Consider the following 72,089-nt stretch of genomic DNA (forward strand, 5'->3'; position numbering starts at 1 on the left):
TGTTAATGCAAAATTATAATTTTATGTGACGTGACTGTGATGAGTGGGGCGGGGCCGAGGGACGTGGGAACGAGGAGTGAGGCCAGGTGTAGTGATTGGAGATGAGCTACACCTACGACCCACCGCCGGTCTCGAGTCCCATGTAGGAGATGGAATGATATAAAACTGGAGCGACTATAGTGAAGGACAAGAGAGGACCAGGCCTGGGCGTTTAGTTTATGTTTTGGCTTTTTATTTGTGTTTTGTTTATTTTGGAATTATTAAAATGTTATTTGATTGTCCGCCGGTTCCCGCCTCCTTCTTCCCGATGATTATGGAGATTTTATTATTACAGTGACATTCAGCCAAGTATGGTGACCCATACTCAGAATTCGTACTCTGCATCTAACCCATCCAAAGTGCACACACACAGAGCAGTGAACACACACACACACTGTGAACACACACCCGGAGCAGTGGGCAGCCATTTATGTAGCGGCGCCCGGGGAGCAGTTGGGGGTTCGATGCCCTGTCTCAAGGGCACCTAAGTCATGGTATTGAAGGTGGAGAGAGCACTGTACATGCACTCCCCCCACCCACAATTCCTGCCGGCCCGGGACTCAAACTCACAATCCCTTCAATTGCAAGTCCGACTCTCTAACCATTAGGCCATGACTTCCTATTTTAGATTGACAAACTGTACTATATAAGATTTCTATTCAAACTGAAAGCATAAATCTAGGCTACACGCTATGTTTTCAAAGCACAATGCAAAACTGTGACATTTCATTCACTGATGCTCTACAGATGGCAGAGCTTAACCCAGAAGCACATGTACTTACTTGCCGGCAAAATAAAATTTTGCTGATTTTCAGTTTGAAAATTATGAAAGTTCAAATAAAATAATAGTAATAATAATAATAATCATTTATTTTTTAAGTTAACTATAAGAGAATTGTATTTGTATTTAATGTATTATATTTTTAAATAAAATAGTATTATCACATTTTATTGTTTAGTTTATTATTTTATACAAAATAAAAAAAAAAAAATGGCAAAAATATTATCACTATTATTAATTTATTTTTTATAGTTATATTTGATGGGTCACACTATGTGCCGTGTGAGGACCAAACCAAATTTCCAGGTTCTCATATGAGAACCAGGCTGAAAAAATTATGTGCAACCCTGGATCTAAGCCAAGAGTAAAGTAAGGAAACTTTTTTTGCGCAATGCATACATTTTCTGTCATCTGCCCTGCATCTCTTCCGCATCCCACAGTCAGCAAATGAGAAAACAGTGTTTATTATGATAATTAATAGATGCCTGACTTTTCCATTTGTTGACAAGACATCGTTAGTTTCAGATCGTAAATATAATTTTTTTTTTTTGGTGTCCAAATTACAGATAATAACCATGTTTAGAATGAAACCATCATATTTAATAGCTTGATATTAGTCATATATAGTAAAATATAATTTGTTGTTACTACTGTAAATATGTATTCAATTATTACTGGATCTCCTTCAGAACTTTCAGAATCTTTACTTTTCTTAAAATTATTTTGTTTCTGTATTTTCAAATATATTTTTTATATTAACATATTTTAACGACAGTACATTTATCAAACAAAAGTAAATTATTTTATTTTTCAAAATAAGCAGAAAATACAAGCCCGATTGCACAAAAATTGGGGCACTGTACAAATTGTGAATAAAAACCGAATGCAATGATGTGGAACTTTCAAATTTCAATATTTTATTCACAATACAAAACAGATTCAATTTTAATAAAAAAATAAATAAATTAACTTTTATCCAAAGCGACTTACAGTGCATTCAGACTAACATATTTTACCTAACATGTGCTCTCTGGGAATCTAAGCCACAATCTTGCACTGCTCCCGCAATGCTCTACCACTTGAGCCACAGGAACACATAGATGACATATCAAATGTTTAAACTGAGAAAATGTATAATTTTAAGGGAAAATCAAAAGTTGATTTTAAATTTCATGACATCAACACATCTAAACAAAGTTGGGACAAGGCCATGTTTATCACTGTGTGGCATCCCCTCTTCTTTTTATAACAGTCTGCAAACATCTGGGGACTGAGGAGACAAGTAGCTAAAGTTTAAGTTTTGTCCCATTCTTGTCTAATACAGGCTTCTAGTTGCTCAACTGTCTTAGGTTTTCTTTGTCGCATCTTTCTCTTTATGATGCGCCAAATGTTTTCTATTGGTGAAAGACCTGGACTGCAGGCTGGCCATTTCAGTACCTGGATCCTTCTTCTACACATTCATGATGTTGTAATTGATGCAGTATGTGGTCTGGCGTTGTCATGTTGGAAAATGCAAGGTCTTCCCTGAAAGAGATGACGTCTGGATGGAAGCATATGTTGTCCTAGAACTTGGATATACCTTTCAGCATTGATGGTGCCTTTCCAGATGTGTAAGCTGCCCGTGCCACATGCAATCATGCAACCCCATACCATCAGAGATGCAGCCGTCTGAACTGAGCGCTGATATCAACTTGGGTTGTCCTTGTCCGCTTTAGTCCGGATGACATGGTGTCCCAGTTTTCCAAAAAGATCTTTGAAGTTTGATTCGTCTGACCACAAAACAGTTTTCCACATTACCACAATCAATTTTAAATGAGCCTTGGCCCAGAGAAAACACCTGTGCTTCTGGATCATGTTTAGATATGGCTTCTTTTTTGACCTATAGAGTTTAGCCAGAAATGGCACAATGTGATGCAGTGCCGTCTAAGGGCCGGAAGATCACAGGCATACAGTATGGTTTTCCGGCCTTGACCCTTACGCACAGATATTGTTCCAGATTCTCTGAATCTTTGGATGATATTATGCACTGTAGATGATGATAACTTCAAACTCTTTGCAATTTTTCTCTGAGAAACTCCTTGCTGATATTGCTCCACTATTTTTCGCCGCAGCATTGGGGGAATTGGTGATCCTCTGTCCATCTTGACTTCTGAGAGACACTGCCACTCTGAGAAGCTCTTTTTGTTGGTGGATATTCTACTAATATTAAAAACATGTCTTGAATGGCTTCTTCTGCAGTGGGTAGAAACAATATAGTCCCATTGATTTGGAAGCATGTTTCTTCTCCCAACATTTAGACTGATTTCATTGAGTTTGTTCATGTTTTGTTCTCTGTTTGCCATCTCTTGTTCATATAGAAATTTACTTTAATAATGTATTTAATCATTTACTTACAACAGAAATCCTATAACATGTGCTCGCTTGTGTTGATCAGTAGGCCTATCCCTAAACACATATACAAAGTTGTTACACCCATTTTTTTATTTTTTTTTATTTTATTTAACAGACAGCCATACAGATCAAAATAGTGCAGTAACAAGCAATCCAGTAATTCCAGAGTTGAAATAAAAGTGTGTGTGTGTGTGTGTGTGTGTGTGTGTAAATGAAAAGATTAGGGGGGAATTGGAAATAATCAATTGATTTAACCATAGCAGTACTGACAACAGTGGAAACCAGGTTCGTAATTCCAAAACAGCAATAATAATATTAATGATGATGATGATGATGATGGCAATGGTGATAACAATGATGAGAGCAACCACAATAACAACAGCAGTTACAACAATAATAAAAATAATAATAGTAATCATGACAATAACAGTAATGGAAAAAAGATTACGATGACAAAAATAACAAAAATGCAGTAATATCCGTGAGTTGATTAAAAGGTGGGAGGAGTAGGAGTTGAGAGGAGAGAAGGGATTCATAGTTGTAAAAGGTCAGAAAGTGTTGGATGGTAGAGGTCAGTTTCAGATTTGTAATTATAGGGGGGAGATGTATGAAGTCTGTAATGAGATTTTTCCAGTGGTTAATGTGTACGTTGTTACGAGTTTTCCAGTTTCATGAGTTTTCTTGGTGATGGTTAGAGCTATGAGGAGCATTTTAGAGTTTATTTTTTATTAGTAATTATTGTGAGGTCCCCCAGCAAGCAAAGAGAGGGCGATAGCGGGATGTGGCAGCCGACTATAGTGGATATTGACTGTGTGACCTCTTCCCAAAATTGTTTGATTGGAGTGCAGTGCCAGGTTGCATGAATGTATGTATCTATAGAATTGTGATTGCAATGAGTGCAAACTTCTGATGTGAAACCCATTTTAGCTAATCTATTGCCCGTGTAATGTGTTCTATGAAGTGTTTTTGTATTGTATTAATTGAAGATTAGCATTTTTGGACATGAGATAAATGTTTTTACAGATTTGGGTCCAGAAGTTGGCTTCAGGAGCTATTGAAAGATCGTTTTCCCATTTTATTGTTGGTAAGTATATGATCTGAAGTTGATTTGAAATGATTTTGTATATTTTAGAGAGAAGTTTCTTTGGAGAAGAAATGTTAACTAAGTCTGCTATTGCTTGTGGAAGTTCTAAATTTGTGGCTCTGATGTTTATTTTTGCCAGAACAGAAGATTTGAGTTGTAGGTATTTTAAAAATTCATTGCTCCCGGTGCCAAACTCCTGGGCCAATGTCGGAAATGTTGTTAACGTGTTAGATTTGAAAATATGGTTAATGTGGGTGATACCCCTTTCAGCCCATGTGCGGAAATTCAGTATTTTTTTATTGCTTATAAAGTCACGGTTGTTCAGCAGTGGGGTGAGGTTAGATGGAGCTAATAAAGAATTTGTGATTTGGTGAAATTTCCACCAGGCTGTCAGAGTGGAAGCTATAGTTACAGCCTTAAAACATGTGAGTTGTTTGATTGATTTGGTGAGGAATGCTATGTCAGCTATATTTAATTCTTTGCATAGTGATTGTTCTATATCTAGCCATATAGTATCGGATTGGGTGGGGCGGATCCATTTGTATATGTATTGCAGTTGGTTAGACATTGAGTAATAATGAAAATTTGGTGCTTCTAGTCCTCCTTGATCCTTGTTTTTTTGTAGTGTGGTGAGTTTTATCCTTGGCGTTTTGTTTTTCCAATAGAAGTGAGTGATAATAGAGTCTAGTGACTTAAACCAGGTGAGTATGGGGGGGTTGGAATCATTGAGAATAGATAATTAATTTTTGGTAAAATTGTCATCTTTATTGCTGCTATCCTGCCAATTATGGAGATTGGAAGGTTGAGCCATCGAAGCAAGTCGTCTTCTATTTTTTTTAACAGTGGTGTGAAGTTGAGTGTTACCAATTCTGACAGTCTGGAGGAAATCTTAATGCCTAAGTAAGTGATGTGATCATGACATATAGGTATAGGTGCTTGGTGGGGTGCCACATCCCATTTGGTTTTATGTAAAGGGAGGATGGAAGATTTGTTCCAGTTTATTGCGTAATCTGAAATTTTTGAAAAGGACTGGATTATTTTAATTATTTCTTGAGTAGATGCTAGGGGTTCTTGTATAAATAGTAGAATATCATCTGCATAAAGTGAGATTTTATGTGTTTTTAGTGTGGTGTTTCAATACCTTTGATTGCTGGGTTTTGGCGGATAGCTGCTGCTAAAGGTTCAATAAAAATAGTGAATAGAGATGGAGAGAATGGACATCCCTGCCTCGTCCCCCTGTGCAGTGTGAAGCTTTGTGATGTTAGTCCATTGGTTGTGACTGTGGCAGATGGTGATTTGTATAAAATCTTGATCCAATTAATAAATGACTCTCCAAAGCCAAATTTTTGTAGTGTGGTGAATAAAAAATTTCCAGTTGACCCTATCAAAAGCTTTTTCAGCATCTAATGTGGCAATGAGAGTATCTTTCGGTTGTACTGATTAGTACTGCATTAAATTATATAATCTGCGGGTATTGTTAGATGTGTGTCTACCTTTTATAAAGCCGATCTGATCAGGATGGATGATATATGATATAATTTTCTCAATTCTATGAGTTAATTCTTTGCTAATAATTTTTATGTCAACATTTATAAGTGAAATAGGATGGTAATTAGATGTGAGGGTGTGGTCTTTGTTAGGTTTAGGAATGAGTGATATAAGCACTGTATTCATGTGGGATGGGAATCTAGCATTTTGTTTCATTTCCGTTATTGCATCCGGTCCTGGTGCTTTATTATTTTGCATGTGTTTCAGCGCAGTGAAGTTCTTCCTCAGTGATTGGTAATTCGAGAGAGGTAATTTGCTCCGGGTTGAGTTTTGGTAGAATGGTGTTATCGAGGAATTGGTTTATGTCTTCTTGATTTGGGTCCATATCAGATGAGTATAATTTTGTATAGTATTCTTCAAATATTTTGTTCATCTCAATAGGTGAATTGGTTAGCTTCCCTGGTGAGTTTCTAATGGATGTTATAGCTGTTTTTTCTTTTTTCCTTTAATTTGACTGGCTAAATATTTTCCGGATTTATTGCTGTGGTGAAAAGTTTCGTGACGAAGTCTGTGAATCAGAAACTGGTTTCTTTTGGTTATTATTTCATTAAGCAAGAATAAATTTTCTCTTTATTCTTTATAGATGGTTTCCGATTGGTTATTTGCGTGTAAAATTTCAATTTTTTTATGTTTTCTTCCAGTTGGACTTCTTTTTCTTTTTCCTTCTTTTTTTTATGGATTGAATATGATATGATTTTCCCCCGCAATACTACTTTCCATGTCTCCCAGAGCAGTGAAGCTGGCGACTTTGGAGAGTCATTTATTTCAAGGAAGGATGTCCACTCTCTCTTGAAGTAGCTGTCAAATTCTGGATCTTTCAAGAGAGATATGTTAAAACGCCATCTGGTGGAGTGCTTCTGTATTGCAGGTGGGATCCATGTGAGAGTTACAGGAGAATGGTCACTAATATTGATGGGATGAATTTTGGTTTCTATGATATTTGGTATGATTGAGTTACTGGTTAAAAAGAAATCGATGCGGGAGTAGGTTTGGTGGACATTAGAGTAAAAAGTGTATTCTCTGGCAAGTGGGTGTTGTAGCCTCCAACCATCGCCAAGAACAAAATCACTCATGAACTGTTTTATTGTTTTGGAGGACTGCCAGGATTTGCCTTTATGTTTTGACCTGTCCAATGATGGATTGATTACAGTGTTATAGTCTCCCCCTATAATTATTGGACCGCTGGAAAGGTTTGAAAGAGAGGAAAATAAATTTGAAAAGAAGGAGGGATCGTCAGAATTTGGTCCATAAATGTTGCCAATTGTGATTGGATTATTGTTGATTGAAATGTTAATAATGATAAAACGGCCTTCAGGATCTGAAATGGTTGCATGGTGGTTAAATTTTAATTTTTGGTTTATTAATATGCACACTCCTCTTTGCTTTGAATTATAGTAGGAGGAAAAACAGTGGTAAAAATGTGAAGTTTTTAAGCTGTTTTGTGTAGATTGGGAGAAGTGTGTTTCCTGTATTAGACATATATCAGCTTGCATATTTTTTAGGTAATTTCGGACTTTATTATTATTTATTTTTTTGTGAGGCAACTCCACGAATGTTCCAGGTTAAGAATTTTAACTGCATGGAGATAGTGTGTATTTCACAATTACATTGTGTGAACATAAGTGTGTGTGTATGGATGTGAGTGTGGTTGTGTGTGTGTGTGTACTTGTAGATCTACAATACCAAATCACAAACAAAACAGGACAAACATAAATACTTATAACTAACAACAAAACATGTAAACAGGGAGCAAAAAGGTTAATTTGGTCATTTTGTATGTGTGTGCGTGCTGCTAGTAGTTTAATGTAATAATATAAATTGATTGGGGGAAGGGGGGAGGATAAAGAAAAAAAAAATTACAATGAGAGAGGAGCAAGGGTCTATTGTCTATAGATCATTTCACAGTTTTTAGAATTAGTAAAGTCAGGGAGTAGTGTCCTTGTCTCTGAACAATTGTCCATCGATATATAGTTTGTCTACTGTAATGATTGCTTTTTTACCTTGATTGATCATTGTCTTGCGGATGGGGAAGAGTAGCTTACGTCTGCGGATGATCTCTTGTGGAAATTGGTCGTTGAGTCCGAAATGAGTCCCTTTTAGCTGCCGGCCCTGACGTTGAACCAGTACTTTTTGTTTGAAATGTTCAAATTTGACGATGATGGGCTGGGGTCGGGTGGAGTTGAGCAGTTTCTGTCCTAAACTGTGTAGGCGATGGAAGGTGATGTGCTCAACAGTCTCGGGTGTAAGTTTGAGCTGGTTAACCATGAAGTCCTTAACAGATTTTTCGGGGTCTTCGGTGGATGATTCGGCCATGCCGGGAAAGATTAAATTGTCTCTCATACTTCGTGACTGTAAATCCAGGATGGTTTCTTGCATAGCTTTGTTCTCAGTGGTGACGGAGGTGAGTTGAGTGTTTACAGTGGAAAGTTTAGCGGTGGCCACATAGCTTTTAAATGATTTGTTTTCTTCTGTGAGCGAATCAACTTGTGTAACTTTCACCGTTTTTTGTTTTGTTTTGCTTTTCAAAACATGACAATGTATTCTATATTTATACAGGTGTGGAGTAAATGTAATTTATGTAATGCTTTCACAACATCTGTTAACACATAATCAGTTGAAGTCTTCATTCAGCAAAAACAATCTAATTTTATCTTTGAAATTAAAATATACAAAATACTGTATGATTTGGTTTAGCCATTTGATTTAGATAAACTATATAATACATTTTAATTGTTATAAGTTTGTTGAAAATAAGCAAAACATTGCTAAGATACTGCAAGGTTGTGGATTTCAAAACTTGATCAATACACAGTCAAAATGATTTTCATTCTAATCTTAAATTAATCACAAAGTGCACCACAATGCAGTATATGATTAGAAACAAAAATAAAGTGTATAAAGACTTTTTTTTAACTATATAGTGCATTATATAATTTTGGGGGTAAAAAAAAAAAAGAAACAAACAAAATAAAGAGATTAAGCATGTTTATAATCAAGTTCATGTGTTTATTGAAAAAAAAAAAACATTCAGCTTTCGCTTTATTAAAAACTTATTTTCAATGATTAAGCAAACGATTAAGAATGAGAAGAATGACAGAATAATCATCATACATTTTATTATGGAACAACTGATACATTTTGGCAAAGTTATTAAACGACACATTTTAAGGACTCTTATTTATGTAAAATAAAAAATATTATCGGTAAATTGTTGTAGGCTCATTGGAGCCTATAAATTATACATTATTTTACATATTAACAATACTAATAAAAACAATACACTAAGTGTAATGACATTCTACGCTAAAACATAGGCTACCTTTTGGAAAATCGTTTATGTTTCAATGACAACCACAACGCACTAATATTTTCCATAGACAGTAAAATAAATTATTAGATATTTTCAGGGTCACTTTAATGCGAAACAGGAAACTCGTGATTATTCATGTATGCTCCGCCCAATGACACACCAAATATCTTCAGTAACCGAAAATTTCAGAACACCGGGTGGTTTGAAGCACTGGCTCGCATTGGACCGACAGTGGAAACATTGACTATTATCAGCTATTATTGACTAGAGTGGCCGTGATCAGCTCCGGTAGCCGCGTCGGAGCCGTAAAGCGCTGCAGACCCGTACAGTGGAAATCAGGGGTTAGAATACATCCCTCCAAATGATGTGATTGGTTTCTGACTAGATGTGCAGATTGACTGTTTGTCGATGGGTGCTTCTCAAATGGAAGGCTGCATCTTACGAAGGCAGCAAATCTTGCCTGCCGCATCATCAAACTTCACTGAAGGCCATCTCGATGTGAAGGATCCTTGGAAGGCAGCCTTCGTTTTGCATCCTTCATTCAGCTGAATTTGAAGGATGCATGGGGATGTATCCTCCATGTACAACAGCCCTCAATGAATCTGGAAGCATTACCATTACTAATACTGTCCAGTGCATGGCAGCATACCCTCATTTAAGTTTATTGTAAGTAGCCTAAGCCGTGTAGCTAATAGTGAATTATAAACTTCACTTTAATTATTGTGTATATTTAGATAGTTACTTTTAAAATAATGCTGCTGTTTGTTTATGTGTTTTATTGAAATGTTTTAGTTTTCATATAGAAAAATATATGATGCCCATGTTCATGACTTTGGAATAATCATTTATTTTGAATCTTGCGATTAAAGTATATTTCATATTAAATGCCCAGAAGTTTCTAACATTATTTTTAAAATCACAAACAGGAAATAACTCGCATAATACAGTGAAATTAATAATTATCCACATTAATTACACAAGATTAATATTTTAAAAATTATTAATATATAATTATAAAACGCATACAGGCATAAAGCATGACTTATCGTGTGTAATAAAAGCAAATTATCCCTTAAAAGCCGTAAAGTGGATCTACTCTGTTAAGAACAAAGGCTCTGTGGCTGTGCCGCCCTCAGCAGCTAACGTCAGATGCAGTGTTCTCTGCGTCCATCTTCATTACTGTACGGAAATTGTATGGATGGATTAAACTGATAGATTAAACTGAACGAGATGCTTCTTTCCGTGACACCGCTGCATGGGCTAATTCTCTTTTCCTCAGTCTTCGTTCAAATAGCAGGTGAGTAGGCTGGTTTACATGAAAACGGAAGCCACAGTGTCCCTGATGCGAGCTCGAGCACGAGCGCATTTCGCTGCTTTAAATGCTTAGTCTGTTGTTCGTAAAGGTGTTAAAAGTGCTATTGATATTGTGAAATTTTCTTTGATTAAATATGCAGTAGGCTATAGAAAAAACGATGTTGCGAACATTAGCCTTCAATGATGCTTTATATTTTCTATTGTGTGTGGGTGTTTGTGTGTGCTCTGGTTTTTGTGACATATGAGCACACAACTTTGTATAATGACATGGGTATGACACATGTATTACAAAGAGAGGGGGACTTAAGAGGACATAACCCATTTCCCCATTTTTCAAGACGCTTATAAATCATTGACTTAACTAACAAAAACAAATCCAGCCAATCCACCTTTTTCCTCAACGTGGAAGTAAGCCTATAGGTGAGACTTCCATTTCATAAGGCCTATAGGTAAATTACAAGGAGAATAACAACATGCAGTAAACAGTAAAACTGTTTGCAGTATAATCCAGTGTGTTCATAATTAAGATAACAGATTACAAATAATATGATAGGACACATCAATTGTGAATATCAAGCACAAACTGTTTTGTACAGCTAAATGAGACCGAAAGCGAACAGCTTTCTGGGTAGTCGCTGCTATGTTTAGGGACATGCTAAGTAGGGTACAATGACAACAAATACAAGTGACCAGAGGAAAAAAATACCTGGTTTATATTTAATATTAAGAGCTGCTTGCATTTTCTTAGAATAAATGTACTAATATTAAATGAATCCATTGCGTTCCTTCAAGTGATCATTGTTGTGGCGGAGGACACGACACATAAACAACGATACACAATTAAAACATATGTGCATCTTGTATCGCACTCAGGACCACATTGCTTTCCCTTTTTCAGTTTTTAAAAACTAGGTGGCATTGATATACCTGCCAGACAAAATAAACACACTATAGCTTGAACTCAGCCAGTTGATCATGTATTTCAGTTACTATTTCAGTTATCAGTAATAGTCCTCTGCATGTTTCTTACGCTTCTCTAATCACTTCAGACATTTAGTGAACATCACAGAATATTCTGCCATGATTCCAATTTAAAATGGGCAATAAAGTATGCGAGACGTGAATTGCAATTGCATTTCTGAGATCATTCTGCACGTGAACGAGCCTGAGTGACTTTGTGGGATAAACAGCAGCGCCATCTTCTCAAGTTCACACATCAGGTAAGGTGCACTAAATAAATGTTACTTTTTAGACAAGATTTATTGAAAAAATCATACAACATATTTAATGTTTTTGAGTGGATATTTAGAAGTGTTTTGTAAGTTATATTTCTGAAGAAAGGTGGATATTTAAATTAAGTGTAGTCAAGTTCACTAGATATATGCTGCTCTCACCCGAAAACACTTAAAACGTGTCTCTCCTCTCGCTCAAACTGTTTCCTCTGTACACTCAAATCTCTCTGGGCTCATGCCCTGTAGATATTAATTATTTTAGCACCTGAATTAAACGTGTTCAAAATTTATCAACCAATCAGATTTCAAAGATGAAGCTGTAATTTCTTTACAATTCAATAGTATTAGAATTAATCAGGTGTTTGGATGATTTGTAAATAACCTAGTTTTAAACAGTTTGGTCAAACCCTTCTAAACAATTTATCTAAACAAACAAAAAAGCATGTGATTCTTAAAATGTATGTGGTCATATAGGCATATTGTGTACTTGGATTGATATATATATATTTTCCTTGAAAATCAACTTGATAGTAGCTATACATTTAAAGAGCCAGTAAGATAAAAATTCTAAGCTTCCTATCACTGTTTATAAGTTCTGTACAACAGGTTTAAATCCATCGAAGGTTAAAAAACATTGTCATTTTGTAAAAATATCATTTTAAAATTACCTCAATTCTCAGAAATCCCCAAACGGTTCGCGCGAAGCTGTTCAAAAGATTCAGTTTCTTTAAACCCCACCTTTCGGTAGCATATTGTGTTCTGATTGGTCAACTGACACAGTCAGTTTTGATTGGTTTTTCCGCACACAACTTCACGGTAAACAATGCGTTAGCATCTTTTTGGGGTGAATTATGTCTTATTCCTCTCGTCGCGAAGCAAACAGTAAAATAAAAAACTTGAACAGTCTCGCTGCTTTTTCTTCTGTGTAGGTGTATTCAAGCCGGGCGCTTCAGTTTGAATCTGAATAGTGCATTCAGCGCGGGGGCATGGTCTCATTAGATATAATGAAGGGAGACATGAAAAACGGACATCGCGTTGTTTTCATATGGATTACTTTATCACAGAATATTTTAGGCAGCACTTGTTTAGTTTTAAAGTAGACATGTCAAGCTTTCTATAGATATCTCCCTCATGTATCTTCGTTGAGCATTCATGGAGTTACACTTCATTTTAATGATGTGTTTGTAAATGAAGATCAGCGCAGACAGGCTGCAGACAGCACACATACTGATAAGATGCTCGGGAGAAAACAAACACATAACCATATAATCATACTCACAGGTTGTGATTCGGAGATGCTTGTTGGTCCAAATAAATTTGGTAATGAACCCTCTTTTATGGCCAAACGCTTTGAAAATCCCGACTTGAACTCACCGAGATTAGAAAAGCAGTCATCAGTGAAATGTTGTGAACACAACAAAAGGTATTAATTTTAGCCATTGGTTCTTCTGATCTTCATTCTTTGGCAGTGAAAACAAAACAAACTTGCCTTTACAATTAAAAACACACTATCTCCTCGACATGATGATATCACACCAACCAGAGCGTCTGTGTGTGTGTGTGTGGGGGGGGGGGGGTAGGCGGAGTGTACCAAGACAGTAGGCGGAGATTATTATGCAAAGTGTTCTAGTGACGTACATAGAGATGGGCAAAATCTATAAACGAAATCTATAACGAAATCTATAAAGACTCGTTTCAGCGATTCAGAGTCGACTCCTTACTTTAGAAGCCAATAACTTTATAAATCGCGTACTTTTTGGTTTAATTACTTTGCACATTTTTTACACAGATGGACAGCTACATCATACACTGTAATACAGGTAATTTTTGATTTCCCATCTGTGTGGCTCTTTAATGGCAATCTTCTTTAAAACAGCGAATATACAGTAATGTGATAGTTACATGTAATTACATTGTCTGCAAATGCATTAAACCCAAAGAATATAATGTAGTAATGTTATGGCAAATATGAAAAATACATATAAATTATTAATTAATTATTTCATAATTAATTAAAAGTTATATTTGGTCTCCATTTCTTAAGTAATAATCATCAAAATTTAAAGAATTAAACATTTGAAATATATATCTGAAAATGAAAGAGACCAATAATGTACTACACCGAACAGACCTGGACCCTTCTGTTATTTCAAAAGCTAGACCCTGACCCGTGTAGATCCGAGAAATGCATACCCAGACCCGACCTGGAGCCGTCTATTATTTGAAAACTAGACCCGAACCCGCCGGGAAGACACAGACCTGAATGTACCCGATTGTCACATATTACCTAAATTGTCATTTCAAGTCATTAACCTGTTGCGAAAAATACAACTTTTTGTATTACCTAATTTAAGGAGCCATAGTCTCTCTTCATTGTACCTGACTGCCCGTGATGCATTATAATCCTCTGACAAGAAAGTTATCCATGTTATTCCTCTTGTTATTCCAAGTCCAAACTTAATCCCTTAATCTTCAAAAGTCCACTTGATGTCACGATAATGGATGACAAATGCAACTGTGTACATGTAAATTCTGACTCGAGTTAAGTCGCTTGATAACTTTACTGTCTGCCCTTTTGAACTACAATAATGATTGCTCGTTCAGTGCCAATGGGCGCTGACGTTATTTATTTGCTATCATCTCTGTGCTCTCTGCTCTGCGTCGAGTCTGACCACTACAATGTTAAGATTAAATGATTCATTTATATTATTATAAAAATGGGAGAAAATGTAAAGCGCGGTTTGTTCCTCACTGGTTGCCATAGAAACATGACACGTGCTTGAGACTGCACATCTGGATCAAAAAATGGCTTTTTAACGCCATTTGAGCATCATAGAAAACATTCATGTGACAGTCCACGTGAGATTTTGTTGCTGACTTGAAATATATTAAATATGAGTGTGTCAAGTCTGCAAGCATTATTACCAAGTCTGCGCGCTCTGCTTCTAACTGAAGAGAGAGAGAGATCGCTTTTTTTTTTTTTTGGCTCACACATTTCTTTTCCTATTTTTACAAGTTGAAAGTTCCAAAAAACACTGATGACTCTGATTGCATGAGTATTACACACAATGTTAAACAGACACCCAAAGTAATAGATTCAGACCCGACCCGGACCCGACTGATCATTTAAAATATAGGCCCGAACCCGTACGGGTCACGGGTCGATGGATCTCGGGTGCACTGTGAAGACCTCTACATTGCACCTCCAGCAGCTAAAGCAAGAGAACAGTAATAGTGGACAGCTGCTTCTCACTCAGGGCTGTGTATATGTTAATAGGGCAGATAGCATCACAAATGAGGGACTTTCACCAACTATGTCCCCATAGTATTGAGAAACCTAGATCTGCTAGTGTGAAGAGACTGTTTATGAATTATTGGGATTATAAAACAATTAGTGAGGAGATTTTAAACATTATAGACTGGTTGTTTTCACTCACTGCAGCCACACATCTGTGTTGAAACCACTTATAAAATACTGGGAGGATTTCCAAATTGTGTATTTATAACTTTTCCAAAGTTCTTGTGAATGTCGCTTCGGAAGGGGAGTTCGTCGTTCGATGAAAATGACTGAAAATAAATTGAATCCTTTCACGGAAGCCCATTATCAATGTAGGTTGTGTCTCAGACAGTTTCCTAGATAGTAAGTATGTTGTGCACACAAGTTCGTGCACTGGGTCAGGGAAAGACCTTGGCTCAGTAAACACTGGGACAATGGATCATTCAGTTCGTACAACGTTACCACTAGTCTTTATCAACAAAGGGCAGGATTGTTATATAATTTTTATGTTGTTTAGGGTAGCCCTATAATGTTAAATGTACAGTTACAAATCCTTGCAACAAATGAACAGTAAATATCAATGCTCCCTGTGCTGTTTGATGGATTAATAAATGTTTTTTGTGTATGTCTGTGTATTCCAAAAATCACAAATTTAATTTAAAGTAATTTCTTTTTTTTCTAGGTAAATTGTGCTTTTCTTTCTCTATAAGGAAGTGGCCAAATGTTTTATTGGTGCTTTGTCATCATTGCAAGTTTTCAGATGGTGGCCAGTCAATGCTTCCAAGACACCAAACCACTGGCACATGACCTGACTGCTCCACTGCAACTACGGTTTTACAGTTTTTACTATTATTATAATGTGCTTTATTGATCTCATTGGCATATATGCTAATATTAGACTGTTTCTTTCTTATTCCGAGGTCACTGCAGTCACCCAGATCCAGTCCATATCTAGATCAGATGGTGGATCAACACTTCTACAGCCCTGAATGTCAGCGGAGACCATGTGAACTAGATGAGCCCCAGAGACAGATCCCCTGTGAAAATCTCATCGGCAAGAAGGTCACTGGGACAAGATCACAAGAACCAGCTGCCTTTGCTCAATCTGAACTGTGCTGCAGCCTGGAATTAAATTACGCCATGCTGGTTTCATCTGGCCAGTGAAGAACTGATTAAATTTACACTTAAATTTTTGTAAAATAACTTTTTACTTTTTAGATAGAAGAGAAGTTTAGTATGTTACAGGCACATTTATTGGTAATAAATAATTGATAATAAATCATATTGATGATAATAAATCATAAAAAAATATTGGGCTTGTTTTTGAATCTTTAGTTGGGTTATTTGTCTTGTCTTGTATTTGCTAAATTGTGAGAGGTGTTTTAAAAAAATTTTTTACTCATGCATCTACATTAAAACATTGATTTTTTTAATGTCCGAGAAATCAGCTTCAGCTGTGTTACTCCCTATAAAACCCTCTAAAAATCAACAATGATTTGTTCCAAAGCCACATGTTTAACATCACATTATGTATTTTCCTTTTTTTGGAGGGAAATTTGAAGACAGTCTGGAAAGTCATAACTTCTTCTCTTCAATATTCACCTTTGTAATTATAATATTACATTTTTATGGTGGTTTTATGTTAAATATTCTAAATGTGAACTAATCTTTCAGAAACAAAAGCTGGGGATATCTCTAGTGATGGATGACTTTGGCAAGGACGGTGAATAACACTAAATTCAGCATACTGTGGATTTATGTTAAAGAAAAGTATCCTCCTTCATGATAGCATCCCACAGTACACCCATTATGAAGCCCCAAATTCATATTTTCAAATCAGTTAGATAACCACAAAAACTCTGGTGAATAGAGTCAAAAACTTTCAAACAAATGTGTAATAAAACATCTGGGACTTCATTCATGTTTCATTTGACTCAACACAGTTAACAAAATAATGAATTAAATGTTAATTTTCTATTTCAAGCACAATACAAAAGATACTTCTATTTTCAATATAAATAATACTTTATTAGATAAATCTAAGACAATATAAACTAATGTAACACATGGACATACACACTCACACATTCACAAGTTGCAGGAATAAAAAAATGAGGAAAGAATGAGATTAAAGAGAGTGAAAATGTGAAGTCCCAAGTTTATAGCAATATATGCAATTGCATAGACCTGAACAACCATCAATCATTTAATTAAGAACAATGCAAATTAAATGCACCAGCTCAGTTAGAATCTGGAGGAACTTGAACTGCTTGTTTGGGGGATTCCCTTGTTGCTGTCATTGCAGAAAAGGGGTTTCCCAAGTTTGATGATTGATTGAAAGTCCAGTAGTCTTTTGAAGTGAAATTTTGGGAAGCCAATGGTTGGGTGTTGGATGAAGATACAGAGTTGAAGTTTTGAGGTGTACACAGATGCGAGGTTGGACTCGGAGACACTGCGTTGTGGCAAAACTTAACTCAGAACACAAAACTCTCAACAGAAAAGAAAAAGAAAGAGAATAAGAGTGTGACAGGACTGGATTAATTTCTCCTCATGATTTACAGATCAGCTGGCAGGTGTCTTGACCAATTAGACACTGTTTTAGCATGGGGTATTACTATGTTTCCCCTCCCAATACATAAATCTACATGGTCACTTGGTACAAATTTTCCCCCTCTTGCAGAGTATAATTTGGACATGATTTCTTTACCAATAATATTATACATTTTACTAAGAATTGATTGATAAAAACATTTAAAGTGAGAGGTGTTTATGGACATTGTTGCATGTTTTTTCCATGGTGTATGTAACTCTAAACAGAAAAAAATGGCAGTGTTATTCTACATTTACTATGTAGAGGTAAAAAATATTTAAAATAAGTTTAAATGAGTTAAATTCTGCGTCATTAACTTTACTCTGTTAAGCTCCACCCCTCAGTCCACCCCCTGCAAAGATCTGAACAGGACAGGAGTTTTCTTTTCTCCATTTTCTTTTAGCTCCCCCTGACAGGTAAAATTTTTTAAGTAACGTACTAAAACACGGTTTACATTTTTTATGTGAATAAATGTACTAGTATTACTGCATAGGTTGCATTAAAGTGATTATTACAATTTCAGTATGGATATCTTTCTTACAGAAACACATCAATTTGCTACAGGAGGCCTTTTTTCACCCCCCGGAGACACTTTTTTATTAAGGATGGGTGCTTTTTATTTCAATTCTTTTGGACTGATGCACTGCAATACTCGCTGAATGCATTAAACAGCTTGAAAGATCAAATTTTTATATAAATCAGACTTGATTCGTCTGAAAGAAGAAAGTCATATACCTAGGATGTCTTAAGGGTGAGTAATTTATAGTCTTATTTACATTTTTGGGTGAACTAACCTTTTAAGTGATATATCCTTTTTCATAAAATTGCATACTTTTTTTTTTTTTTTTTACATTTTTAAAGTTTGGTGTCCCAGATGTACCTGAAAAAATTAACGTTTTTGAAGAGTCAGGGACTGAGGTGGAGGATGATGTTCTTGAGGATGTAGTCAGAGATTCCTCAGTTGGAATTCTTACCATAAAACATGGTGCAGGTTTGTATTTATTCCATTACTCCATTACTAGAAATGTATGTAATACTACTAATTAATAATAATTTGCATAAAAATATATCTGCAAACAGGATTCTGCTATATATATATATATATATATATATATATATATGTCCTTTTAATGACACTAAAATTCTTTTTACAGCATTACATTACCAACAAGGCAGGTGAAAGAAGAATATGCCAGAGGAATAGTGTCTGTTCTCCCTTAGATCAGTGACCACTTTTCCAAAAATGGTTGCGTAAGTGTCAGCTTGAATTATAATTCTTTGATATATCAATACTGATGGGATTATCGAAAGTATCGATACTCAATTAAAAATATCGATACTAAGGTGTTTTTATTTAAAAGTGATTTAACAAAAATAATGCATACAATATGCATTAACTTGGATGAATAACCTATTTTAGCAAATAATTGTGTGGGAGGGATTTTCCTGCTCATTTGAACCATAGACTCTATCTGAACCATAGACTGTATAAAAACATGGACGTAGTGTCCGTGATGTCATCCGTAGACTCCTGAAGAGTGTTTTTGAAGCTCAAAGTGTGCAGAGCAGGCCATCGCCATCTTGGCATCGTGTCACCGCGCGACTCTCCCGGACCATCAAAAATGGGCAAAAAGGCAGGAGCTACTTGCTGAAGCCACACCCACCTAGTGCGACAGCAGCGGCAATCCCCCTGTCACTCAAGTGACCACGCACTTAATTATGCAGAACTTTAAGTCTTAATATAATTTAAACGGATGAATTATAAAAAAAAATTCACCCCCCTCACAGTTGTCATGAAGGGCAAAATTTGCTATTTAGACCAAAATAATTTTTTGCACCAGGCTGTAAACGTGTTTTTTTCTTGCTGTAAAGTTGGGCATTTTAACCTGGGGAGTCTATGGAAACTGACTCCTTTTGCAGCCAGCCTCAAGCGGCCAGTCGATGAATTGCAGTTTTAGTCGCTTCCTTATTGGCCTCACTAGAGAGAGCGGGAGGTTGATGCTCAATCTGAACACACGCAGATGTTGCAGAATCAATCAGTTACTCAGAACGTTTACTCAATTCTGACAGTGCATTTTAATAGAGCTGCATTTCCCAAGAGTAGCCTAAAATAAGAAAACATTGAAGGTATTTGGGAATAGCAGCCCAGAACAATGTAGAAAAAACATACATGTTTGAGTTATTTCACAATAAACATGTTGAAATTGTACCCTAGTTTGTGAAGTACATTTATTAAATTTGAATGTTAAAAAGTTAATATTGCTCACGTTCTGTTCTGTACTGTTAATATAAATCGTACACTCTCCAAATAAAAAGGTTGCGTTTTAATGCATGCAATAGCCTAATACTTGTAGGACCTTGGTGAACAAACACACGAATATAGGCTACTGCACAAATGGCTACACCATTAATGATTAGCTAAAGGGGAACAATGCTTAGACTGTGTGGACCTGTATCCTGTCAAGGAAAAAAATTGCTAAAACCCAATGTCAGCATTAAGAGAAGTGATAATGTGATTCCACAACAGAGGACGTTTGTTCCAAATACCCCCGCTCATCAGAAAAACTAATCATGAGGTAGTCCATACAGATGATTAGAAACAAAGGATCCATACAGCCTGTCCCATGACTCAGCTTCTTGCTTGCTTGTGAATCTTTCTACTGACTGAACTTTTCAATAAACAATCTCAAAAGACAATCATTGAGAAATCTAAAGGGTTAATTATATTCAGAAATAACAAATGCTATGCCTTATGTGTGTTTGATATGCTTATTGGAAATTATGGCATCTTAATCGATGCATTACGCATTTGTTTTCTATGCCTTAGTGTAAGCATTATTTTAGTTGGTAAGGTTACTAATCTTTGTGTGAGAAAGATGTATTTTATTTATTTATTCTTTATTTGACAGGGACAATGGAAAATAAAGTATTACCCCAGAATTAGTTACAGAGCTAAATTTCATCTGCAGTCCCTGGGCAGGAGTAAACCAAATTCTCAATAAAAATACCATACAAATGAATCACAATAGAATACAAGAAGTATAAAAACATCTTCAAAAATCATTACCTTGTATAATCAATGATCACAAACCTGACTTGCCTTTAAAAATCTTTTCAAATGTAATTTAAGAGGGCTTTTACACTGGGCTCGTTTGCTGCGGTCCGAGCCCAAGCGTGATTGTTCCCAGCGCTGCCCGCAGCGTTGGTCTGCTTTCACACTCAATAGTTGTATCGAATCCTGGTGCGTTTGCAGTCACCTTACGTCATTGCAAACACACAGGGAAAATGCCTGGTGAACACAACGCGACGGAGCATAGCTGTAATTTTTTTGTTATTTTGGTGCTATTATGAAGAGCATAATAATTAAGTGCAATCCTCTTCTGGCTCTCAATGAAGGCGGTCGCATTTTCTTTCCCTCTCCTCTCCCTTACCTTCCTGCTTTGCTCCTCTTGTCTCGTATACTCTGAGAGAATCCCTCCACACAGCACTCCAACTAAAAGGGAAAAAGCTCACAGCTTTGGAAAAGCAATTGGATCGATCGGAGACCAGAAATGGACAAAGACAGTAGCCATGGAATTGGAATATGTTTGTATGTATGTGTGTGTCCATTAGGTATTAGATCCATGTAATAGAGTAGCTCAATAAATTCTTGTTTTATTTATAAAGAAGTATTGTCTTGTGTGGTGTATTTTAAGATTAAGCTTTGCCCAGATCCTGTGCTACCTAGCTCATAGCTTATAAATTATCATTATGTTTGTATTCTCATTGTCAGTGAAGTAATATAAACAGAATTGTAAAGATATACTGATTTTAACATTTGCTGGGTGAACCGTTGATGAAGTATAAACTAATTAAATTTACTGCCCATTAAAAGTATCGTATTGTATCGAAAACAAAATAAGTGGTATCACCCATCCCTAACAAAGAGGCTAAAGAACGACATGCATCATTTGAAGGTACGGGATAAAATTCTGAAATCTCCTACCTTTTTAGTTTTTTATACTGTAAAGCTCATTATGCCATCTTTCACAGGAGTTATGTTGCTACTAAGTTCCCTTTTTCAAGGTTTATTGTTCTGTGTTTTATTGTTGTTTTAAATTGTTTTGTTGTTCATCAGAACAAGGAACGTCTGCTGCAGGGGGGTCCGGTGGATGGTCAGAGTTTCATCCAGAGACCATCTTGGGTGAGGATGAATGCGAGGAAGTAATTACATTCATTGAGCCATTCTTCTGATAAAGAAACCATCAAGTAGAAAAGGAAATGGACATTTCATTATCGCCGCAACATGGTTCTTGAGCCCATGCAGTCAAGTGATATATTGTCTTTCCTCCATTCAAAGACATTAAAAGCTTGGTAAAGTGTTTAATAATTTTAACAATTTAACAATACAACAACATGTACTGATGTCTAAATATAAGTTTATTATTAAACCCATTTAGATTGCGCAAGACTTTGTTCTGATGTTTGGAAGAAGGAGTTTCAGGCAAGCTATTGGAGAAGTGGACCACTGAATTCAAGAAAAAAAGTGATTCAGCAGTGCAAAAAGCTTCCAAGCACCAGTGATTTTGGAAGAACTACTGCTAGCATCTGACTCTCCTACTGGTGACTCAGAATAATTTTGCTGAAAAGTTGCTGGGTTAAGTCAGTATGCTATAAGTGGTTTTGTTTCATCTATGGAGGCAATAGATTTTAGATTCACAGTCAGGCCCAGGATCACACAGAAGGCAACCCGGCAATGTTCTGGCAATTTTCCGGGTCTGACGAGCAGTGTGAAAGGGGCTATTGACTCGTGGTCCAGGGAAGGTGGTGGAACTCTGTGGACTTAAAGGTGGCATGGAGATGGCTTCCAAATTAGGAGTGGACATGTCAGAACATGCCTATTCTGTAAAGCAGTGGTTTTCAACCTGTGGTATTTCAGGTGGGCCGCCAATTACTAATAAAATAAATAATAATATATTTAATATATATATAATTAAATAACAAAAAATGATTTCTAAATCGCTTTATAGCATGATTTTCCGTGGCCCTGACCTCCCGCAGTATGCTATCTGATCCAATCAGAATGCATTGCGCCAAGCGCTGGAACAGAACAGACTGGACATATGCCTAACTCCATGTTCCCACACTGTCTGTGATGCGCCTTTTTTCCTAGCCCATGTTAACAGAGCGTTCACAGCGCACGCGGTAAAAGGCTAGAAATAAAAACGTGCGAAAATAATTAATATCCAGCACATGAGCATATAGAGAGTTGTGAGTGTACAGGACACAGTTTGAGTGAGAGGAGACACGTTTTAAGTGCTTGCACTCTCTGCGGGCGAGATCAGCGTGTATCTGAGCAAGCACATCTGGTTTTGTGACAGAGCAAAGGAAATCTGCGTGCGAACAGAGAGATTCGCGCTCGTGCATTATTTTAATGTGCTTCCGCGTTACTATCACGCGCTCTCTCTACTGCTTCTGCACCGCTCACACATACTGTAAACACACTGCAGACGGAGTAGGCCTACGTGTGAACCCAGTGTTCAAATTGTGTCAAAGCTCTTGGGGAACCCCCCCAACCCACCCAAAAAAACAACAACAACAACAAAAAACTAATATATATTTGTATTTATTTCATATAATAATATAATTTAATTTAGTTGTGAATTTCATTTACTTTGTGTTTCAGAACATGTTTTTGCAGCTGAGTATTTACTATATGTAAAATTAAATTAAAATCTATATATTTTAAGTGCACATGTAGGCATTTTATTTCATAAAAAAAAAAGAATTTAACTTGAATCTAGTTATATAACCCTTTCATATTTTCAAGCGGAAGTTGACATAGTTGGGTAAACTTCTATAGGAGTGAATGAGAGACTACATTAAATATATGTTTTGTCACAATAGTGTTTCTAAGAGGGAAATATAGAAAGAATTTAATACGATTACGATGCTGATGACCATTAATCAATTTCGATCTCTTGATTCACTATCAATTCACATGAATAGGCCTACTGTACTTACTTTTCTTGGGTTAAATTCAGTATTTTCTTGCATGAATTAATATTCAATTGTGTGTGCTCATAGGAGTATCTTTTTAAAATGTATCATTTGAAAATGTAGTGTTTGATCATGTCTAAATATTTATTCAAATGCAAAACTTAAAAAATAAATAAGCAATTAGGACCTGCAATACTCTTTTGAGCAACTAGACTAGATACATGTATATTTATTGTGAGAGTGAGAATGGAATTGCAAATGGAAATTATTATTTTTCTGGCCACAAAATGACTTTAATTTGCCTCTTTGCATTGAATTTAAAACCCTTTTCTCCATTTAACCTTTAATACTACACTAGTTGTATTAGGCTATACATAATAACGGAAAATAGGATACAATTCATAACAAAAACAGTTGATCTGCATGCTTGTCTTTGGCGTAATAATCAATGTGTCTCACGCACAATTTGTTAGCAACCTTGCTTTGTCATCGTTGACACAAAAACAAGCCTTCACCTGATGAACATGTCCATCAGTAATAATGTCCTTAATTAAATTAAAGGAACACTCCGACTCTGAGTAACGTTAGCTGTGCTCCTACGCCTAGTGAGAATATAGTTCCCAGTATTTATACGATTAAACATGGTCTCTGTCTCATAAAGCCTTGTTATTTGTACATGCTGTGACTATACAGATCACAACATGTAAATAGGAAAATGTTTGCATTATTTTGTAACTTATTGGGATTACTATGCTACCATTATCCATTTACATCCAGTCTTTGTGCTAAGCTAGGCTAGCGGTGGGTGCGTCAAATAACACTTACAGAATGCACAGAAATGAAAAAGGTATGTATGGACTTATCTAACACTGGGGGATACTGTGAATAAGCTAAAGTCCAAAAAATTCAGAGTGTTCCTTTAACACTGTTTTTGAACAGTTAGGCCCTTTGTCCACCAAAGCGGTTTTAGGCAGCTGAAAACACAAGGCGCTCTGCTGAAAAACGCCCAGCTGTGAGTGCTTGAGAGCGCTTTTTGTGGGCTGCGTTTTTTTCAGTTTAGACAATTTGGTTACTACGATACGGAATAACCGCTAAACTGTTACTTGTATCTGATTTGGTAGATAATTTGTTTCTGACTTAAATGCTCTAGATGTTCAGAAACCAGCGATATATGAGCGCAGTGTTTTATACAAAGTTGAACATTATTCATCTCTCAGCGCAAGAAAAAAATGCCCGAACGCTCAGCGCGTGTCACGCTCCTGGTGTTTTATAAAACGCGGCGTTCCCATTGAGAGCAACTGAAAAAATACGCTAGCTGCGGGGAAAAATGCTTTGATGGAGACCCGGCCTTAAGGTTACTAGATTTAAAATTATTTGTTTATTTCAGAATGGGTGCAATGCTAGCTTTTTTTTTTATTTACAACTAACAAACAGCATCATAATATAAAAAAAACAACTGTTGACAGACCAAGATTATAAGAAAAGTGACTGTCCAATTCTAAGATAAACACTTATTCAGTATCAGTAAATTAGGTGTACCAAACAATCTTAAAACAAATAAATATTATCTTACCATCATCGTGAGGTAAAATAATGAGGAAGGATCACTCTGTCAGCCAATCACACAGCGATGTTGCGCCCGCAGTCTGTAAATTCCTTCAGAAAAGGAATAGTAGCTTTTTATGGGAGCGGCAGTGCAATACTTAGATAAAAAAAATATAAGTCTATGTCAAATTTTGTTTCTATTTTAGTTTTAATGAAAAACCAGGGGACCCCCCCCCAAGGTCATTTTTTTGGGGGGCCTTATGGGTGGTTTAAATCTAAAAATAAATTTAGATATATATATATATATATAAATCTATAAATGTTGTTACACCTTTACTATAGTGATTATTTTGACTTATGTCTGTTCTAGAGACGTTACAACTTTTTGATAAAGCTCTAATTGGTTTTCGTTTGGAAATGTTTCAAATTTATCATAAATGCATTTATGACTGTAAAGCATATATGTGTGCGTCAAAATTGTGATTAAAATCGAAATAGCAAAATTGATCAAAGAAATCGCGATATTTTTGTTGTTGTTGTTGTTAGTTAGTTTTTTTGTCCATATCGCACAGCCCTAGTTCATTCAATAAATACAGTTAACAATCTAGCTTCTGAGTGCTAAGTTATTAACTCAACAAGAGCGGGGTCAGTTTTTTGCAGCGTGCCACTGAAACATATGTGTTTGGTTGTGTGGGCCGTGAGTTGAAAAAGGTTGGGAACCACTGCTGTAAAAAATGACTTTATTATCTGTATAAAAGTAGCATGTGAAATGCCAGAGTTTTGTAAGATCAAGGCTATTGCTGTGAAAGATGAAGGGTGAAAGGTGGAACACTGTTGGAAACACTCTGTTTTGATTACCACTACTGTGCATTTACAGTCAGACTGCATCCAGGCTGAGTTTTAAAGGTAATGAATGTTAACGAGCTGTGTTTTTTCAAAACATTTCATCTTTAAATGAATTATGGTACAACAGATTCTGCACTGCATATAGTGCCCTATTGCCATTCTATGCAATTGTAATGTTTTTTTTTTATGCATACCTGATCATGTTTTAATAAACAAACAAAAAAAATGGTATGTTGATGTTATTTTAACCTATTGCAACACCAAATGGGTTTTAAAATTGTGCTCGATGAGTGGGATTTTTCACTAATAAAAATGTAAATAAACTCTACAAAAGAGAAATATTAACACTACTTGGTGTTCATTTTTCATTCATGTTAAATTGTGGTAACACCATACAAGAGTTCATTTATTTTAGTGTTAAAATGTAACACTATTCAGTGTTGAGCAGTTTATATTACTTACTCCAAACAGAGTTCATTTTACTTAAAATTGAACACTATGGCAAGAGTAATTTTATCACAAATTCTGAGTTGGACCAAATACTGTCGGGTCCAGTGTTAAATTGAACTCTTAAAGAGTTATTTTAACACTGCAAAATTTACTGTGTATGTAAATTTTGTTCCTAGAATTTGGTTATTTTAACTGGAGGAAGAATATATTTGTTGAATGTGTTAACAGATGTTGTTACCTCTGGGTGTAGGTAATGTTGATTGTGTTAAAGGAAAACGCCTCAAGGTTACGTATGTAACCCTAGTTCCTTGAAGGAACAAGACACTGCGTCGAAGCGCTTGGGGAACGTCCCTAACGAGACATACTCTGAATATCGTGTGCAATCTGTCCAACGGAAGGGCGTGACGTCACGGAGCGGGGTGACGTAGCGACCAGGAAGCTATAAAAGCACGTGCCATGCAGCTGGCTTCAGCTTCAAGTAGGGAAGCAAGTACCGGCAGGGGTGCCGGGAGTATGGCTCTGCGACACAGCGTCTCGTTCCTTCAAGGAACTAGGGTTACATACGTAACCTTGAGGCGTTCCTTTTCAGGAACTCGAGCTGCATCGAAGCGCTTGGGGAATGATGTGCCCACGCTGCCAGACTACCAAATCCCTGCCTAGTGTGTATCCGAAGAGCACAGCTGAGGCGAGAGAACAGAAGAGCCTGGAGTGGCTCGCATATCAAGATCGTAGAATCTGACAAATGTAGAAGCCGTGGACCACCCCGCAGCGTTGCAGATGTCCAAGAGGGACACACCTGCTGAGGCCGCCATACCCCGAGTAGAGTGAGCCTTGGCCCCGAAAGGAGGCACTGCACACATACAGTTTAGCTTCTCTTGGTCTGGCTCCCGAAAGGGAGGAGGACAAAAGGCCTGCAGTACGATAGGTTGTGGTGTAACAGAGGGAACCTTTGGAACATAACCTGCTCGAGGGTATAAGAATGCTTTGGCCATACCAGGGGCAAAGTCTAGATAAGTAGGGGCCACCGAAAGGGCCTGGAGATCTCCAACTCTCTTTAGTGAGGTGATTGCCAGTAGCAGGGTAGTTTTAAGTGTCAGATGTCTATCTGAGATATCTTGTATTGGCTCGAATGGAGCTTTACAAAGAACCACAACCAAATCCCAGGGGGGAACACGGGACCGTCCTGGAGGTCTTAACCTCAGCGCACCGTGGAGGAAACATGTAACTAGGGGGTGTCTACCCACTGACTGATCATTGAAAGGGACATGGAAAGCAGCTATGGCCGCCACGTACACCTTTAAGGTGGAGTGGGATAACCCCGCAGAGAGCCTGGCTTGTAAAAACTCCAGAACTGTACCAACTGGGCAGTTAACAGGGTCAAGGTGGCGGTCTCTGCACCATGAAATGAAGAGTTTCCACTTCAGGGCGTACAGTTTCCTTGTAGAGGAAGCTCTGGATTGGAGTAGGGTCTCAACAACCTCGGTTGAGAGACCAGCTGCTAACACTTCAAATCACCGTTTTCTGCACAGACATAAAATGTTCAGTTATCACTGCTCTTGTGTTCCTTCTCAGATGACAGCAACGGCACACAACACTTGACAGGGCATTGATTGTATCACTACGTGGAAGACAATGCCCTGTCAAGTGTAGAAAACGGTGATTTGAAGTGTTGTGAAGACTTAGAGCAATCACAGACGCAGCTTTTGGAGACAAGTGAGTCGGCGTGTGTTTGGAGTCGACCACATTTGTACAACCATTATGGAGACGAGTGAGACGGTGACGGAGGGTTTGTGCAACACTGGAAATTGACTAGACTGGGTAGTGGGCACTGCTACCCAGTCATACTGTGAGTACAACCCCAGTTTGAAGATCGTTTGATGGATGTTATTGTGACCATTTCCAGCATCTAATTCCCAATTAATAGAGACTAAGAACTAATTGCCAGTGTACTAGCCATAGCTCTTAGTTTTCCTTTTTTGTAGTGGTGTGACTTATTTGGTTGTAGTGTATATTTTTTTGTTGTGGGTATTTGTGTGCACAAGTGAGAGTGGTAGTAGGCTACGTTAGCTCTTGCTAACATTGGACTGGAGATACTGGTAGGTGTTTCTTATTTCTCTCCAGTACACAACTGGCTGGATCTGTGGAGACATATGCGTGGTGGGACCAACCCAGGACATTCATTTGGTTGACCAGAAAGGCATCATATTGGACTGTGCTTTTGTAATTCAATCTACAACTGTTGAGTGTCAATCGTGCCCAGCCCTCAGTCAATTGAATTGGGTGAACTTGGGTCCATGTTTTTTGTAAACAGCCTAGGTGGCCTAGTCGGCTACTTTTATGTAAGTGGGATTTAATACCAACAGTGTTGGTGGTAGAAAGTATTATAAGAAAAGCCCTTGATCCATCCCCCTTTGTGCCACGCCACATAAGTGGGCTTGACTGAATAGTTGGTTGCGGAGCACTTACTAGACATCATTGTCAATTGTTCTGCTTCTTTCTTTATTATTTCTTTATTGCAATTTTAGCCAGCAAAGCTTTAATGTCCCCCACAGCCAAATGTATGCCCATAGTTTCTTCCTCAAACACCCTGATCCACTTTCCGGCCCCCTCATGAATATTTGGGAGGCGAGTGACCAGCCTCTCGAGGTCCTTTGAAGCACATGGGACATACTGTCCCTGCTCACCCCTGATTAAAATTGGGAGTTGTGCAGCCAATGGTCTGAGTGTCCTCTTTTCTCTGCCTTGTGCCCAGATCTGCTTAATTCTCATTCTCATTACTGTAGAACAACTTGCTCTTTCCTCTCTCCAACTTATTTACCTCTTGTGTCTTTTTTCCTGATTCTTTAATTTTGTCTTCTATTTCTTCTTCCATAGCTTGTACTATTTCTTAAATTTTTCTCCTTTCTCCTAATTTTTTCTAACACTTCCTCATGTTTGGTTTTATCTTCCTGCTTTGTTTTCATGCTTTGATATAGGTTTTGCTAGATGGTAAGAGGACAATATTTGCTGAATACGATTAAGCTTATCTTTGGGCAGAGAAGCTTTCATGCTCACGCAGTCTAGAAGTATAACCAAAAATTCAATAGATGTAGATGGAGTGACAGTTTTCTCTTCCATCAAAGGAACATTGATCCTTGAGAATAATTATTTTAGCTTCAAAATACAGCGACCATGAGGAGAACTAGGAAAGTCAACAACTAGAAAATCATCTAATAAACGAAGGACGTTAACATTAAGTAGAATCCAGGAAAGTGCTTCAGAGAGACTTTTTGGACTGCTGCGACACCCGAAGGTGAGCCGCACAGCAAAATACATTTTTGACTTCAACCTGATGCCAAAGAGATGCCACTGGGAGGGATGTAGGGGCATGACTTTAAATGCATCTGTAATATCTTCTTTGCCCTTCCAGCCACCTTTCCCCGCAATTTTAATAAACTGAATAGCATGGTCTATCGTAGCCTAGGCGAGCATGAACATGTTCTTGGGAATTAAACTATTGATGATAGAGGTTTCGCCGTTATGGGAGAAGATAAGTCTATAATCAATCTTTTCTTTCCCGGGTATTTTCGAGTGGTGATACCTATTTGGTTAATGTGGTAGGCTTTAAATGGGTAAGTGAGAAAAGGCCCGATTAAATAACACACATGAATGCCTGGTGGAAGAAAACTGAGACCTGTCAAAAAACCTTGATTCCGGGTAAGAGAAAATTGACAAAACATCTATTAGGATGAGAAGATACATTCTTAGAAAGTTTGTGGACATTTATAGGCGTGGAAGGGTGTTTTTTCATCTTTTTCAAGGACCGGGTTGGAGACGCTTTGAACCTGCGAGGGCAAACAGCTCTGGGGTGACTATCACCACAAATAGCAAAGCAATTCATTTAAGCACACACTGATTTGTTGAAATTAATACATATTGGAATACCGGGTCCTTCTAAAACTCTGGCCTTGTTAGGTAAACCTTAAACTCGAGAGACTCCGATTTTGGAATTAGATTGACCAGCTTTCATATGCAGTACGAGGACATAAATTATGTAGTATGAGAGAAGGAGCCACAAATGGAGGAGGAGTTAGTCTTATGATCAGTGAAGTGTCTACTTATCAGTTCAAGATTGATAATGGACAAATCCAGTTTAACATTGAAAAGATTAATATACATTGTTGATTTAGCTGTGAAGGACTTATGGTATTAAAAAAAAGGTACCACCATAACTGAAAGCCAAATCTGAGAATAAATATCAAGTTCAGATCTTCTTTTTGGATAGACCTCACAAATTGTGTCTCTGAAGACTTTGAATGCAACATTGAATTTTACAAGTGAGAGGCTTTTAGACAGTCTAGGGTCGCATTTTTTGAGAACGACGGAGATATCCCCACAGTTAATGATCCTTTTATGTATGACTCCAGAAAAGAAAAGGAGTTTTTTTTAACTAAATTGATATCATCACCTGCTTAGATCTGATGTCTCAAACTTGCTGGCAAAGCTGCTGCAGGTGAAATGAATGGGGGTCCACTGGATGGTGCAGGAGTTGCAATCGCCAGCGTGTGATGCAGTGACATGTAACACTGGGGAACACCTGGAGATTCTACGGGGAGTAGTGAAGACTTCTCTAGTGCTGCTACTCTGGTGTCTATTTTGTTGATTGAAACTTTGATGTTGAAAAGAGCTGCAAGCACAGGGTCCTGTCCTTCTTGGAAAATGTTGGATATTTTTGCTGAAGTAGTTGAAGAAATTGCTGCAGGTATGGTGCTTTTTCTTTTAGCCTTAGCCTTCGCCAGGGCTGTGTTGGACGAACTAGGTGGTGTTGGATCAAAATCGGACAAAGCTAGGAAAAAAAGTAAACAAATCTTGATGAAATAGTCCTGAGGGTCTGTATATTTCTGCTAGGCAGGCAAATTATTTTCACACACAGGCTATATGATTATAATGGAATAATAACTGTATATATAGATGGCTATATAAATTTTCTACAAACTTTCCAAAAATACCTTGAAGATTCCAAAAATCCTGGAAAGTTTCCAAAAAAAAATGAAATGTACTGAAAATGTTCCACCTTTTTGGAAACCCTAGTTGTATCCTTGTTTTCAGTCATATGCAATACACATACATATGTAATATATCTCAAATGTTTTAGGGTTTGATGATTACAAAAGGTTTTTTTTTTTTTCAGCAGGACCATGAGCTGGAAGTCGAGTGACTATGGCTCACTGAAAGACATGGTTGCATACAAGCATTTGATTTTTTTCATAAGATTAATTCTGTCATTTAGTCACCCTCACATCATTCCAATCCTATATGACTTTCTTTTTTGTGGAACATATAGTGAGATAGATGTATCTGTCACAGCTCTGCTCAGTGCTGCTTGTCCAACTGAAAATCTGCATATAAAATGCTTGTTAATTCTTGTATTGTGTGCTTTTTTCTGTAAAGGTGTAAAAGTTATTGGTCATGATACAGCAGTCGTATATGGAGAAAATGCCACATTGTTGTGTCAGCTGACTGAGACTCATCAAAATGCTGATGTAACTCGTATTATATGGAAGAAGAAGACACAAGAAAATGCTGAAGAGAAGACCTTCTTTTCCATTCGCCCAGGTCCCAAAACTGAATACTCAAATGGATTGGGGGACAGAGTACAATTCATTGGGAACTTTACAGAGAAAAATGGATCAATCCAGCTACTTAGAATTGGGCTTCTGGATGATGGGATCTATACATGCATCTTCAACTTATTTACTGTTGGGACATTTGAGACTGACATCAATGTCACAGTTTTTGGTATGATGGCTTGTACATTTATTCAGTGATTTGAAGCAATAACATAATGGCCAAATATATGCATATCGCTGTAATTTGATTCCTAACCAATTATTAAAAAAAAAAATATATATATATATATATATATATATATATATATATATATATATATATATATATATATATATATATATATATTTAAAGGGGTCATATGATGCATTTTCATGTGTTTCTTATTCTTTAGAGTTATGTAGCTGTTTTTACATGTATAATATCTGCAAAGTTACTCACAGTCTCCCACAAAAACAAAAAAACAAAAAAAAAACAATTCTGTTTAAAAGAGAAGGCTGACTGAGACCTGTAAAAAATACTGAACAAAATTTCCCACACATATCTATATGGAAATATTTGCATAATGCTGCCCAAATGTATATGCATAGAAAGAAAGCATTTCAGGTAATGCAGTAGTGTTATTGTTGCATGTTGAGATGCTATGTGTTTCTATGCAAATGCAAGATAACATTTGTTTGGCCTTCCGAAAGTATATACAATTAGGAATCAGTGCTTAAGATTTATTTACAACAGTTCTAGAATAGTACAACCCAAATGTTTGAGTGTGTGCAGCACATTTAGTGGAGGACAGTACCTGGGAGAGTACAGTAGAGTGCACAAAGGCTATTTAAAAAAAATGGGGCAATTCCAACTTTTCTAGGGCAGTAGCATAGCCAGAAAAGAGACTCTGGGTGTGCCACATTTATTGTCAGATTACTGTGCAAAATTATGGGATATTATTTTTGTCGCACTGCTTCCGTCCAACCATAGCCTACTCCTAGTGGTAATTTGCAGGTCGTGTCAAAATGTAGTTAATTGTTAAATGTAATAATTTTCTTCCAAATACGATAACTTTGAACTTCTGGTACGATACTTGGACATTTCCAATCTGGCAACACTGTCTGTTGATGTTGGGCCCGAAAGAAAGGAGCTCTGCGACATATGCTAGCTAGCAATGTGCAATCAAAAATTATCTGTTTAGATCATAGACTGCTGAAGCTTACTCTATTCTTCATCCAGTTCAACAGCCACTTACTTTCATGTATTTCGGGAGAAACTGTGGAATTCAAGTGCTGTAGGTTAAATCCGGCTGACAGGACTCGGAACTGCAGCGCTCATCTCATTATAGATCAAGATCATTTATAAAGGTTTTTAAACGAAGAATCGGAATATCAGATAGTTGACATAGTAAGCAAGTTTGTGTATATATTTTAATAAAAAATTAAAAACTAAATAAAACGAATACCGATACATCTGTTAGTGGCTGCAGTGTGTCACGTGACAATCATGACGAGTCGCCATGGAAACAAGGGGTCAGTTAAAATATTTGTAATTTACGCGTGAAATGATTTATTTAAATATATATATATATTCTAAGTAAACAACAATAGCCCAAGTTTAGTAAACATTTTTTATTGAGATTATAAAAAATAATTCTGCATCTATTTTTAGGTGTGCCAGCTGCCACTCTGGGTGGCACCGGCACACCTGTGGCTACGCCACTTTTCTAGGACAATCGGGCACTTCTGAATCAGAGTTCATAAGCATGTTTAATTATTTGCATTGACTATTAAAATGCAGAGTTTTGTGAAGGGTAGAGCAACGAATATTGTTTGAAATTTTTGCAATCACGAATGCAGAGATAGAATTATGTTTACAAACTTAGCATCCTCTGTTATCCACATATAACTGGCATCAAGAAGTCGAACATATCTGCTACATGTTCTGTTACAAACTGGATGCTCAAGCAGAGCTGCAGCAGCATGCCACTATTGTGTTTTCAAATTGGCAGCGTAGCATGCAGCTTACCATTCCAAAACATTCTGCTCAAGTTATGCAAAGTTTGTTCTAATTAATTGTCTTGGTCTTGGTCATTTTAATTTTCAGAATGTAACTCGAGCTCAAACTGATATGATAAAAATGACGACATTATTAACTGTATTTAAAATTTGAAGCGCAGGAGCTGATATGCTTTGAGGTCCACTCATAACTTTATATACAAATATTTTTAAATCATATGCTTACAATGGCAAAGTAAGGAAATAAAATAAAATAAACAATTAAATACAAGTGTAATCAACAGTAATCTACCAGGCCTGCAACTAAATGGATATTTTGCTAACTTTTTTCTGCCAGTGAAACAAAATTCTGTAAGAGGTCGTGCTGGTGTGACTACCAATCCGACTAACTGATAAGCATTAGCATTGGTAACACTTTATTTTGATAGTCCACTTTAGACATTCTACTAGCAGTAAGTAACGTTGCAACTATATGTCAACTAGCAGTTAGTATAGTATTAGAAGACTGTCTGCTTAATATCTTCTAACACTTTCTTTGTCAACTTATTGTCAACTTATACTAAGCCTAAACCTACCCCTAACACTAACCCTAAACCTACTCTAACAGTCTACTCTGAGAGCTCGTAGACATGATGTTGCAAATTTCTGAGATTTAGTTGATATGTAGTTGACATGTACAGTTTGTTCTAATTAATTGTCAAAGTTACTTATAGTCAGTAGAATGTCTAAAGTGGACTTTCAAAAAAAAGTGTAACCTTAGCATTTGGTTGTACAAGATAAATGCATATTGAACGCCAAACGTGCCAAAAGCGAATCCTCTCAAAGGGTTAGCTTTGTTGAATACTGCATAACCAAGGGTATTATCCAGATTGGGACTGACAGAACCTACACTCTTCCTGAGTTTGCAGAGTGGCTCAAGAGAAAATCACAAGCACTTCAGATATCAAGGAGAGAAGCTGATCTCTATTGTTCAGATAGACCTCACTCTGAGAATCAAGAACAGAAATCTCTGAAGCCACCAATGGTACAGTCCACAATCTACTATGGCATAGATCATGTTACAGAAAAGCCCTCTGAGACATCATTCCAGGCAAAGAAAGAGCAGACAAAAGCCAAGAAACGGGAAAGCTTAAAGTCCTACTACCCCTTCTAAAAATGCCAACAGCATTACCTCAACTCTGAGTTGAGGTAAATTAAACGTTGCTCAAATAACAGCATGGATAAAGGACAACAACAGATGCTGGATATGTGGTAGCGGTCATGAGCCTGCAAACTGCACCCTGAAAAAGCTATTTCCCACTTGTGGTGAACAACACTTGTCAATTCTTCATGAAACCACATCCAGCATCAATAAGAGCATCCTTACTGTGAATAAAGTACCCCGTACAGTTTACCTTGATCAAGTAACTCACTCTGGTAGAGTCACATTGAAAGTGGTTCAGGTCAGACTTTATAGCAAAGAGAGAACATTGGACATGTATGTTGCAGTTAGTACAAGTTTGGGCTGGGCCATCCAGGGTCCAACTACATTCCTTGACCAGCCATTGGAGACTACTTGTCTGAACATCTCACTGATCCGCTCTCCCAAACAAGATCTGTCTCATCATGTTGAAAAGTTATGGCAAGTAGACATACTTCCCTTCCAGCCTGTGAAAGACATGACACGTTGCAAGCAGGACAGAGATGCTCTTCGAATGCTGGAAACAAAAATAAAGGGAGTAGAAGTGGATGGAGTCTCTAGCTACGCAACTCCTCTTCTTCGCAAAGGGAATGCAAAGGTCTTGTATGCAGGACCTGAATCAGTCATGGCTCTTCTAAGAGCTACTGAGCGCTGTTTGAATTGATATTAAGAGCTTGCAGAAGTCTACAAGAACAAAATACACAAACTGAAGCAGGCGGGATATGCAACAAAACTCACTCCTGAAGAGGTTAAAGCAACAGATGAGTTATGGTTTATTCCCCACCACTTTGTGCATCACAACAACAAAGCCAGGGTTGTGTTCAACTGTTCATATCAGTTCCTTCGAGTTTCACTGAATGATCAGTCACTCCCAGGACCTTTATTAGGTGCCTCATTACTGGGAGTTTGCTTCCAATTCGGACAGTATCCTGTGGCCATCAGTGGGGGCATCATGTCACGGACCATCGTGAAGGCAATGAAGATGTGGTAGACTCAGTATTGTTATCCAGTAATGTGGATAACTGTTTGCAGTCCCTTCACACAACTGATGAGTCCAAACAGCTCATAAACAAGATGAGAGCTTTACTATCTGCTGGGGGATTTGAAATAAGACAATGGGCCAGTAACTACCCAAAGGTAATTGTTCATCTACCAACTAAAGCAAGGCCAGAAAGCTGTGTGCTATGCTTGACTGTAAACAAGACTGACCAACAAGAGTTTACACTTGGGCTGTCTTGGCATTGCCCCACCAACAAGCATGGCTATCGAAACCACCCACTATCAGAGATGTATAAAGTACTAGAGACCCATACTTGAGTAAAAGTACAAGTGCTCTATCAAAAAAGTGACTTGAGTAGAAGTTGAAGTGCTCTTTAAGCACCACACTTAAGTAGAAGTACTAAAGTATTCAACATTTTTTGTACTTAAGTATTGCAAGTAGTCTATTTTAAAATTTACTACTCAAGTACTGAAAGTAAAAGTAGAAGTATTGTGTTATGTAGTTATTAAAGAAAGTAGACAAAAGTTTGAACATATTGTTTTTACTATTTCAAATGATTAACCTAAAGGACAATAACAATTCCTTTGACTGTAACTTCTTGTAAACAAAAAACGGTTACTAGGGTTAGTTAGCCCAATTTGCAAAAATATGTCATTAATAACTTACCCTCATGTTGTTTCAAACCCGTAAGACATCAGAGGGTCATTTAGAATTTTTTGAAGCATCGAAAATACATTTTGGTCCAAAAATAGTAAAAACTATGACTTTATTCAGCATTGTCTTCTCTTCCGTGTCTGTTGTAAGAACAAAGCAGTTTGTGATATCCGGTTCGCGAACGAATCATTCGATGTAACCGGATCTTTTTGAAACAGTTCACCAAATCGAACTGAATCGTTTTTAAACGGTTCGCGTCTCCAATAAGCATTAATCCACAGATGAATTAAAGGGTTAGTTCGCCCAAAAATGAAAATTATGTCATTTATAACTCACCCTTATGCTGTTCGGAACATGTAAGGCCTCCTTTTATCTTCGGAACACAGTTTAAGATATTTTAGATTTAGTCCGAGAGCTCTCAGTCCCTCCATTGAAGCTGTGTGTACGGTATACTGTACATGTCCAGAAAGGTAAGAAAAACATCATCAAAGTAGTCCATGTGACATCAGAGGGTCCGTTGGAATTTTTTGAAGCATCGAAAATACATTTTGGTCCAAAAATAGCAAAAACGACGACTTTATTCAGCATTGTCTTCTCTTTCGTGTCTGTGTGAGAGAGAGTTCAAATCAAAGCAGCTGGATTTCCGGTTCGCGAACGAATCATTCAGTTCACCAAATCGAACTGAATCGTTTTAAATGGTCTCTAATACGCATTAATCCACAAATGACTTAAACTGTTAACTTTTTTAATGTGGCTGACACTCCCTCTGAGTTCAAACAAACCAATATCCCGGAGTTAATTCATGTACTCAAACAGTACATTGACTGAACTGCTGTGATGAACACCGAGCCGAGCCAGATAACGAACAATAGACTGACTCGTTCAGTTATTCCAACTGGCCAAGGCCAGTGCTGGTAGAGGGAGCCCTAAGAAGATAAGATTCCAATTGTCCGAATAGGTAAATATATTCAATGTCCTCCACAGAAAGAGCTGTCAGACACACAACCCACCACCTCTCCCATGTGTCCATCCTTTGGCCAGTTGCGAACATTCCGGCAGGGCATGACAACAGACTTCTTCATCCTGGTTCTGAGCATGCCTTGCAGAGTTGCGAAGAATTTACTGGATTATCCGAGGTAGACAGTCCATATAGAAATATCAACACCAGTGCAGAGAATGGATGAATGGCGCCGTAATCCAGTCAACCCTAAAATGGCTGATCTTCCCGCTGCTTGCCTTAATTTATTCCAGCCTCCTTTCTGGTCGGCTGGTGTTGATTGCTTCAGACCATTTACCATAAAAATGGACAGAAGACATGAAAAACGATGGGGAATCATTTTCAAGTGCCTCACCAAAAGGTGTATCCACTTAGACCTCCTTCATAATATGGATACTGACTCCTTCCTTATGGCTTTGCGTCATTTATGAATTTCAGAGGTGGGAATCGAGAACTCCAAGAAACCTTCTCTGCACTTGAGCCAGAAATCAAAGAAAAACTGAGTGAAACTGATTTCTTTTCAGTTTAATCCTCTACATGCATCTCATTTCGGTGGAGCCTGGGAGCGTGAAATACGCTCTATTAAATCCTGTCTTCGAGTAGTACTTAAGGATCAAGTTGTGTCTGAGGAAGTATTGTCTACTGTTCTGGTTGAAGTAGAACTACTTGCCAAGTCTTCAAACCTGTGTGAATTGGCAAAAATCTACACCAAATCTATCAATTGGACAATTAGTTATGGTTATGGAATGTCAACTACAACAAGGCCTCTGGTCGGTAGGCAGAGTAAACCAAGTTGTTTCCAGCAGCGACAGAACTCTTAAAATGGTGAATGTAACTAAACTGATTGTTCTACCAGAGATGCCCACTGATATCAATGGTTTCTAACGTCAGAGAACAGGAATATATATATATATATATATATATATATATATATATATATATATATATATATATATATATATATATATATATGGATATATGGGAGAGGAAAAAGTTTTGGAATCTCTGATGTACAGTATGTGAAAACAATGTGTTTTGAAGATTAAAGAGTGCTGTAATTCTATTACACCCAATACACACAATAATGATCTTTGAATAAGCATCATATGACCCCTTTGAAAAATTGTGCATGTTTGCATACCAAACTCAAAAAAAACTTTCATCCTATAAAAAGGCTATGTGCTAGCAAAATGTGTAAAAGTAATATCTCATGCTTTTAGTAGTTATGAGAAGATCAAGAACTTACTAAGCTATTTTAGTTTTCACAATCCACTTTAAATGATTCTGGGTTTTTTCCATTTCCAATCTAGCTCGTCCTTCAAATAATGTAAGAGGAGAGGTGCCTGTTGCTGGTTTTACAGAGGCCACCTTGGTGTCATGTTTTGCCTCTAATGCAAAGCCTGCAGCAGAAGTGATATGGAGATTAGGAGATCTAGAAAACTCTCTGAAGACTAATACCAACTATACAATGAACTCAGATGGGACTGTTACTGTTGTATCCTACCTACTTGGTGTCCCATTCAAACATTTAAACAAGAAGAATGTCCAGTGTGTGGTCAAACACAACACAGTGAGAGATGAACTTGTGTTGAACTACACAATAAACATCCACTGTAAGTATATGCTCTGTCAACCAACAACTTGCATATATAGATAAAGAGAGAGCATATTTTTGCTATAGAGAAGTTGAATAAGTGATTCATATGGTAATTCAGTTGCTGCTCTGACAGAAATGGTTTATTTAGAAAAGCTTTCATTAGACTGATTCATATAATGTGTACTATTCAATCTTATGTGTAGTGACAAGTTTCTGTAAATAGCTGTCAGACTCTGTTCCTGTCATGTGGTGTGTTTTCCTCCCCCATGTGCTCCAGGTTATCCTCATGCCCTTATTTGGTACTTCCTGTTCCCATTGTGTTCCCTGGTTAGTTTTTCATTTGTTCCCAGCTGTGTTTAGTTAATTATCCTCATTCCCCTGTGTACTTAAGTTCTAGGTCTTCACCTGGTATTGTTGATGTCTACTTTCCTGCTACGTGTGGTTCCTGTGTCCCTCTATGTCATTAAAACTTTTTTATTGATGTACTCCTCATTTCTTGGAGGGTTTTTACACTGGGCTCGTTTGCTGCGGCCCGAGTGTGATTGTTAACGGCGCCGCCCGCAACATTGGTCTGCTTTCAGATTCAATAGTTGTATCAAACCCAGGTGCGTTTGCAGTCACCTTACGTCATCGCAAACGCACATGGAAAATGCCTGGGGAACACAACGCAACTGAGCATAGTTGTAATTTTTTTTGTTATTTGGTGCCATTATTAATTTTAATTATTACATTTTTATTAGCTTAATTTAGACTTTTAGGAGTGTGTGGAATCAACCTCGGCTCTCTTGTGTGTTGAGGAAACAATGATATTGACAGTTTTATGCATGTGCGGGATACTTTACTTCCTGAACAAGTGCGCACCCAAGTCCGTGTTGCTTGCACATTCACATGAACCATGCCACAGTTCGGGAGCAACCGAGCTCAGACCACCTTCTCCATGTAGTCTTGGATTCGGTACTGTGTTCACATTAGTGATTTTTGTTTTTTTTTGTGAACCGTGCCCCGTTCCGCACTAAACTGCCAGTGTGAAAGCCCCCTTGCTCTGCATTCCCTCATTGCATTGAATAATAAAATAATGTTGAAGTTTATTTTCTTCTTTTTCAACTTAGATCCACCAGATTCAGTTGTTATCATTCCTGACAGTCCAACAAACATTAAGGAATTCCAGTGTAAAGTGGATAGTAACCCAGAACCAACCAACTACAATTGGACTCGGTAATGGAAACATTAGGGTGACCAAACGTGCCATTTTTCCAGGTCACATCCTGGCCAGGATTTCTATATTGCCTAAAATATCAATGTTTTGGCTTTGTTTGCACTGCGCAGACCAATTGTAGTATTACAATATTACCGTAAGAGGTCTAGAGAGCATATGGCTTCTTGTGCTTTTGGAACTGCTCTCACGTTACTTTGATGTCATACATGATGTATGCTCAGTGCTGCTTCAAGTCGAACACTAAAATGTATACATATTTGCATCGCTTTGACCGTTCTCTGTAGATCCCACCTTCTCACACACCACTATTGGTCGATTATGTACAATGTCTGCATGTTATTGTTCAAATGATAATTTCCTTCATTAAGTATGAACACAGGAAACCAAAGCCAAAACTTGGATATTTTAGGCAACATAGAAATCCTGGCCAGGACATGTCCTGGGAAAATGGCACATTTGGTCACCCTATTTTGTGACATTACTGTGAAGAACTTTTAAGCACATTTATTTTAAAGAGTGTAGCGGATGATTTTCCAGATCCTAACCCTTTACCAAAACCTAGCTAGACAGGAGTGTCAGGATCCAGACCACATTCAAAATACACTGAAATGCACTGATGAGAGCATGCACAACCCGAGGCTTAAAGTGTCAGGACCCTGACACCTGGATGTTTCCATCAGTGTGGTTTGAGGCCATGTCCACATGAAAACGTAGGGTGACCAAATGTGCCAATTTCCCAGGAAACGTCCTGGCCAGGATTTCTATGTTGCCTAAAATATATCCAGGCTTTGGGTTTGGTTTCCTGTTTTCATACTTAATGAAGGAAATGATTGTTGGACCAATAACATGCAGACATTGTACATAATCAACCAATAGTGTTGTGTGAGAAGGTGAGATCTACAGAGAACGGTCAAAGCGATGCAAATACGTATACATATTAGTCTTCGACTTGAAGCAGCACTGAGCATACATCATGTATGACATCAAAGTAACGTGTGAGCAGTTCAAAAGCACAAGAAGCCATCTGCTCTCTAGAGCTCTTACGGTACTTTGTCATACAACAATGGTCTGCGCAGCGCAAACAAAGCCAAAACATTGATATTTTAGGAAATATAGAAATCCTGGCCAGGATGTGTCCTGGGAAAATGGCACATTTAGTCAACCTATGCAAACAGGTATTTTTATAATCCAGGCTTTTTCTATGAGGTTTGGCTTTTCGTTCACATTCAGGTCACTGAAACTGAAACTTTTTTAAAAATCCTGCCAGAGTGAAGATTTTCAGAAATTCCAGTTACAGTGTTGTCCTGTAGCTGGGGCTCAGAGCCCTCCTTCAAGACAACACGCCAAATATGCTTACTATTTGCTAAATCCTATTATTATACAACTCATTAAATGACAAATGTATGTAACTTAAAGTCAGCATGAAGTGGCAGTTTCAGCTGAATTTACTACTGGATACTAGGCCTGAATTTCAATATGAAACATTTAAATCGGCCCTTGCATTCCAGAATGGAGGCAGAACTGAATGTGATTGACTGCGGAATGGATATGTTACAGATGTCAAGTAAATGTATTGTTATGACATCTTACCCTTGTACATCCTGAGTATCGTCATATTCTATCAGCACTCACCAGATCCTGCTTATTAATCTTTTGAATCTGTGTTTTAACAGAGTGAATAAAAGTGATCCATTTTATGAAGGTAAAAAGCTTCCTGTACCAAATCTGACCCCTGACTTTAATGGCTTGTACATCTGTCATGCTTCAAACCAGTATGGAAGTTCAACAGGATCTCTCTATGTGAATGTTCATAATGGTGAGTGTATATATATATATTTGCTTATATTATATATATATATATATATATATATATATATATTATACATTTAAGCATTTAGCAGTAAAAATACAAGTATGCATGCAAAACTTTATCAGATAATATTATTTGTTAAAAAAGACTTCTATGTGGAGATTCAAAACTGTGATACTATGATGTGTCAATCCATGAATAATCTAGGATAACTACTGTAAATCTGTAACAACCAGTTTCTGTATTAACGGTTATTGTCAGCCATTTCAAATAACATTCTAGAAGTTTTAACTTGACAACTTCTTTCCTAGAAACCAACGCCGTCTGTTGGAGTCTGTTCTGTGTTTTCATCGCTGCTTTTCTTGGTGCTGTATTCCTATTTGTGTTCATATGGAAACATAAACCGTGAGTTTGAGTTCTTCACAGTCTGTTTGAGTTTTTACACATTTTAATATCGCATCTCAAAGTTAAATAATGTGACCGTGATAAACAATGTGTTTGACAGTCACAGTCAATTGGAATATATTTGATGTTTCATGTGCAGTTAAAGGTGGGTTAAGCGAGTTTTCAAAAATGCTTTAGAAAACTGATTTGGGCCGAGTAGCAAAACAAAGAGTAAGGGGCATGTCTACTCATGATGTGGAGGAGAGAGCGTTCAGTGCACAGGATAGACATTAGCCAAGCCGAGTGACAGAAAGATAGAGATGGCGGATAAAAAAAACAAAGAGAAAAACGTCTGAGGAACAAAAGAAGGCTTAAGGCAATAAGGTAAGATGTAGGACCCGTGTAAATATCGGATCTGCTTTCCAGCACTAGAGAGAACTCAGTGAGCCGATGGCCTGTGATCAGATGCTGAGGTTGCTTTGTTTCTTCTAGATAGGTGAGTGACATCTTGTCTGTGCCGGAACAGCTAAAGTCTGTCTATCACACTGGACGGACAAAGCGACTGCTGAAAATCATTATAAAATTGTGTCAATACATCATGAATAAAACACAGCAGCAGTTTTCTGTTGGGGATTTGTCATGTCGTGCCACCACGCATCAAGTGCAGACTATATATATATATATAGTCGTGGTGGCATTTATATATATATATATATATATATATATATATATATATATATATATATATATATATATATATATATATATATATATATATATGTATATGATGTAGACCGCATCACTGATTATAATGAATTCTATTGTATTCTGTCATGCCATGCAACTCGTGTCCGGTGCAGATACCGTGTAACACTGGTTTTGTTCCACAGAACTCTCTGCCTGGGTTGCGTATGTATAGGGCGAGACCCTATTTTGAGGGTAGGGGCATGATTGTTTCGGTGATTTCAAATGTCAACATTGGCTACCAGAAATCGCTTACCCCACCTTTAAGAAGATTGGAATTTTGGACTAATGAGTTTGGTTAGCACAGACTAACAAGCATTATGCCTGAAGTCAGTTCTACTTCTACTGTTTCAAGTATTTATTTGCTCTGCTGTCTCAGTGTTTTCATCAGTGCTAATCAATGCCTGTGATGTTAATGGATGTAGTGTATGATTTGTTATGATTTATTAAGAGCCATTATAAACCCTACATTATCTATGTCTGGGGTGTTCAAACATGTCCCTGGAGGGACACTGTCCTGAAGAGTTTTCAGCTCCAGCCTTAATTAAACACATATGAACTAAAGTAATCAAGAGCTGGATTGAAAATCACTCTCTATACCCTCATTAACCATTTCTTACAGTAGTGCACTGTAGAGGTCTGCTACCTGATTCAAGCCTGACGGGTCCCGAAAAACTTTCTGGCTTGTAATACATATATTAGTATAATCACTTTTTACAGAAATAGCACTAATTCTCATGCCGCCGTGTTGACAAAATCGGCCTCACGTTTCACTAGTAACTTCGCTGAAAGATGTAATTACTTACTCCAAACCCTGCCCATAAACAAACAGTACTGAGATTAGAGAACCTATTATAACATTAAATTAAATTAAACTCAGTATAATAATGAACAAAAAACATTTATGTTATAAAAGGCAAAAGGGATTTCAATTGACTGTTGCTGATGCAGCTGACTGACACCTTGTTCTTATGTTGTGTTGCTTAAAATAACACAATTTACAGCAAAGTAACCCAGAATTTTTTTCGAGTTTACATATTAAAAAATCTATAATAAAATGTATATCTATTTGACATTACGCTCTACCCACATTGGACCAACAGGTTGGAAAATAGATGGATGGATGATTCAGCTGCAGATGCTGTCATCTTGTGTGATATGGGAATTCAGAATTCAGAATTACCTTCACAGTCTATTATGGGTATTCTCTAGCTGTTGAGTGTACATTGGTTGTACTCATACTATACTGTACTGTAATCATTATTGTGGTGTATTATGCTATTGAATCTTTTGCTATTGAACGTCTACTATGATTTTGGACACAAAAGGGTGATTTCAGACTCACTAGAAACTTCTAGGCAAGTGTGTTGGAGCAAAATTCTGCAAAACATTGTGCCCTCCAGGGATGGAATTGGACAACCCTGATCTATGGTGATAAGTCATACATTACAGCACTAAACAGCATACTTGGTGAATCTATTGCTGCCTCTTTTTCTTAATTTTAGGGAATGGATTCAAGTATTACAGAGTTCCAATGATGAAAGAGATTAGGTGTGTCTTGTTCTTGTTTTACAATACTATGTGTTTCAATTTTATTCATTATCATAGAAGCTAATTTTGCCTAAACTTTTCCTACAGGGTGATGAAGAACTTCAATCCAGATGATCAGACTGGTGATTAATTGTGATTTGACATTATTTGTTTATAAAACTCTACTAACTGTTTTATAGTCCCTACTAACTGCATGTGATAGCAGTTATGAATACATGTCTGTTTAGGGGTATTTTTTTAAATTACATGTTTAATTGTATCTGTGTTGTTTTAAAAGTCAAATAGCCTAATTAAATTCAAGCAAACACTTAAACCAGTCAGAAAACTACAAACTTCAAACTGTAACAACAAAGTTAAAAAAAAACAACAAAGTTTACAATTGTATATCAATTATACATAAAAAGGGATAGATCCACAATATTATGACAAAGTCATTATTGTCAAATATTGCTCTTATATTAATGATGGTTAATTGAATATATATGTAAAAGCATTTTTTGGTCAGACGTGTCAGTCCATGACCTTAATCTAATCTATCACAAATTATAAAAAATCCCCAGTTATAATTACTGAAGCTGCTAAATTAATGTCTTAATTGTTTATGATGGGAGTTTATCTGGTGTTTTCAGCTAAATGCCTCTGATTGGCTATTGTGTTAATAAACTCATCAGATAGGTATATGATTGGTTATAATGCTCAATGCTGCAAAAATAAATAAATAAATAAATAAAATGCATAAAACGCCATTTGATGCAAAATGCACCTCTCTCCCCAGTCTGATTTGCTCGAATAGTTCCTGTATCAAATTTTGCCCCACCTTCTGAAGTACTAAATGTGCTGTGTTTGGTTCGCTTGGGCCAGTGTATGTTGTGATTGACAGCACTCGCTGCCTGGTTGGGAAATGTCACGCCCCTTACCATAGCAGCCTGTGAGCTTCAGTGTAAATCTTGCGTCAAAATCAAATCAATTTGAGCGCGATTTAAACCTGGATGATTGTAACCAGTTCATCTGACTTGGGAAAGCTTGCTTGTCTCTGACATAGTGATAACACTCGTTGCCTTCTCCAGTGCAGCACAACCAAGTCTCGTCCCATTCGTCAGTATTTGTGATATCACAAATCCCAGAAAATATGTGTTGTAGTCCAAACGAGTCTAGTTTTTGAAAAGTAACTTCTGTTACATAAAATTCTCAAGTGGAATTTGAGCTTTGTAACTTTGCAGATCTTTTTTATGGTCAAACAGCAGATTAACTAAAGTTGAAAAAATGAAAAAGCATAATAGGAACCTTTTAACATTTCATTTTGAACGCTACAGTCATAGACCTAGTTAATTTGTGCAGAGACCATTTTTTTCACCCTTTGTCACAAATTTGTTAGTTTTGGTGGCATTTCTTCTACAAGTTCCCATTAATTTCCGGCCCTTATGGATTTGCAAATCTGAATGAATTATTAATAAATTAAATTAAATTAAATACAATTTCTGTTTGTGTTCCACAGAAGCAGTGTCGACAAGTTTCAACTAGTTTTGGCTATGATTTGACTAGATTTAAGAAGAAATTAGGCTGATTTGCTGAACTGAATATTTCTTTCGCAAACCGGATATCCAGGCTTTGTTTTGAACTCTCTCTCATAACAGACCCGGAAGAGAAGACAATGCTGAATAAAGTCGTCGTTTTTGCTATTTTTGGACCAAAATGTATTTTCGATGTCACATGGACTACTTTGATGATGTTTTTCTTACCTTTCTGGACTTGGACAGTATACCATACACACAACTTCAATGGAAAGACTGAGATCTCTCGGACTAAATCTAAAATATCTTAAACTGTGTTCCAAAGATAAACGGAGGTTTTACAGGTTTGAAACAACATGAGGGTAAGTGATTAATTACATAATTTTGCTATCTGGGTGAACTAACCCTTTAAGGAACAGGTGGGGGGTAATAACACAAAGATTTAATCAAAATAGGACAGTTTGTAGGCATAAGTGACCCCATCAAAGACTGCCAACCTCAAAGATCCTTAAGAGGCAATTATGGAGAGTTTAGTAATCTATCCATGCATTTAAACTGTTGTGACATATGGAGACTAAAATATCCACAGCAAATCCAGTTCACTTGGACTAACAAAGATTTATCTAAGAGATCCAGGATTGACTTCTGGCTTATTTCAAATGAGTTGTCAGACAATGTGGAAGAAACCAAAATACAGCCCTCAATATTTTCGGATCATAATATGATCACTTTAGTAATATGTATAAGGGGTCAATCAATAAAATATAAACCAAACTATTGGAAATTAAATAATATACTTTTGAGTGATAAAAGCTTCATTGAAAAAGCCAAAACATTTTTGACAACGAAAATTTGATAGAAGCAAAAAAATACAGAATATATGGAAAATATTGGGAGTATACAAAATTTCAAATTCGTAATATGGCCATTGAGAGGGCAAAAGAATTATCTAAGGAAAAAAGAATGAGACAAAATAGAATACTCAAGGGAATCATTTCTATTTTTGAAAAAAAACGAGCAATCACAAGCTGACATTAATACTGTATTTGAATTACAAGCTGAATTGGACAGTATCTATCAAAATTTGGCACAGGGAGCCTTTATTCGATCTAGGCGGAAATGGATAGAGCATGGTGAAAGGAATACGAAGTATTTTCATAATTTAGAAAAAAGAAATGTTAGTGTTAACAGTATATATAAACTTAAAATTAATGATCAGATCTCTGAAGATCCCTCAAAAATTTCTAATTTTGTGGAAGATTTTTATATAAAACTATATTCCAAACATAACAGTTGTCAGAGCTCATATTTCCTCTCATGTATATAAAGTGTGGCTCAAGGTATTGATAAAACTCAGAAGGACATTTGTGATCAAGACATATCCCTAGAAGAACTTAAAAAGAACATTAGTAAATTAAAAGATAATAAATCCCCAGGGAATGATGGCCTAACAGGTGAATTTTATAAAGCATTTCAAGATTACATCTCTGAATTCTTATTATTAGTTTTTAAGGAGGCTATACAAACCTGTAGGCTTCCCCCAACTATGTGTCAAGGCTTAATTACATTGTTACCTAAACCCAATAAGGATCGTTTGCTTCTTGACAATTGGAGGCCTATAACTTTAATTAATAATGATGCAAAATTGCTGGCTCATATTTTTGCGCAAAGAATAAAGTTATGCTTAGATACAATAATAGATGACAGTCAGTCTGGTTTTATGCAAGGACGCCATATTAGTAACAATATTCGATTAATCTTAGATCTAATCGATTATAAGGATTTAATAACTGATAATAGTTACATTCTATTTATAGATATATACAAAGCCTTTGATACTGTGACACATGATTTTTTATTTGATGTTTTAGATTTTTTTGGTTTTGGTCAATACTTTAAAAGGGCAATACTAACTTTATATAGTGATTGCAATAGTTCAGTTAAACTTCCATGGGGAACTACTCGTAGATTTAGCATCTCCCGGGGCATAAAACAAGGAGATCCGGCGGCTCCTTTCTTGTTTCTTCTGGTCATGCAAACTATGGCTTTATATATAAATAATGACTTGTTTCAAGGTATCAAAATTATGGAAAAAGAAATTAAATGTTGTCAGCTAGCTGATGATACTGCTATTTTTTTTAAAGACATTTCACAGGTTAAAAAAGTTATAGAGTGTCTCAATATATTTTCTAAAGCTTCAGGATTATCTTTAAATGTTAAAAAATGTACTCTTTTTCCACTTAAAGACAATGATACTCCTTTAACTGAATTTGAAGGTATTCCAGTTAGAGAGGAAGTTACGTACCTTGGTATCAATATCTGTAAAAATCAATCAGACAGAGTGCAATCAAATTTCCAACCCCTTATAGTGAAAACCAAAAAGAGATTTGATATGTGGCTCATGAGGGATTTATCACTCAAAGGTAGAGTTCTTTTGTCCAAAACTGAGGGGCTGTCTCGTTTAGTCTATCCTGCAAAGGTGTTAGATGCACCAAAATCTTGTATTAAAAAATTGATTCAACATTATTCAACTTTATATGGAAAAACAAGTCACACTATTTAAATAAAAATATTTTATGTAATTCTTATAATCAAGGAGGTTTAAATGTGCTTGATTTTGATACTTCTAATACAATCTTCAAATTGAACTGGATTAAACACTATATTAAGCATACTGATAAACTATGGTATATCATTCCGAATCTTATTTTTGAAAAAGTTGGTGGTATAGAGTTTGAGGTTAACAAGCTCCCCTTTCAGCTATCCAATTTTCATAGACAGGCTCTTTTATGTTGGCTTCTTATATACAAACATAACTTCTCCCCTCACAAACAGTTAATTTGGAATAATAAAATTGTTAAATATAAGAATAAATCAATCTTCTATGACAATTGGATTAAAAACGATATTCTAATGGTCTCACAACTGATGAATAATGAGGGTTACTTACTAACATATACTGAATTTTTAAACATATTTAGGATTCCAATAACTCCAAGGGAGTATAGTATTGTCTTTGATGCAATTCCAGAAGGTTTATTGAGACTCTTGAGAGGTAGTAGTGAACCTCATAAGCAATCAATAAATAAAAAACAGGTCTTGTTAAACGGAGTTGATATAAAAGATAGTAAATGTAATAATAAGTTCTTTAGATGCTTGGTTCACTTCCCTGCTACGCCCCGAAATAAATATTTTTGGAATGAACACTTTGGAAATATTAATTGGAGATTGATTTGGACTTATAATAATAAATACTGTATTAATAATAAAGTTTTTGAAATATACTTTAAAATTATACATAAAATTTACCCAACAAATGAGTTCCTAAAACGATATAAAAATGACCTTTCAGAATCCTGTACACTTTGTAAAAAGGATACTGAAACTGTCTTACATCTTTTCTTTGAATGCTTGTATGTGAAGTTTTTTTGGATTGATGTGGAATATTTATTTAATATGTTGAGTGGAATTAAAATGTACATAGAGAAAAAGGATGTTTTTTTTTATTATGACAAAAAAGAGACAGATAAAAATCACAGTTTTGTGTTAAATCTTATTTTATTACTTGGTAAGTTTTACGTACATAAATGTAAATGGTCTGAAAGGATACCCAACATCTACCATTTTAAGGCTGACATGAAGATTTACTTTGAAACACTGAAAGGACTTTCAAACCGCAAAGCAATAAGAACTATGGACATTATCAAATAATTACATTTCTCTTCTTTATTTTAATTATATATGTACACCCCTTTTTCGTTATGTTTTTGTATATGTTTGTGTTCTTTTTTTGTTTTTTGTTTTTGTCTTATGATGCTTTGTAATCATTTAGAATATTATTTGTTAAATATTTGTATTCATTGTACTACTTGATGTATAATTTTGAAAAAAAAAAAAAAAAAAAAAAGGACAGTTTGTAGGCTACAGTAGTCCTAACAACAACATGTTCTGTGCAAAACAGCTTTAATGTGCAACAGGTAAATGCAGGCTTAAACACTTCTCATCTAAGTGTGATGCAATAGCTGCTAAAATTAGTGCAACTGAAATCAGGATGTTAAAATAACCAGCCAGAATGTTTCATGATTATGCCTAGCTATCTTGCAATCACTATTTCTTGTAGAAATACAACCTCAGCTTGAAAATGGTGCTACTGTATAAAAAAAATTTGTATTTACAGTGCTGTGAAAAGTATAAATTACAAGAATATACAAAATGAACAGGTATTTTATCATTGTTCATGGATAACCAATATAATTTAACAAACAACATCTGGAATATGCATTTTATAATGATCCTACATACTAAAGAAAATGCCTTGTGTGAAAAAGTACTATCCGTCTATCTGTCTCCCAAAATTAATATAGAAAGCAAAGGGTACGATGCTTCAGTCAGAGTAAATGTGGACTAGTCAACCATTGGAATGGGATGGCAAAAGTCTGATCTACATAGAATAAGACAGTACTGAAGATTGATATTCTACATGAAGAACAGTTTTGTCTGGCCACAGTTCCAAACATGTTGGGAGCAAAGAAACTTATACAATTGTGAATCGTTGATGTGAATCATGATGATTGGAGTGTTGTATGGTTTTGGAGTGTTTTACTGGTTCAGAGCCCAACAAAACATGGTGTCATTTCATGATGTCAAATAATCCAGATTTCACAGAAGACCGTCTAACTGACCCTCTGATGTCACATGGACTACTTTGAAGATGTTTTTCTTACCTTTCTGGACATGGAAAGTATACCGTGCATACAGTTTCAATGGAGGGACTGAGAGCCTCTGGACTAAATCTAAAATATCTTAAATTGTGTCCTGAAGATGAACGGAGGTCTCACGGGTTTGGAACGACATGAGGCTGAATTATTGATGACATAATTTTCTTTTTTTTTTTGGTGAACTAACCCTTAAAAACATAACACATAACTGCTGGCGTATTTGTGTAATATGAAGAAATTGTCACTGAACGAATCAGTGAACGAATCTGATCGAATCATTTTGGTGAACGAGCTGAAAATCAACGACTCTCTTGAAAGAATAAAAATTTCCACCACTAAATCCATGCAACATAAATGGATTTTAAAAACAGTTGTTTTTAGTGACCCGCCCCGCAATAAAGCCAATTTCTTAATTCGCCCCAACCCAACCTTGCAGGTTACCCGGGGGGCCCGCGTGTTATGAGACGACCCGCGCATCACTAACCACCAGCTTTAAATGCAGTCGTATGTGCTTATTCACAAGGCAGGAAGCACCTGCTTATCAACATCCTTGTAAGATAATTCACGGAAAAAGGCTCAAAACCATTTTAACTGACTTTTGAATTAAATGTTCCCTTCTGGTGAAGTGACATTCAGTCTGAGCAGCTGCATCCTTAGCCATCTTCGAAAAACGACTAAAAACACATTTTCCATTTTTTATTGGACCCTCTAACTCTAGCACTCTCTATTCTAATTCTATTCTTTTTTTTAAAAAAACTTGTCACTTTTAGACTAGCACTCTATTCATTTACTGCTTGTTTTCTTAAAAATATATTTGTATTCTATCTATTTGTTTTTATTATAAAATTAAAGGCCTGCTCTATTCTTTTTCTATTCAATCGGTTTTCTTTTTACCTATTATATAATAAATAAATAAACTTGCTATGTGTACTGCGTTAATATAAGTGAGACTTGTAATAGCACTCACATATTTCTTTTTTGTTGATTTTGATTGCTTCCATTGTCATCATTTGTAAGTTGCTTTGGACAAAAGCATCTGCTAAATGACTATATTTCATGTAATGTTGTGTTTTAAAATATTGTGATTAGCTTCTTTTTATTCTTTGACTCTACCAAATATGCTTGACTGTTGGAAGATTTTCTTTTCTTTGTTGGTTCACTTACTCATGCAAAGCATTGTAAATGTATTAAACTCAAGAAAAGGACTGTGTTGGTGCACATAGTGTGGTTTACTATATATATATATTGTTGAATCAATGCCACGAAGAATTAAGGCTGTCCTGAAGGCGAAACGGGGTCAAACACAGTATGGTTTTCCTAATAATCCTTTAGGTGAGTGTGTGTGTGTCTATATATATATATATATATATATATATATATATATATATATATATATATATATATATATATATATATATATATATATATATGTATATATATATATATATATATATATATATATGTATATATATATATATATATATATATATATATATACTGATTATCAGTTTGAAAATTCTTAAAGTTCAAGTTAAAATAATAAGAATATTAGCATTTTATTTTTAAGTTTAGTTTAAAATAATTGTATTTGTATTTAATACTGCCTTTTTATTTTAAAATAAAAGTACTGACACTTTATTTAGTTTATTATTTTATGGAGAAAGAAAAAAACTAAGTTGTCAGTATTATTATTATTGTTATTATTATTATTATTATTTATTGTTATATCTGATGGGTCACATTATGTGCAGTGTAAGGAACAAAAACCAGGCTGAAAAACATGTGCACGCCTTCATATATACAATCTTAGTGTAAAATGACATCAATTGCACCTCGATAAAATAAAAAATAAAAAAAATAACCGCAATGGACTAAGACCATGCTGAATAAAGTTGTAGTTTTTGCTATTTTTGGACCGAAATGTATTTTCGAAGCTCAATGAAATTCTGACTGACCCTCTGATGTCACATGGACTACTTTGAAGATGTTTTTCTTAGCTTTCTGGACATGAACAGTATACCATACATTCAGTTTCAATAGAGGGACTGAGAGCTCTCGGACTAAATTTAAAATATCATAAACTGTGTTCCAAAGATAAACGGAGGTCTCATGGGTTTGGAAAGACATGAGGGTGAGTCATTAATTACATAATTTTTATATTTGGGTTAACTTACCCTTTAATTGAAGTTCTTAAATACAAAAGATTAAAATTAGAAGGATTATATTACAATTGATTTGTCAAAATTTGTCAGTTGTCATGCCAATTGTTGCTAATTAGTCCCTTTAAGGCAAGTTGTTTCACTCGGTGACCATCTTTGAAATGCCTCTCGAGCATGCAAGTGCAATTCCAGTTGTTTGAATGGGAAAACATTAATCTTTCCAAAACTGTTCACTAAGCTTACAGTTAAATTTCATATTTGCAGTCACCAAAGAAATAAGACAACAACTATGCCATAAATGTTGTTCCTCATGCTCAAATAGTGTATAAAGCTTATATTTCAGGCTAGATCACCATGCTCAGTCCTAAGTGCACGCTCAGAACACTGACTGTTTCTACAGCAACCAAGGCGCTTCTAACGGCAGATGCAGTGACACACTGACTTTACCAGTTAGCAATTGGCTCTTTCATTCAGAAGTCGGGGCTTCCTGCGATTGAGCCGCCATATAGAGCATTGCATTTTTCCCCATTCAAAACTACGAGTGACACGTCTTGGGTATTCTATAGTCTTTGTTATTACTGAAAGGGGTCATATGACATTGCAAAAAATTTAATGCAATGTGATTGTTGTTTGTGAGGTTTAAGGTTAAAAATCAAATTATTTTCCACATAATGTATATTATATTTGCTCCTCCATGGCTGGCCTTTCTAAAATGTGTAGATTTTTACAAAGCTCATTGTTCCGAAAAGCGAGGTGTGTGCTGATTGGCCAGCTATCCAGTGCATTGTGATTGGCTGAATATCTTAAGTATGGAGCCAAAAGAGTCTCAATAAAGATAAATGCACACACTGCATTCACATATGCACACATAGGATTCATCCATGCACACACATAATTCATAAATACACACATAGGATACACAAATGCACAAAAAATTCACAAATGCACACACAAAATTTAAAAAGCACAGAAGATTCACAAATGCATACAAAATTCAGAAATGCACACAAAATTCAGAAATACACACAACATTTACATATCCACTCAAGATTCACAAATGCACAGGACAAGATTCAGAAATGTATTTCTGATGCACACACATACATCTTGATTTACAAACTGCTTGCGGTCTGTGAACTTCACTGCATTTAAACAGGGAATGATCTGCAACCAATCAGATATCTCCCTTGTTTTAGCCAATCACAAGAATGCACCCCACGTGGGGGATTATTTACTAATAAGCCAATCAGCGAACGACTCACTTTCCTCAGCGAACGATTCACTTGACTCACGCAGCGAACGACTCCCTTTCCTCAGCGAACGACTCACTTACCTCACGCAGCCGGCGACCTACTTTGCGCAGCCGGACACCCACTTTGTGCAGCAGGAGATTCACTTTCCACAGCTGGAGAGTCACTTTCCTCTCGCAGCGAACGACTCACTTTCCTCATCGAACGATTCACTTTCCTCAGGAGTCACGCAGCGAACGACTCACTTTCCTCAGCGAACGATTCACTTTCCTCACGAGTCACACAGCGAACGACTCACTTTCCTCAGCGAACGATTCACTTTCCTCACGATCATGCAGCGAGCGACTCACTTTCCTCAGCGAACGATTCACTTTCCTCACGAGTCATGCAGCGAGCGACTCACTTTCTTCAGCGAATGATTCACTTTCCTCACGAGTCACGCAGCGAACGACTCACTTTCCTCAGTGAACGATTCCCATTCCTCACGCAGCGAAGTTGAGCAAACGACTCACTTTCCTCACGCAGCCGGAAACCCACTTTTCGCAGCCGGAGAGTCACTTTCCTCTCTCAGCGGACCACTGACTCTCTCTTCATGTAGGGACCGAATATTATAATTAAAGTGACTTCTATATTGCATCCAAAAGAACATTTATATATATTTAAATATTCAAAAAGGTGTATTTTTTTTTTACTTTCATTAAAATATTTAAATAAAATGAAATAATTGCCTATTGCAAATTTATGAATCCATGGTTAACTTTTTTCTGCAGTCACTGGGCTATATGTATTGAGACATTTTTTTATTTATATTTTGTAAAAAATAATAAAAAATAAACCTGAATTATAATCATTCTAAATATCTGTATTTTCATAAATAAGTAGGCTATAATATGCTGCACCACATGCATATCTTGCTGTGTGAACGCGTTCATGTGATTGGCTTATAAGTAAACAATCCCCCACGTGGAGTGCGTTCTTGTGATTGGCTAAAACAAGGGAGATATCTGATTGGTTGCTGATCATTCCCTGTTTAAAAAAAGGCATTTGTCTAGCCAAGTCAGAGGAGTCTCAAAATTCACACACAAATGCAGTGAAGTTCACAGACCGCAAGCAGTTTGTAAATCAAGATATATGTGTGTGTGCATCAGAAATACATTTCTGAATCTTGTCCTGTGCATTTGTGAATCATGAGTGCATTTGTAAATATTGTTTGCATTTCTGAATTGTGTGTTTATTTCTGAATTGTGTGTGCATTTGTGAATTTTGTATGCATTTGTGAATCTTCTGTGCTTTTAAAATTTTGTGTGTATATTTGTGCATTTTGTGCGCATTTGTGTATCCTGTGTGTGTATTTATGAATTATGTGTGTGCATTTATCTTTATTGAGACTCTTTTGGCTCCATACTAAGCTTGTGACGGAAATGTTTTTCCCCTTACTATACTGTCATGCCGTGTTACCCGGTGCGACAAGACAAAAACAATAAAACCCATTTTAAATTAGGCATTTGTTGCATCCAGAGGGAATATAAAACATAAAAACCATGTCTGCTTTTGTGATCGGAGAAATAACAAACAACAAACGCTACTCTACACTGCTCAAAACTCACGTTTGAATCATCATTCAAATTATTTAAATATGTAAAGGTATTTACAGGCTGTGCGTCAGAAGCGTCAGACTGTCCTTGGACCTGCCCCACTTTATAGAAACAGACACAAAAATTTGAAGGCTACTCTCACAGGAAATAGTCCTCATCCTCCGGGAAAATGCGCTGCATCTGAATATTTGGGTTGAACTGTTCTGGAACAGTGTTGAAGTCTGATGTCTAGTTGTGGACCTGCCCCACTTTATAGAAACAGACACAAAAATTTGAAGGCTACTCTCACAGGAAATAGTCCTCGTCCTCCGGGAAAATGCGCTGCAAACATCTGAATATTTGGGTTGAACTGTTCTGACACAGTGTTGAAGTCTGATGTCTAGTTGTGTCCTCTTTTGGAAGGCCAAACAAAGTAGTTTCACTTTCACAACAAAGCACACAGCGTCTCCACAACATGGCCGCAGTGGCAACAGTGACAATAAAAGTTACACCTTCTTTCATTGTGTGAACATTTGGGGGGTGTTGTGCAAATCTTACCACATTGTGACTTAGACATGTGGGGGCATGTTAGAATGATCCTTAACTTTTATAAAGAATATCTCTTTGGATTTTAGACTTTAGTCTTTGCAACTTTACAGATCTTCTTTGTACACCAAGACTTTGCAACACTCCAAAGAGAAAGGAAAATTTAAATTGCATCATATGACCACTTTAATAATGTTTTTATTTTCTTATTCACTACAGCTATATTTTAAAGGCACTTATATATTTTAAAATTCTCTTAGTAGAGAATTCATTATTAACTTTTTTTTATTTATTTATTTAAATTAACTTTTTTTCTCAAACATGACCCGTCTGGGATTGTACACTTATTCTGATGAAATAGCAGAAGTAACTTATGTTATATATCACAATGTTTACATATAACAGACTGAATCAAATATTAGAAAACAATGATATGTAAGAGACATCTTCTTAATGTTAATCAATTGTAAATGCTTAACTTTTAAATTATGGCTGGAATGTGAATATAAGGTACCATGTTAGTTTTCGGATGCAGTACCTGCACTGATGTACTGTGAAATACCAGAAGTCACATAAGTACCATCTAGTATCCAAAATGTGTTTGTAACTCTGTGTATGACATTTATATTGTCGAGTACAGAGTCTAAGAATTAGGGAACAACAGTATTAAAACCAACAGCAGGATCCTCAAAGTCTGATTTCTGAACCATCCACAGCTCGAGCTGAGCAGAACTGGGCTTTCGATTCGGACCGGCCACCTCAGAGATGAGCCAAGGTAAGGAATGAGATTTATAGTCACAGTACAAAACTAAAAATATGGCTGCCAATAAAAGATGCTACTAAATTATGTCATCACACTGTAATAAGGGACTTTGCAATATTTGGTTTTCTATAGAAGGAAGCTTTTGCATATTATGGAAGGATTTTCCGGACTATTTTCAAATGGAATTACAAATTGTTTTTTCATTTGCGTTTTTCAAAATGTGGACCATAAATTGTGACATAATAAGCAAGTCTGGAAATTCCCTCCGCTTTTGTCATTAACACTCTTCCTCTCAAGGATAAATCTCTTTGTAGCCAAGAATTTAACTTTTTATTTTCAATACTTCACAGGAATGTCTTATATATTTGAAACATCACAGTCTTTAACTGCCAATAGTTCACTTTTTTTTTTTTCAAGTTTAATTTGAGACCTGAAGCTTGTGAAAATCCTCTGATCATCTCTATCACAAGGGGAATCTGACTTAGACATGTGGGGGCATGTTAGAATGATCCTTAACTTTTATAAAGAATATCTCTTTGGATTTTAGACTTTAGTCTTTGCAACTTTACAGATCTTCTTTGTACACCAAGACTTTGCAACACTCCAAAGAGAAAGGAAAATTTAAATTGCATCATATGACCACTTTAATAATGTTTTTATTTTCTTATTCACTACAGCTATATTTTAAAGGCACTTATATATTTTAAAATTCTCTCTATCTGATCATCTCTATCACAAGGGGAATCTGGGAGGCATTTTTCAGGAAGATGGTGGTGTCATCAGCCAGCTGACTAAGGATGTTACTTCTTTCAGCCAATGTTATCCCTTCCAAGGCACTGTTAGAGACATGAAGAGCTAAGAGTTGAGAGGCGATCAAAAACAAGTATGGAGAGATTGGGCACCTTTGTTTTATTCCACGTGTCACTTTGAATCTAGGGGAAGCACCAAATTTCAATTCTATTGCACTACTACCATTTGTATACAGGGTCCTGACAGTTCTGCAAAAGCCTTCTCCAAATCCGAATTTTTTTAGTGCTTGCGGATAAAACCGTGTTCAAGCGAGTCAAACGCCTTCAAATAACAGAATGAACGCAATCAAGGAACAGAATGAAGCTGTTGTCAGTGATGAGCTCATTATAATCTAATAAATCTAGCACTAATTTGATGTTTTTTGTAATATGTCGTTTCCTCATGAATCCAGATTGTGATTCATCTATAATAGTGTCTAAAACACTAAAAGTGTCTCTTTAAGTCTATTAGTGAAAACTAGTGCAAAATTTTTTTTTTGTAATCGTTATTTAAGATGATTCGTCATTTAAGTGATAGGATGCCAATTCTCTAGACAGTTTCTGTCCTTTTCTGGTTTTGGAATCAATGTGATGACACCCTGTTGTCATAGTTTTTGGAAAAGCTTCTTTCTCTAAGCTCTCTGAGAAAACTTTTACTAGAAAATGGGTAAGTAAATCATCAAACATTTTGTATAATTCAGCAGTTATACCATCACATCCTGGGCTCTTGTTTTAGAGATTATAGATTACTTTCAACACCTCCTCTTGGACAATGCTATCATCACAAGAGTCTCTGTCTTCTGGGGATATAGTTTTACAATGGCTAATAGAGGTCATAAATAATTTAGTTGTTACCTCACAGTAATTAGTTGTGTATAAATTGTTATAGAAGTTATAGCAGTGGATGGCTAACTCTTTTGGATCTTCAGTAATTTTTCCCTCCACTTTAATTTGATCTACAGTAGCCAGTACATTTCTACTCTTTTCAAGTCTGAAGAAGTAGGCTGAGTTTTGTTCGCCCTCTTCTATGCATTGTTTCCTTGATTTTATATATGCTCCCTTAGCTTTCGATTTATAAATGTCATCTAATTTATTTGGTATTTTCGTATACTCACATCTTTTCTCATTAGATAGAGACTCTTTTTGAGAAAGAAACACTAGATTCTCAATAACCTCGTCTTCAACTGTTTGTCTGTTCTTGGCCAAATCACTTCCAAACTTCCTGAGAAACGTTCCCAACTCATATTTAAGAAGCTCCCAATTTGTCCCATAATCTTTCTGAGAGTCTGCTTTAATCCAAACATTTTCAATCAGTTATTTAACTCTTTGTTTGACCTGACTATATTCAAGGAGGGAACCATTAAGTTTCCAAAATGAGGCTTTTGGGCAAGTGTACTGATTCGAGGACAGAGCTATTGAGAGGTAAATCGCTTTATGATCGGACAACAGAGTATTACTAATATTGACTGAAATGCTGTTTCTCGTTAAACATTTGGAAACTAACCATTAGTCAATTCTGGATTGTCTTGAGCAGTCCTTATTGGACCAGGTATACTGTCTGTCATTTGGGAACTGTTCCCTCCAAACGTCAAACAGGTCAAATTTATCCATGAGACAATTTAACACAGAGTTAGGAGACTATGACCTCCTTGGTGGCCATCTGTCTAACATTATTCATCGCTATTTTAAAATACTGACCCACAATTAAAGAGGCATAAGGGTATTTGTTCAACCAATGTGATATTTTATGCTCTATGGTATCAAGAAGCATGTTATTCTCCACAGAAGGGTTGTATCTATATATGTTTATAATGATGATGGTATGATGGTTTTTAGTAATTACCATTATGAGAAAATGCCCTGAAGAATCTAAGTCGGTATTTTGAAGATCCCCATTAAAATTGTACCTAAAGATTCCTACACCAGCTGAGTGTTCTGATCCATGTGCTAATCAGATTACTGCCTACTGAGACCTTCAAAAATTACAGTCATTGGCTGTTGAATGACATTCTTGAAAAAAGCAAAAATCTGGCTTATTTTTCTTTAAAAAAAAAAAAAAAAATAGCATTTCACACTATTTAAAGACCCCTGGCAGTAATAGACATTAAAGACAAATACATAAATTAATATCAGGTATAACCTGAAAGCTGGAAAAAATACACAAGATTCTCTCTAAACTATTAATTAGAAAGTTGTTGTAACCTCTGCAATACAAAAAACAAACCCCTAGCAAAAGACAATGGGCTTGTGGTAAATTCTGTATGATAAATCTACCCCCAAAATAAAGGTATGTCCTTTGAGGAAAACATTTAAAGATATTTTCTCTACGTGTAGGCTATATAAGAGCCATTAACCTTACAAGGAACTGATTTTTTGTCTTGTGCTTTTTATCTGTACCCTTACATTTTTCGTTCTACCCATCTTTTCCTGTAATCCTTTTCCTAGGCAAACTTGATATTTTGGTCTAATATATGTACAGTCCCACTACAGTACTGAATAACCATATTAAAGTCATCCAATCAGTAGGACGTTGCTACTATTTATACAACTCATAGTAGGTTCCAACAGCTCTACAATTAAGTGAATTATTCACACTAGCAAAAGTAGAAAATAAATATGTTGGGTGACTTTGTAAATACATTCAATAACCCTTTGAAAATACTTTTTTATAAATCCTTTCATTAATTTTTTTTTAGATTATAATTTTTTTTTATCACATTTTGGTTGTTGTTTTAATATTTACTGTAGGGTTTTATTTTTTTTATTTTTTCGGTAACGTTACTCCTTAGATTAATCTAGAAGTAGAGCAGACAACATTTAAATTCATTTCAACTGGAAATATGTTATCCAAACAAACTTAGTTAAGATTTACAAGTGCAAACCTAAGGCATATAGAGGAGTTCAGAGGCCTGGCTTACATATCATTCACCGTTACCCTTTTACCATCAATATGCGCAAAATGCCCTCTGCAACCTGCTTTCTTCCCCTCCTTCCTTGCCTGTTCCACCAGCGGCCACAATTTGTTTCCGGCATCCTTGGCATCTTGGGTCAGGTCTACAAAGATTTCAATTTTTTTTTTTTTCCTGAGTATGGTCGATGTTCTGGCGTCCTTCCAAACCTTGTCCCTGTGGGTTCGCGATAGAAACTGCACAATGATACAGCGGTTGAAACGTGCCTCTCCCACGGAAAAGGCCAGTTGGTCTGCGATGTCTGGTGAGACCTGGCTGAATAGGTCCACCATAATTTTTTTCACATTTTCTCCCACTTGTTCTTTTACCCTGGCGACGCGTGGATTCCATCTCCTCTTGTAATTGGACACAGTCTGACCTTCATTATCATCAATTGTTTTACTTCTCTTGGCAGCTCGCAGCTTCAGTGCATTTAGCATGGTTGTGCCGAGTCCGAGCCCTCCTGCTCCGGCAAAGTTACCTCCATCTCGCCTTCATGTTGCGGCGCCTTTTTGGTGTATGAGTGCATAATGCTGCTAATATCTTCCTCTTTGTCCATTTCTCAAAATATATAAGGGTCAACTGAGTGCTACTGGTCGAGTAGAAGAAGTTACACTCCGTTTGTAAAGCCGAAAAAAAGGAAACACAGAGATAAATATCTTCTTCAAAAAGTCTCAGATTTGTCAAGTGTTAGGAAAGCATTTGAAAGCCATCAGTTTGTGTAAATAATTAAAAAAAACAGGAGGTTTGCTTCTTCACATTGCAGAGCGACAACAGAGTGATGTTACCTCGATGCCATCTCGCCGTCCCCCCTCAGTTAGAAAAGTCCCGGAAAGAGAATTGATTAGTTTATCTCATGAGTTTTTCGAGTCGTGTCGTTCCTTAATCACGTGGCGGACCCATACGCTATTTCTGACATTTCTGTCACTGTGTTTTTGTTACTGTTCTTCAGGATCTGTGGTGTTATTATTTTATAAATAAATAAAACCCTGTTTTAAATAAAATATTGATGAATTTGTCTTTTTGACTGTCTCAGTAAATAAACACTAGGCTATATAATAATAATCCAAGCCTACAATACAAAGTATTTATAGCCTAGTTTGTTCATTTTTAATCCAATTTTAAGTTTGCTGGTATAATAATTGCTTTTCCTAGGCAAACTTGTCATTTTGGTCTAATATATGTACAAGCAGATTGCTCAAAAAGGACATGACATGACATGACAAATGACATAAATTAAAAGCAAATGACATTTTGAATTGTAAACAAGTAACACTACAGTTCTATAGTCTAATCTGAAGGGTGAACTCAAAAGACATATAAATCATACAACAACAAGTAACCGTTCTGGGTGAAGCCATTACAAATGGTCACAGGAGACACACTTGCAACATACTAATATTGAATCATCAGACCACATGAGCTAGGAGCACACAGGGCCTTAGATTGAAGGACACAGACCAACATAAAAGGACACTTACTCAGCCTCATTCTGATAGTGATACAATTTTTTAATATAAAAATAAGATGCAAATGATGACAGGAAATTATTTTATAATTTTAGATATGCTCACCATAGCTCCACTATCTCCCAGCACCAGATCACACACTTTGAAAGCAGAAAAACAGCAAATGTAATCAGTGCTTGAAATTTCATCTGCACACCCCTACCAAAAATGGAGCATCGCGTTAGTTCAGTCAGGCCACCTTAGTCATGCTTGCATCAGCTGACAATCAGCTGTTCCTGACATGTACCAATCCAGTCTTGACACCTATCACATGTGGTCTACATGGCAGAATTTTAATTTATTTCGGTTATAGAAGGTTATGCCACCCCTTTAAACAGATTACCATTTCAGTTGGGCAATTTCATTCTGACTGAAGTGTTTATATGGAGCATATTCATTCAGACTGGACATCATCCTGAGTTTCCGAAGTGTGTATGCTTCCCCTGCTGGACTTCCACCCTCCATTATGCAACTTACAGCATTAATGCATATTAAATGCTCCTCGTGCCACAGCAAGGGGTCATATGTATAAAGTATTTGCTTAAAGGGGGGCTACAATGGTGTTTCATGGATTCAGAGTTGTTCAGTGTTAAAGAGATGGATTTTCCTGCTAAACATGGCCAACCTGGATGAATGGAGTTTTCTGTGCCAAAAATTTTACTTCTGGGTTGTACAAGTTTCGGTAGTTTTTCGATCATGGATCTAATGACGTAGATGATGGTGGAACTCCTTATGAGCTTTTTTCTTGGGAATGCACTCCTGCGTTCATGTCGACCAGAGGAGAGCGAGACCTCGCCATAAATGCAATTCATCAGGAATTCGTTGCCAGCGCTGCATACGATTTGTCAGTGAATGTCCCCAAATAAGTGCGTTTTCGGATGTGAGGGAAAGTTTACCATGTTCAGCTTCTCAAAGAACCTAGCATTACATGAACCATGGATTTCAGTGATGAATGTTTTATAAAAAAGACCAGGTTGATGCTGGACTTGCAGATCGTTTGCTATTAAAACAGGGTAAAGACTCCAGGTAAGTACAACTGCATCAGATTTCTGTCTTTTGTCAGAAGTAAGCACATGTGACTATATGTTAATGAAAACAACACAAAACATCAGTATTATAGCTCCACCCACAGCATGCCAATAGGAGCTTGGTTTTCCAGAGAGAATCGGAAGCTGTATTTTTGTCTTGCAGATATAACAAGGCTGGAGACTTTGGAGATGGGGATTCAGTACTGCTCTGAGGGTACTCAAGATTGGCATGAGATTTAAGCATTTTAAGAAACATGCCTGCTGCACATTCTCAACTGCTTAACTTGGGGTGATGCTTCCCCCTTTGTGATTTTTACAGAATGGTAAATGCATTAAATTGGATAATATACAACTGCCATTGTATCAAGCTGCCGCTGCTAGGGGGGTGTATGCTTCCCCCTTTACAATAACAGTTGCTTTAAGCATTTTAAGAACATGCTTGTTGCACATCCTCTATTGCTAACTTTGGGTGACGCTCCCACCCCCCACCTTAATGTGATTTTTTTCAGCATGTTAGACACTTAAAATTGGATAATATACAAACTGCCATTGTATCATGCTGCTGCTGCTAGGGGTGTATGCGGATCTTCATGGACTGTCAGCACCGCCGAAGAGGATATCTCCAGCCCCACTCCCGACCCAGAGACCAGCCAGCCACCATCACGCCGCACGGAGCCAGAGCCCACCGCAGCCGCAGAGCCCGAGCCATCCACTGACCGGGAGCAGGATCTCGAGAGCGCGACTGACCAGGTGTGTGAGCCGGCAACACCGTGCATCGTGGGAGTCCTAGTGGAGATCAAGGGTGTGGAGGAAAGCCCTGCCCACACATCCACGACTGAGGGTGAGCTACATCCGGTCTCGGGTAACATGGAGCAACTTTTGGATCTGATGGACTGGTCTATATCCCTAATTTTCCTGTTTCTCCGCTGGTTCCGTCCAGCCCTGATCCCCCTGTGTACCCTCTCAGTCTCCCACTCCTATCTCCTCCAGTCAGTTCCTATGCTCCATTTCCGCTGGTTCCGCCCAGCCATGAATTTTCTGTTTTTCCGCTGGTTCCGCCCAGCCCTGAGTTTTCTGTTTCTCCGCTGGTTTCGCCCAGCCATGAATTTTCTGTTTCTCCGCTGGTTCCGCCCAGCCCTGAAGTTTCTGTTTCTCCGCTGGTTCCGCCCAGCCCTGAAGTTTCTGTTTCTTAGCTGGTTCCGCCCAGCCCTGAAGTTTTTGTTTCTCCGCTGGTTCCGCCCAGCCCTGAAGTTTCTGTTTCTCCGCTGGTTCCGCCCAGCCCTGAATCTTCTGTGTCTCCGCTGGTTCCACCCAGCCCTGAATCTTCTGTGTCTCCGCTGCTTCCGCCCAGCTCTGAATCTTCTGTGTCTCCGCTGGTTCCGCCCAGATCTGAATCTTCTGTGTCTCCTGTGTTCCCTCCCGGCCTCCCTCTCCCACCTCCTCCAGGACCTGCTGGTCCCTCTGCTCCACTTCCGCTGGTTCCGTCCAGCCCTGATCCTCCTGTCCTTCCTCCCATCCTTCCTCTCTCTCCTCCTCCTAGACCAGCCAGTTCCTCATCATCCCTGCTGGTGCCAGTCAGTCCCGCAGCTCACCCTCAGTCCTTGCCATCTGGGCGCGATGGTTCGCCGCTGGACTGCCAGTATCCAGCTCCACCTTGGCGCGTTAAGGCCCTGTCTCCGCCTCCAGCCTACGAGCCCTGGACTCCTCTTTGGTCCTTCGACCCAGGGGCTCCGCCTTGGCTCTTAGCTCCCTCGTCTCCACCGTGGCCTGGCATCCCACCTGCTCCACCGGGCTCCCTCGTCCCTCCGGCTCCACCTTGGTCAGTCTTTGACCATCCGCCGCCTCAGGACTCCACTCCTCTGGTTCCACCTCGTCACTCCATCCCTCCGGCTCTGTCAGGCTCCTCCTTCCCTCTGTTTCCACCTCCATCCTCGGTCGCTCCAGCTCCACAGTGGTCTGCCAGAACCCTGCCTCTGCCTTGGTCACCTGAGCCTTCTGCTCCACCTAGGCCCTCCAGATCCTCGACGTCACCCTGGCTCTGCGGCTGTGCTGCTCCATCTTGGGCTCCTCACCCACCGGTGCAGTCTCCGCCTGTCGGCCCCCTGGTGTCGTCGACCCCTCCTTCACCATGGCTCCTCCCGCCGTCGACTCCACCATAGATCTCTGTCCTGGCTGGTCTCTGGTGGACCATCTGGCTCCTCCTGCTTCGGGCTCCTCCCTGGTTCCTCCCTCCATCCACTACGCCCTGGTCCCTACCTCCATGCTACCTCGTCACCTGCTCTTGGCCTGCTCCTCGCCCGCCTCCAGAACCTCCACCCTCCCTCCGCTGGTATTCCTCTTGCGGTGCGAGGACGCACCGTTCCGGGAGGGGGCGAACTGTCACGTTCATGAACTTTGTTTCCTTTTTTGGTCACCTTCCTAGTTTTGTTAATTGATTTCTCCCACCTGTTTCCAGTTCCCTCATCACCTCCTGATTGTTTAAATACCCGTTCTGTTGAGTTCTTCCTCGTCTGTGATTGTTTGTACGTTTGGATGTTTGAATATAGATGTTTGCATGTTTAGATGTTGATGTGTTTGTATGTAGATGTTTGCAACCTCACCTAAATGTGTAAATGCTAAATGTAATCTTGTATATTGTCTGTATTCTCCCTTTGTCATCAGTAAACTCCTTTTTTGTTCCCGATCCTCCTCTGGCACTTTGTTTTACATTTAGCACTACCTTAGTTCGTAACACATACAGTTCATTCAAACATTTTGCATAAGCAGCTAAAGCAACATGCTTGTTGTATGCTTCTTTCTGAGTTTGGGTGATGCTTCCACCATAAATATAGTATCAAGCAACATTTCTCATTGCTGGCCATTTCAAATTGCATCAGTTGTTTTGGGGAGTTTTGGCATATGGTTGATATGGGGGTTTGTCTTGCTGCTCAGGCATGTGGAGTGTTGCCCAGAACATAACCATACCTCCAACACTAACTGTATGCAATTATAATTGTCATGAATATACTTGACGGAAGTGGCCCTGATTGAAATCGAGCATCGCGTTAGTTCAGTCAGGCCACATTAGACACACTTGCATCAGCAGACAGTCAGCTGTTCCTGATGTGTACCAATCCAGTCTTAACACCTATCAAATGTGGTCTATTTAAATTCCCATTATTCAGCATCTCTTCCATCGCATCGCTGCTTGCAATCAACTCCCTCCTCCAACCCCAACTCCACCAACTGAACCTTGTAATCCGATCTAACCTTGTTCTTTCCTTACTTTCTCTTCATTGGAAGCAGTCTCTCACATTTTGTTTACACCTCACATAATTGTGAATTGTAATTATATATGCTTATAATGGTTCTGTTCTGTACCCCAGTGGGGTTTGTCTTGCTGCACTCCACACTCTGTCCAAGCATGGCTGCATGGACAGGTGTTGTCCTCTGTACACTAACACTAACTGTATGCAATTATAGTTGTCATAAACATACTTGACGGAAGTGATCCTGATTGAAATAGCATTATGATTATATCATGTTTGACTCAAAGAGTAAAATTTCTTCAGCAATCCATCAAGCCCACTTTATTAGGCACACCTTGCTAGTACTGGGTTGAACCCCGTTTTGCCTTAATTCTTCTTGGTATAGATTCAACAAGGTGTTGGAAACCTTCCTTAGAGATTTTGGTCCATATTGACATGATAGCATCATGCAGATGCTTCAAATTTGTCGACTGCACATCCATGATGCTATAATATCCCCTTCCATAATATCCCAAAGCTGCTCTATTGGATTGAGATCTGGTGACTGTGGAGGCCATTTGAGTAAAGTGAACTCATTTTCTAGTTTAAGAAACCAGTCTGAGATTTTTCAGAATAACATAATTTTAAAAGATAATGTTGTAGACAGAGATATATTTCTGCTGTGGCCAGTAACTTAGAAGTGTGATCTATCAATACCAGGTGGTATTTGATAGAAATGTAGAAAGACTTCACTTTGAACATAAGTTACACATTGTTACTTTCGACCCAATAGGTTGGTACGAAAGTAACACAACAACATAAGCTTGATTTTTTTTCTGTTACTCTTATTTTTCTTAAGTATACCTGATTGGGACCTTGTTAATATGTAACTGCAAACATATTTTATCCTTTATCTTTGCAAAAAAAATATTTGCATATTTTCATTTTAAATTTAAGTTTCATCAGATGTCTCAAAACCTGACTGTATTTTTTTATTGTCAATTTCAATGTATTTTTATGGGGAAAAAATTCAACAGATTGGACGATATAAAAATGTAATTACATAAGCATAATAAAAATAAAACTCTAAACATAATGTAACAGTAGGCCTATTTATGTTTCCATCCAGTTGTTTTTATGCATAAATTGAAAATGTGCATTAAAACATCTGGAAACACTGCAAATTCATAGGTGGAGGTGTAAAGGTTAAGATATGGCTAAAATCTAAATATAAATGCGACGTAGCAGCTTCCCAGAGAGTGATGATCCTCTATGCCCAGAAACGCCCTCTCAAAAACATCTGGATGAAACCAAACCTCTGTTTGTCTTTCTGACCCTCACTCAGACATATTCTTTTTGTATAATATGACATAAACATTTGTAAGAAATCATGCAAGACACAGAATTTTCACAATATAGCATGCACTGGAACAAAATAAATACTTTTTGTCACTGTGGCGGGACAAAAGTAACAATTACAGTTACTTTCGTCCCACGTTACTTTCGACCCCGCTCTCCCCTAACTGATTTCAGTCTGGATTTGTAACCATGTAGCATTGTTTAGCTTCGCTTCTCATTTCATTTCACTTAAAGACAAAAATTAACAATTAAAAGTCCTGATAGTGATCGGTATCTTGCTGGGCAAGAATTATACTTTTTTTTTTAAACAAAATGATATGTTTGAGAAAAAAGGTGTGTGAACTGTGTGGAGGAGGAGATAAACAACACTATGAGAAAGATGCAGAACAGCAGGAGTATTGTTTCAAATTACTTCTCACAATCCAAGTAAAATGAAATTAGTGGATGGGGAGTGAACAGCATGAGCAACAGAGCGAGCCCTTAGAAACCCATTAGTTCCCTTAGCAACTGCACTGAAAGAAGTAGATAATCAGTGTAATGGTTAACCCATTCAATGCAAACATGTTCAAATGTCAACAAGATCCCAGGAACATGATAATGGACCAAGAGCAACACAAAGTTAAATCTTCTGAAACGAGTCACGGTACATTTATTTGTTGACCACATCCAACGTCTTTTCTGTTTACTCTAAATGAATAATGCTAAAAAATTAAAATAAAAACAACATTCACAATTTCATGTGATGTATATAAAGCCTGAAAATGCAAATACTATGCAAAGACTTGGTGCTATAAAAACTTATTTAGAGTGTTGTGAAGGACATATTAACATGTTATGACATAAAGACAAAGCAAATAACATATGGAATGTACATTTTGTAATCACTTCTACAGCCTAGAAAAAAAGCCTTGAAGTTTTAATTAATTAAGAAGTAAGTACAGCCCTACATATGTAATTACATAAAGTGTAGAACAATAAAGAGGGAAAACACTTACTGTACAGGAACACAAGCAAACCATAGGGATCAAGGGATCTATAGATAACTCTGGAAAGGGATGGCTGAAGACCTGGTTCAGAGCCCAACAAACTTCCTTCTTGATGTCAACAATTACATCAAAGACTGCTTGAAGACAACATGAGGCCTTCTGTACAACAGATGAAGCTGAATTAGAAAAGGAAATACAAAAATTATTGGCTCAGAGACTGGACAAAGAGACTGGAATAACCATTTCAAAGAGCTGATTTCAATTAATGTAGTGGGGAATATTAATGGGCCCATACAGAAAACCCATCTAATACCACAATTGAAGGAACGGAATGAGCTTATTTAGCAAAATATTTCACTAATAGATTTTCATTATTTGTTATGTCAACATTAATACTGTTCAAATTAAAGTTTTAGTGTCCATAAATGCTGAAAAAGGACAAATTTCAGGGGGTACTTATTCACAGCACTGTGAGTCAAATTTGTGTTGGCTATATAAACTTTTCTTACATGGGGTGCCAAGTAAAGGCAGATAACTACTGCAAGCAAAAGCATTCCAGTGTGCTTATTCACAAGGCAGCAACTGCTTATTAACAGGCGTTGTAAGATAATAAAGAAACACAAGCAGATAGAAACACTCCTTCATACCAGTGAAAGAATGTATCCTCACATCAATGTCATGTTTAAAGGAATAACAGCAACACTTGTAGTCAAAATAATCAGAACATGGAAAGAAAAAGAATTAATGACTTCATTAAGTGTCCCAAACTACAGGTGACAGACGCAAGAAACCAAAGGTCCATCAGTGACAGAATGGAGAAAATAACCTTGGCTCGGTATCTTGGTTCATGCAGAGGACTCATCTGGTTTCCGTGGTCTTGTCATCTGGACTGGATACGGACTGGATCTCTTGGCTATGGTGATCTTGGAATAAGACAGAAACAGACTAATATTAGCATAGATGCCATTCTTCTTACAAGTACTTTGGGTATTATGGGAAGTGTTCGCAGTTCCGATTGGCCTAACTAACCAATGTATTTTTACTAATGCTAACAAAGTTTTCTAGTCTATTCAAAATAATGCTGTGGCCAATAATGTTAATCGCATAAGGTCCAGTGCAATAGCACTAATAGAGAGATACAAAGAAAAGAAAAGCTCATTTGTAACTCTAACAGTGGTGGACGAAGTACACAAATCAAGTACTTGAGTAAAAGTACAGATACGTATTAGTGCTGCAACGACACGTGCAAGAAACTGTTTGTGCGTCACACTGTTTGTTTACATCTCGCGTAATGGCATACTGGGAATGGAGAAAGTTGCATTCTATCACAAAAACAGATACTACTGTTATCAAAAGTATGGGAATACTTTAAACAGAGGACAAATAAAATGGCCCTTTGTTCCCTTTGCAAAACCGATATGGTGTACCACGGCAGCACAACTGCGATGTGCGAGCACCTCAGAGGAAAACATCTTGGCGCTCTCCGGTGTTACGGTTTAACTGGTTACCGTGTGATCTGGTGACCAACTTCCTGGTTCAGGTCTGATATTCTTGCACTTGCGGCATTCTGAAAAGTTGAGATGTTTTTAACTCGATGTGGTGCGGACGTGCCTGGAAAAAACGAGCGTCATCACGACTGCGTCGCTTCCATTATGAGCGCGCTTATCGCACGCCTACATTGGAAATAACGAACTTAAGCCCGCAAAAGACGTGATATGTGAATGGCCCCTTCAAAGACAGCACGCCGCGAGACAACAGTCACAAACCACTGAGCTACCCCGAATCAGCTCCAGATCTCTGGAAACCATGCTAAACCATAGCAGAACCCTGACTACATTTTATGGTTTGTGATGTTAAAGAACATTTCATGACGTCTCAGACAACTGTAAATTATATAATTATAAACGCTATCATAAGTTCATATTTACCATAGTAAAATAATTTTCTTTGCCTATTTATAATTTTATACTATAAAAACTTCAACCACATTGGTTGAAAATAAATAAAGGTTGAAATATTATATTAATATTTTTTTTTGTAAAGTTATACAAAGGATTCATTAGCTAATTAAAAAATGAACATTAGATTATTTATTGTAATAAAAATAATCATTAGATTAGTCGACAGAAAAAATAATCGTTAGTTGCAGTTCTAATACGTATAGTAAAATATTACTCAAGTGAAAGTACAAAAGTACTAAATTTTTTATGTACTTAAGTAAAAAAGTACTGAAAGATAGATGTTTGCAATTTTATATAGGCTACTTAATTTAATTTTATATTAGCATTTTTTTTTTATAATCCTACTGCTCAAAATACCTGGACTTTTTTTCCAAAATAACCACTATATGGAGTCAAGATATATTTGTGTTGTTGATATGGACTATGTTGACGAGAGTAATGTTCACTGTGAAGCTTACTGCCACAGTGTCTGGGTTGTGTTCCCTGGGTATCCACTAGATGTCATCCTTCCCCACGGTGTCTGTCACTTCATTAACCACATTCCTCACGTCTCTGCCTAAATCATTGCACCCAGCTGTCACTGGTTATCAGTCATCACACTCTGTCAATTCCCCATTAGCGTTCGTCTCTCCCTGTG

The 72,089-nt window shown here is 37.1% G+C and overlaps 2 protein-coding genes and 1 long non-coding RNA gene across 5 annotated transcripts in view; all 3 read left to right on the forward strand.

The window, feature by feature from the left end:
* Positions 1–75, forward strand: part of LOC113109383 (uncharacterized) — a 3,088-nt gene extending 3,013 nt beyond the window's left edge. Inside the window, exon 7 of the transcript XR_003292954.1 lies at positions 1–75. This exon is cut by the window's left edge and continues 253 nt beyond it. The gene's annotated coding sequence lies outside the window, so the exon portion shown is untranslated.
* Positions 76–9,127: 9,052 nt separating this feature from the next.
* Positions 9,128–50,852, forward strand: LOC113108974 (nectin-1). Of its 3 annotated transcripts, none has more exons than XM_026272423.1 (9): positions 9,128–10,450; positions 31,817–32,164; positions 39,135–39,437; positions 40,531–40,636; positions 42,311–42,453; positions 42,759–42,852; positions 45,081–45,126; positions 45,214–45,258; positions 46,622–50,852. In XM_026272423.1, exons 1-7 carry the CDS (start codon positions 10,384–10,386, stop codon positions 45,124–45,126), a joined length of 1,107 nt encoding a protein of 368 aa, XP_026128208.1. In that variant the 5' UTR covers positions 9,128–10,383; the 3' UTR covers positions 45,214–45,258; positions 46,622–50,852. The 3 variants fall into 3 exon arrangements, with proteins under 3 accessions (XP_026128208.1, XP_026128207.1, XP_026128209.1); XM_026272422.1 differs by having other exon boundaries at positions 45,214–45,248; XM_026272424.1 differs by having other exon boundaries at positions 45,214–45,248; positions 46,761–50,852.
* LOC113108975 (uncharacterized) lies at positions 19,406–24,164 on the forward strand. The gene is made up of 3 exons (XR_003292830.1): positions 19,406–21,159; positions 21,684–21,919; positions 22,006–24,164. It is a non-coding gene; the product is annotated as an uncharacterized LOC113108975 (long non-coding RNA).
* Positions 50,853–72,089: the final 21,237 nt, after the last annotated feature.

The sequence above is a fragment of the Carassius auratus genome, chromosome 9, assembly GCF_003368295.1.
Source record: "Carassius auratus strain Wakin chromosome 9, ASM336829v1, whole genome shotgun sequence".
NCBI lineage: Eukaryota > Metazoa > Chordata > Actinopteri > Cypriniformes > Cyprinidae > Carassius > Carassius auratus.

Bases quoted from the DNA above. Each gene is read 5' to 3' on its own strand.
- LOC113108974 (XM_026272423.1), top strand. From the start codon at position 10,384: ATGCTTCTTTCCGTGACACCGCTGCATGGGCTAATTCTCTTTTCCTCA. The intron at 32,165-39,134 runs GTATGATGGCTT...TTTCCAATCTAG, and splicing joins CATCAATGTCACAGTTTTTG to CTCGTCCTTCAAATAATGTA. The intron at 39,438-40,530 runs GTAAGTATATGC...TTTTCAACTTAG, and splicing joins CTACACAATAAACATCCACT to ATCCACCAGATTCAGTTGTT.